The sequence below is a fragment of the Camelus ferus genome, chromosome 21, assembly GCF_009834535.1.
Source record: "Camelus ferus isolate YT-003-E chromosome 21, BCGSAC_Cfer_1.0, whole genome shotgun sequence".
Lineage (NCBI taxonomy): Eukaryota > Metazoa > Chordata > Mammalia > Artiodactyla > Camelidae > Camelus > Camelus ferus.
This window is the reverse complement of record NC_045716.1, coordinates 19,821,082-19,882,029: the sequence shown is the minus strand read 5'-3', so window position 1 is coordinate 19,882,029 and position 60,948 is coordinate 19,821,082. Positions and strand designations below refer to the sequence as shown.

Genomic DNA, 60,948 nt, shown 5'->3' with positions numbered 1-60,948 from the left:
GTGTTTTATCAGTCAAGCACTCATAATCCAGACCACAAGCAGGAATATTCAAGGGGAAGGGACATAGACCACACACCTCATTGGGAAAAGGCTCAAAATGTTTGTGATTATTTTTAATTTTATATGGTCTTCTCTCTGCTTATAAATTGTTTGCACTGTTACCATTTACAATATATACCCACTTTCCCCTCTAAGACCTCTCAAAATATCATCCAATTACAGCATCTGGCTAACTCTTTCAAGGTCCAGGATCTTGTGATCTAAATCAAATCCACATTCATGTGAGTTGCTTTAAGTGTAGTTCCTTCCAGTCTGAAGCTCTAAAGTGAACTAAAGATGCAGGCTGTCTGCCCCCGACACACCTGGAATACAGTGGTGTGACAGGCATAGGGCACCTGCAGTAGACACCCCCTTTGGACAAGGGGGAAATGAAGCACATAGCAGTCACTGGTCCACAGGAATTCTGAAACCCAGCTGGGTACATGCTGACTTTGATTAGGACTTGGCCCTATTCCATGGGAATGATTCTCCATGTGTCTTTGTTCTAACCTGTAGGATCTTTTTCCTCGTCTCTGATCATTCTTTCTTATCCACAAGACGTGGCCAATATTTGCAGTTGAGTGTTTGTCATAGCCTCATTACTCCCTGTAAGAAAGAAGGTTGGGGGTCCTAAGATCTTTTTATTTTTATTGTTTCTGTCCCCTTTAGCACAGGTTGATATAATTCCTTAAAAAAATACTTTGTGGGTTTCTTATGTATCAATTTATAAAATTAATTTCACTGAAGTCATACTCACATTCTCTTCTTTATTACAGGCTACCTGTGAGGATGATGTATGACCATTCCCTTAAAATTTAAAAAAAATCTGTTGTTTAATTTAGAGGATTTATTCCCTTAGGATCCATAAAAACCTTATTTGGCATGGGCTAAAATATTTCTGAATTCTCATAAAGAGTCTTACAGCCACATTCTTGAGATCTTTACCCTGAGACAAAGGTTTACTGAAGCACCTTGAATTTGATCTTTTTCCTGAAGCCATTTCTTACTTTGAGACTCTTCCTAGAAATTTCCACTGGACATTCTATGAGTTTTCTAAGTACTTTTTGTGTTTTTCACGTATGGTACGTCCAACTTCCCAGCAAAGCATATAAGTATCCCCTTTTTACCAAAGTATAAGAGCAGTTTCCTCTGTGTTCTTCAGATGCTTACCAAGAGTTGCCTCAAGCCTTTCCACCTTTCAGTTGCAGACTCCTTAAGCCTTTACAGATTCTCCTACCACCAATTCCAAACTCAATGCCATATTTTTAAAGTTTTAATTACAACAGTACCCTGCCTTTAGATATCGAATTCTGTTCTAATTATATATTGCTCTATAGCAGACTATCCATAACTTGTGTGTTAAAGTAGCAATGCTTACTCGTTTTGCACACAAATCTACAATTTTGTCAGGGCCCCAAGGGGACAGCTTGGGTGGCTCAACTAGGACTGAAGGACTCATTCACAAAATTGCTCACATATGTTGCTGGTTAACTCATGCCAACTGTTGGCTGTGTGCTTATCTGGAGTTGTTGGTCAGGACCTTGGTTTCTTATCACATGAATTTTCTAAGTGCTGTTTGGGGTTCCATAAAATCATGGTGACTAGGATACAAAAGTGGATGTTCCAAGAGATGTGAAGTCGGAAGCTCTGGATTCTAGAGACCAGAGTTTATAAATCAATGTAGCATCACTTTTGCTATAATCTATTTGTCAAAGTAGTCATTCAGACTACCCAGGCTCAGAGGAAAGAGGCAATACACCATCTCTCCAGGTGAGGATGTAAAAATAGTGTGTGGCTCTATTTAATCTTCTGTATGTCTAGAGAAAGGTAAAGCCTATAGATCAATCTTCTCAGCAAAGTAGTTCCTGAAGATCTAGCCATGTCCCAATCTCTGACATAACTGAAAGAGACAGAAGCCACCCAGTCCTAGTCATCAAATTCTTAATACCTTGCAATTTTCTCCTCCTGTTCCATCCCTATAGCACCTCTGATAAAACTTACACAGGAGCAGTTCACATGAGCCCCTTCAGAGAGACATGCATGAGTGTCTAGCATTTGTCCATTTATGGCCCAGGTGTCTGGCAGAAGGAATGAATGTGCAATCTGAAATTGGGAGGAAATTCTACTAAAGATAGGTCTCAGCTAACACGTATAACAGGGCACTATCACATTTTACTCCACAAGCCAAATTTTCTTTCTTTCTTTATTGAACAGATGTCAGTCATGCTCACATTATATTCCAGGAACAAATGAGTTTCCCATGTGTCTGGAAGACTTATCCTGCTTCTGCTACTCTAATATTCTGCCCCCTGTTATTTGTACCTTTCTTCCCCTCTTCTAGCTTTCAGAAATGAGAATGTTAAAAGGATCTTTTTCTCCAACCTGAGAATAAACATTTAGAGTCAGTAGGCAGGGAAACTCAAAGAAGGTAGTTCCCTTATGTCTGTTTTAACAAACATTGCCCAGAAAACCTCCATCTCCATAATAAGTCCCCAGAGAATTTCTAAGAGGAAACCAGCTAACTTGCACAGTGCATTAAAAAGGGCCTTCTCTTTGGCCAGCTAATTCTCATAGTTTATTACCACAGTTCTACCTGCTAACTGGGGAAATTATGGGTAAGTATTGGGCACCGTGTGGTAATTAGCTCCCTATGGAGATAGGGATCTCAATAACCAACCAAGACATTGAGAACATCACAACGTAAAAAGGAAAGACCACTGGTGATACTCATCAAGAAAATAGCTAAACTGCCCATGGATAAAGGCACAGGTGATATTTTTCTATGGAATGATGTAGATAGTTTTCTCATACTGATGCAGAGGGTTTGTAGGAAATGGAAAAAAAAATTTGGGGCCCTATGACAAGGAAGATAATTTTGGCAAATTTCACCTAGAAGCCATAGATATTTCCAGAAAGTGTCTGGAGAATGAAGACACACGCATGTCACTGGATACTAGAACTCTGGTTTAAAGGAATGTAAAAATTTTATTTTAATTTATGGATATTTATTTCCTTCTTGAGAAGAGCAGTGACAATCTGGTCATTTATATGTTTTTCAAATTTAAAAATTGTTGGGTTTTCCCTTGAGCGAGTGATCTGTTTTCACCTGGTTATTAGTGGTGGAAAATAGAAAATCATAGAAATGGATGAAGGAAAACGAAGGATAAAAATGAAGGATAAAAGGAAGGCAGGGCCACAAGATAAGTTTTGATTTTTTTTTTTCATAGGGAGATACAGTATTAGAAAGAAAGAAAATAAAAATTTATATAGAATATGGAACATATGGAGAACATAGAAAGTGTGTTTACTTAGGAGGCACGTGATGGTTCATAGGGGGCCAAGCTGCTATAAAGTGTACTGATTGATATCATTACTAATTCATTAATGGACTCTTTCATTTACTTACTCATCGAGTCCTTGTAGTCCATATATGCCACTTATTTAAGTGTTGGGTTATGTTTCAAGGATACACAGGGAATAAATTGTGGCCTTTATCCTTAAGGCTGTCAAGTCTATTGGTGAGATAATCAGGAAAAAATAATTTTGATATAATATGTTGAGTATTTTGATAAAGACACATGAAGGAAGCTTTAAGTATGCAACACACAACAGACTATCCCTGGATGGTTTAAAGTTCAATCACTGATGACTTTAAAATAAGTTTAAAGAATGAATGGGCCACAGATGAAGATAAAAGGAAACCAGAGGATGAGATTTCTGTTTCTTTCTCACGTTCTCTCTCAGAAAAGAAGTCTTGAAATATGAAGGCATAGGTAGAAAACTGTAAGTATTTCAGTGCAAGTCCTGTGTAATAAAGATTTAGAGAATAAGGTTGTAAATGTAGATGGGGAGGATAATTGGTTGCCTTTTTAACTAACTTAAGGATGTTGGCTTTACCCTATAGGTGATGAAGAGTTACTGAGCAAGATAATGAAAGATCAGTTTACTCTTTGCACTTGTTAAGACAATTTAATTACTCTATTTTTCCCTTTCTTTTACCCTCTTTTCACTTTTCTAAAGCTTTTTTGTTTTTTAATCTATAATATCTTCCTTTCCAAACTCAGGACACTATCTTCTGTTGACTATTTTTTGCAGCACCCTAGAGCAAGTTAAGTACAGTCGAAATTATTGACAGTAGATTTATTTTCAAACTTTGGTTCCCACATAGGTTCCAAGGTGAGTTTGAAAAAGTAGATGACATATTGCGAGAGTTGGTATGGGAGGGTCGTGGAATAGCCATTGATTAGTGTGGCCTTCCATTTCTTTCAGAAATTCCAGCTTTTGGGGGATAACTATTCATTGTTCTCTCTGAGGCTGATTCTGTAAAAGAGAAACTCCTCAAAGAAAGGAGACCAGCAAATTGGAAAAGTAGAGATGATATTTCAGGAAGAATACTAGAGGAGACTTTGTTCCAGTTAAATGTTCAGTGTGTACTGCCTGCTCATAAAGTTTAGAGAGAAGGCAATTCAAAGTTACCAAAATAGGAGTTAAAGCTCTTGATTCTTGTCCTATTTCAAAATTTTGCTAGACCTTTTCCTAAGCAAATGATCAAATAATAATAGAAATTGTGTTTTTTGTAAAGGACTTTAAGACCAACAATAGGGTACTTTTAAAAATAAAATTAAAAAGATTGGTTAGTGAGATAAGATGAAAACCACTTGATAATCAGAAAAGAAAATGAGATGGCAGCAATTTTTAATGGGTCTTTTGTGCCTGCATTTTGAGAGTGTTTGAGAGTTTTTTCATCCCAAAATGTTGAAGCAGGTTAATATTGTATGCTAGATTAGTATCAAGGGAACAAGTTTAGAAAATCTCTGAAATCAAATGCCATCTATGTTTACGTTTTGAAATAATTTAGAAAAGAAACTGGGATCATCGGTCATTTGTTTTCTCAACACGTTTTCAGGTACTTGATTTTTACTAGACACTATGGTATGTGTTGAGATCAGTTTTTGGTCTCCAGTAAGTTACATTTGTGGAGACCTGGACAAACTCATAATACTAGTGGCAAAGCAAGTAAGATTCTAGTGATTGCTAAGGAAACCCAAAGAACGTGATAAAGCATGATTAAGAAGTTGTAGGAAGGATCAATGAGTATGTGTTATTTTAACTGGGAATTTAAAGAAAGTCTCAAAATGAAAAGAAGAAAAAAACCACAATAACAAACATAAAACATGGGCTATTTCCAGACTTTGAGAGTAGTATAAAAAATTACATGATCAAATTTTCTCAGTGCTAAAGTGTATGCCATGGACTCTATAGTGGCAGTCATGAGTAGAAGGCTACATTTGGGAAAAGTGTGAAAGACTGTAGTTGTTTTGACTTTATAGATCATTGTGGGTTATTTAGTTTTGTTAATAGGGAAAGATTTGTCCTATAGAAGTACAGCTCTGTGGCCATTATGGAGGGTAAATTAGAGTGGGATGAGATAGAATCCAGAGGATCCATTTATAATGATTTGGGTCAGTCCAAGTAAGAGCTAATTTCTGGCAGGAAAGAATAAATGGACCCTAGAAGTATTACAGAACAAAGCAGATTGGAGGCTGAGAGTTTCATGTGTTTATACATGTCTCAGAAATTTACAGCTTGGATGACTAAGAGGCTTTTGAAACTTTATTGAGATACAGAATCCAGGTAAAGGAACACATTTGGGTGTGAGGTTGAAGAGGATAATAATATTTTAATTAAAAATATATAATCTATTACCAGCAATAATAACCATGTAAGAGGCCTTAGGGAAAGTGCCTGAGACTTCCTACTCAGGAATTCACAGATAGATCCTGGCAATGATAGACTGTTGGGTCTCCAAGTCAGGTGTGTCAAGGTGAAGACATAGGACCAAATGGGCAACTGGTGAATGCTGAATCAAAGCTAAATTATTCTAGCAACTCATTTTCTGCAAGGGGAAATTGGACCTAGTACCCTATAAGAATATGTAGAGGAATCATAACACTAGCTTTAAGTCAGTAACAGTAGCTTTAATCCAAATTAATTTTGGTGAATGATTGTATGGAACTAGGATATATGGTTAGGAATGAAAAAGAACTCTGTGCTTTGAGGACAAGCAGCACAGAACAGTTCAATGGATGTTGCCCCAGATGAGGAATGTATTAAAAGCAGATGGGAACTGGATCTTCAGATATTACTGTTATTGCTTATGGAATATATGCATCAATAATATGAATAAAACTATGACCACTTAAAGCCATAATTAATATAGATAAAGATTTTTTTTGAGGATTAGATTACCAGAAATTAAGCAGAGACTATAAAAGTTGCAAAGGAAGGTGGTTGAAGAATAAGCTTTATTTGAGCCAATGTTTGTACATTTCATGTGAACACTTGTCCCCATATGCACTACTAAAATCATTGGCAGATAAATAGCAGTATGGTGCACAATAATTTAGGATAGTATCTGAGTAGTTTACAATCTTTCTTTATCCTTGCATGCCTTCTCTTTCAAACCAGACAGTGCTAGCTACTTTGTGAAGGTTAAGCCTTCCTAATTTCTCACTTTCAAAGTTCTCTGGACCCGGTCACATCGACTTGACTGTGTGGGATCAACGCTCCATGGCCAATTCCTCCTGTGTTACCGAGTTCCTTCTGCTGGGTTTCTCCAGCCTTGGGGAATTGCAGCGTGTCCTCTTTGTGGTCTTTATCTGCCTCTATTTGATCATCCTGAGTGGAAACCTCACTATTATCTCAGTCATCTGCTTGGATCACGGCCTCCACACACCCATGTACTTCTTTCTAGGTGTCCTTTCCACCTCTGAGACCTTCTACACAATTGTTATCCTGCCCAAGATGCTTATCAATCTGCTCTCTGTACTCAGGACACTCTCCTTCATGAGTTGTGTCTTCCAGATGTACTTCTTCCTTGGCTTTGCTGTCACCAATTGCCTGCTTCTGGGAGTGATGGGCTATGATCGCTATGCTGCCATCTGTCAGCCTTTGCACTACGCCATTCTCATGAGCTGGAGGGTATGTGGGCAACTGGCAGTGACTTGTATTCTTGGTGGTTTTATAGTATCTCTGGCGGGAACAACTTTGGTCTTTAGCCTCCCTTTCTGTGGCTCCAACAAGGTCAATCATTACTTTTGTGATATTTCAGCAGTCATCCGTCTCGCCTGTGCTGACACCTACATCAATGAACTGATCATCTTTATCTGTGGGGTCTTGGTGCTTGTTGTGCCTTTGATCTTCATCTGCATCTCTTATGGATTTATTGTCTCCACTGTCCTGAAGATCTCATCAGCTGAAGGCAAGCGGAAAGCATTCTCCACCTGTGCCTCTCATCTCATCGTGGTCATTGTTCACTACGGCTGTGCGTCCTCTGTCTACCTGCGACCCTCAGCCCAGTATACAACAGGCACAGACAGGCTGGTGACAGTGACTTACACCGTCATCACCCCACTGTTGAACCCCATGGTATACAGCCTCAGGAACAGAGATGTACAGCTGGCTGTTCGGAGGATGATTATGAAGACTAGGTTTTCTGTTAAGTCTTTTTAATGAAAACATTTCCAACAGTACACACACATTTGGGCCAAATGTTTCACTATTTAAGTCATAAAAGTTTGTAGTCTGTTTATCTGTATAAGTCTGTGCCCTTGGATGAGTTGTTTGACATTGTGGGGCTGTAATGATCTCTTAAGTAAAGCAGACATAGTAATATGTTTACCTGAAGGTTGAGGCGAAGATTAAGGGACATAGGAAAGTATCTGTTACTAAAGAATAACTCTCCTACTCTTCCTCTTCTTCCAGAGATAGTTCTCAAAAGGGTCTCAGCAACCATTATCTCTTGTCCTGTGATTGGCTTGTTAGTCCAAATCTCTGTTGTTCCTCTTTGTTTAAGGTTATGTTCAGTTTAAAATGAGGTGCTCAGGCCTGAAAGTGGTATCGATACTGGAGTATGACATGATGGGGGAAAAGTTATTGTAATGGCAATTAGAAGACTAAGCTTGATGTTATTTAGGTCATGACTTTAAGAAAACCATGGGTGTTCTCCAAATCTGATTTTTAAATATGGAAAATTAGGGTAATATAATTTTTCTCTTTTACTTCACAGGGATTTTGTTTGTAACTAATAGATAAGAGAATGCACATGTAACATGTAAATCTGCACAGAATGGAAGACTCTCATTATATTAATCATGGCTTTGCCCCTATCTCTACAAGGGCCTTTTATTTCTTTGGTTTTCAAAAAAAAATGATATTTCTTGGTGCCTTTTCTTACCACTCCTTTCAACCACTCCTTATGTAACAGAAGATACACTATATAAATGAATAGAAAATAATAACCATCCAGTCCTGCCTCAGGCCTCAGGCTGACGAAGATGTCTACATGGTCTTCTACCCTAAATGTATTAATAAGAGGAGCTCCCAGTTTCAAATTTGTCATCTGAGTATATAATACAAGAAAGTGAAGGACTTGGGTGGTCATCTTGTCTACCATCTACCTGTACAGATATTCCTTCATCAGTATCACCAAGGGAAGCCAGCCTGCACTGACTGGATATCACAAAATGTACATTCCTGTTGTTTTCAGCTCTCATTTTGTTATTTCCCCTCATTTTAGTTGATAACTTGCCTGTCTGTGATTTTCACTCTTTCTCTCTCTTGTGTCCTACAGTAAGTCTAATCTTTGGTTCACAGGTGTTTAAGACAGTTATGATGCTAATCTGGTCCTTTCCCATTACTCCAGCGACCTGAATTTCAAACACCTTACCTTCTTGTGTGCAGTCCTCTACACATGCTGCCATTTATCAATATTCTTTTTAAAGCTTAGTGAATAAAACTGAAGTTTATATTGCATGTGTGACCTCCATTTTCAGGGTAAAATGTCACTGTATTCTCCCTTGTTATTTTTATCTAGTTTTCCAAATCAAAGTTTATAAAATCATCAGTAATGTGCTCATATTTTAAATTATTACCTCTATTCCTATCTCCCATTTTTCAGTCTTTGGATTAAGCCTTTTAATATTATGTTCATTCCTACTAGTCAAATGATTGAGGCATTTAAGTTACTACATTTCTCTATAAGTACAGCATCGGTCATCTCCATTATTTTGTTCTTTTTTTTTTCCTTCCTAATAGGTTTGCAAGTGTCATTTATTACCCAAACATTTTTTAAGGAATGGAATATTTATTTATTACAGATAATTCTTTGTTGATATTTAAATAACTTCTGATATTTAAATAGTTTTTTTTGTGTGCTAGTGAGAGCATGTGATTGGTATAAGTTCTATTTTTAGAATTTATTGAATTTTTATTATTGGTTTCTTCCAAATTATTTCTGGTGAAATATTTTCATTCGGATTAAAATGTTTGTATACATGTTACAGATAATATTTTAATCTTGTTAATTAAACTATTTTACTATACGATATCGTTATTTGTTTTGTGTATGTGTGACCTGTCATGGTTTAGTGGTGCAGAATCCAAATACTTCACTGCCTTTGTAATTAGTAGCTTTCCACTATATTTCTAACAATATTGACTTTTTAATTTTGTTATGGAATCTGTATTCTTTAATTCTAAATAAACCTGTTGGGATTTAACATATGTATTCTGCCCCAAAGTGTTGCAAAATGATGTTAGGAGTATAAAAAACGTAAAAGCACTCATCAAGAAGGTTGACAGTAAAGGACAGTACACAGACGATATCACAAAAATTATAGAAACAAGCAAAAAATGGTTCCAAGTAGAAGAAAGAATGCTGAAAATAGACCTGCACAAGGTGGGAAACCAACCAAAAGCAAACCAATTCACAGCACATAACTGTGTCTGAACAATTGAGTCTCTCAGATGACACTGAAAAGAGTAAGATTGATTTAATGTTCTATGAGGAACACAGCGTCTCAGTCAGCGCTTCTTGAATCATCTGCAGTGAAGGACCAATTAGTTTTCTTTCTCCATTTTATCACAAGCCAGTGCTTCAGCAAAACACAATAAAAATGCATTACTAGAAAATGAAATGAAAAATCTAACTGTTCTATTCTCTGTTCCAAGAGATGTGTCCACAGACTAGATGTTTCAGAAATATCAAATTCTATAATAGTTGCTTAATACTTGCATTCAACTCCTAAACCCATCTTGTCAAAGTCAGTAACAAGGAGCTCACATATTGTAAACTGTCATCTGAGAAGCATTACTTTATATTTCGTCCACGCCAGGATGAAATTGGAGACATTTTTAATGGCAGTTAAACCAGAGGAGTTCCAGGCTAGACGTACCAGGCAGAACTGGGGCAAACGTGAGGAGCTGTCCCTAAAACAGAGGCTTGAATCTAACTGCCCTGGTAGCATGGGGCATCACCAGCTCATTTCTCGCACTCAGACCCCGGAAGGTTGACGGCCAGCCTTAAACAATTCCACTGGGGAGTAGAAGGATTTCTTTCTGTGGCAAGTGACTGCAAGTTAGGGGTCACCTCCGCAAATTGAGTAATGTTGTTCTGCCTGACTCTCCTGCATTGCAGCCCGCAAGTTCACAACGGACACCCACGTACAGAGAGCTTTTGGCAAGCTTTTTCGTGCCATAGTCTGGACTACATCTGAACATCTGAGGATTGCCAGACATTGAAAGAAGACTTGAACTTGAAACCCAGAGATCAAAACATAAGAGCAAAAAATTCTCAAAGGAAATATATAAAAATGCATAGAATAGAAAATATTAAAAGTAATTTGGTCATATAAAATACATCACCTCTGTGAAAGAACAGTATATTATGTGCATTTTTTATGGAAACAAAACACACAGAAAGAAAGTGTACAAATCATGATTGGCATATCAATAAATTATTACAAAATGAACACGAAGGGGTCACAAATAAAATATTACAAACACCGTATTACTCTTTCTCTGTTTTCCAACAGAAACAACACTTGTGGCTTCTAATGTCATGCTTTAGTATTTGCCTGACTGCAAACTTTGTAACTAACAACAGAATACTAGAAAATGCATTCTCTAGAATTGTTTTTATCTTTTTCTCTATTTTTTTCCTCTCTCCTTGTATCTACTGTTCTGTTATGGCCTTGTCCATCATGTTTGCTCCGTCTTATTTTCCTCCAGGTTTACACTCCACTTATGAAATGGTTTTTCTTTCATATCTAGCTGCTTCCTGATGTATTTCTTCTCCTTCCAAAACTTTTCTTCCTCCAACCACTCACAACTGAATTGTTTTGAATTCTCATCTTTGCTGGTATTTCACATATTCTACACTTCTTAAATTTCTTTTCTTTTCTTATGAAATATCTGGTTAGTTTTCATCTGTTTTGTGAATATACCTTTCAGGCTTTTGCAGATTGTGTTCCCTGGGAAGGACGCTCTGAGAGAGGCTGGCATGTACGATGTTTATTAATAAATGCATGGGGTTAACACTATGGAATGAGGGGGAAGTACTGGGCAGGGAGAGAAGGCAAGCTGAAGGCACTCTTAGTGACAGGCTCAGCTGGCCCAATGGTGAGCTCTGTGGTGCAATGACCATTCAGACGTGTCCTGAGTTGAGCCAAGATGGGCACGAGTTTATAAAACTGCATCAATCCGTGTTTGGGTGTGGGCTGCTCTGGGAAAGGGTGGTACTTTGGGTGAGGTGTCTGTGTTGCTGCCCAAATGTCTGAAGAGTCAGACAGCTGAAGCCTGCCCACCCCCAGCACTGCCATCAGCTGGGGCAGCAAGTCCTTTACTTGAAGGAGAGTCTGTATGGTGCATTTTGGTTTTCACTATATGGGCACAGTTATTTCCTATAAGGATGGTGTTCTGCTGTTTTTTCTTTTCCCTTGTAATAACTTTATATGGGATCTGAGCATGCTCTTTTTCTGGGTTCATGTTTACGTGAGATTGATTTTCTTGCATTCTTACAAGGGGAGGCTGGTCTAGCATAGTATTCCTTGTTTTGTAACTGTAGGGCGCCCTCTTGTGTTGTCAAAAGAAAGTATTCGACTCAGTTGGAGCCTGTGAGCTTTTCCTGTTTCGGCTGGTGTTCTCTTAAGCTGTTGCCATTGGAAGTTGTCTTTTGTTCTTGTTGTTCTCCTGTTATTAGGAGAAAAGGAGAAAAGGTTGGTCTTTTTCTCTACTTTCTCTTTCATAATGTTTAATATTGTATTTTGAGTTCCTTGAGTATATTTTGTTGATTTGATTTTTTTAAATGTGGCTTTGGGAGTCTTAATTTCCCTTCAGATTCACATTTTTCCTTATCTCACTTTTAAATTAAGGGATAGTTTACATAAATTAAATTTAACTATTTTAAGTGTAAGTTATTTGTGAGTTTTACAAATGCATTCGCACATTTCACCACCACATCAATCAAGAAGTATATTTTTGTTATTTGCAAATTATTTTATGCCACTTCCTAGTTGACTCCCTACCTTGAGATAACACAGTATTGATTTCTTTTGCAACTCTATTGAGAGATATTGACATATGATGTGTGTAAGTTTAAGGTGTACAAGCTAAATTTGATATGCTTATATGTTATGAAATGATTACCCCTCTAAAGTTGGTTTAACACTTCCCTCATCTCACATAAAAATACCTGTGTGTGTTTGTGTGTGTGTGGGTGTGTGTGTGTATGGTGAGAGCATTTAAGTACACTTTTTCAGCAACTTTCAACTACACAATATAGTATTGTTAATTATAGCCAACATGCTATACATTATATCCCCAGAGTTTATTCATCTTCTAATAACTGGAAGTTTGTATCCTTTGTCCAATATCTCCCAATTTCTCCCACTGCCCAGCCCCTGATAATCACCATTCCATTCTCCATTTCTATGAATTCAGCCTTTTAGATTCCACGTACAAGTGAGACTGTCAGTATTTGCCTTTCTCAGTCTGACTTATTTTACTTAGCATGATGCATTCGTGATCCATTCGTATTGTTGCAAAAGGCAGAATTTCCTTGTTATCACTGAATAATATTTAATTATATATAAAAATAACATACAGAGAATATATATATCCATAGTACTTTGTTCTTTTTATTGCTTTGTAGGATTCCCCCGTATGAATATGCAAAATATATTTATTCATTTATCTGTTGATAAGCATTTAATTTGTTGCCAATTATTGGTTATTATGAATAAACCTGCCATGAACATATTTGTGAAAGTCTTTTTGGACATAGACTTTCATTCTTCTCTGTTATGTGTCTGGGTAGATAAATCTTTAACTCTAGAAGATGCTGCCCAAATGTTTTCTGTAGTGGATGTGCCACATAACACCCCCATGAGTTGCGTCATATGCTTTCCAACTTGTGGTACTACGAGAGTTTTAAAAATGTAGTAGCCATTCTAGTGGGGTAAATAGTAGTATCTCATTTAGTTTTATTTTGTGTTAACCTGGTACCAAATTATGTTGAAGAATTATTGTTATTTTATTAACTATTCATATATCTTTTAAGTAAATTGTCCTAGTCTTCTGCACATTGTAACAAAACTGTCTTTAAATTAGTGAATTCCAGTAGCTATTCATATGTACTGGACTAAAGCTGTTTATGAGACATATGTATTGTGAATAGTGTCCCCACGTCTGTAGCTTGCATATCTGTTTTCTCAGGAATGCCTTTTAATGAGAATGAGCTTTTAAATTTTGATTAAATTTAGCTACAGTTTTGTTTTTTTTTTTTTTTTAATGCTTAGTGTCTAAGAAACATTTTCGTAAGCCAAGTTTAAATAAACCTTCCCCTACATTTGCACCTGGAAGTTTTATAGCCTTAGCTTTTATTTATGGTGTGAGTTCCATTTGTTTATACTTCCTCTCTTAACCAAAAATATTGAGGCATAATTTAATACAATGAACACACCCATTTGACGTACGTAGTCTGATATGTTTTGATAAATGTGTATCTCCGTAAATGGCACCATGATCAAAATGTAAATCATTTGCATCACACCCAGATTTTCCTTCATGCCCTTCCTTGTTAGTCCCCTGTACCACCACCAGGCCTGGGAAACCAATGATTGCTTCTGTCACTAAAACTTTGTTTGACAGACTAGAATTTCATGAGTAGAACCACATAGTATGTACTTGTCGCTTTCCTTGCTGAAAGATGCTGAATATATTTTTGCTTGTATATTGTCCATCTGTATATTTTCTTTAGTGGAGTGCCTTTTCAAACCTTTCATCCATTTCTGATTGGAATGTCTCTCCAAGTTTTTGACTGAATCATTTGTCTTCTGATTGAATTATAGGCATTTTTAATATTTCTAGGTATAATTTTTTGTCACATAGGTATTATGGAAATACATTCACCATATTGTGATTTGTTATTAATTTTCTCCCAGTGTCTTTTGAAAAGCAGACTTTAACCTCATAATTATAATAAAATATTTTATGTAATTACATGTTTTTGCTAATTACTACTGAATCATTGTTTCAGTTGGAAATCAATGCAGGAACAATAAAATTATATAACTATTTTAAGAAGAAAATTTAATTTAAGAAATTATGTGCCCACAAATATTTGGAAGGTGTGAAAGTATTGAGAGTCTTCTGTCACTGGAATGAGTGATTTCAAAAATGTATGGCACTAGCTGAAACCCATAGGACACGGGAACACTGCCCCTGCTGCTGCTGCTGGTGTCACCATTTTCACAGACTTCTCTCAACACTCGCAAACTATAGGAGCAGGAACAGTCTAACTCCTACTATGTACTCTCAACACTCAGATTCTTATTATTTTGCTTCTCTATATAAGCAAGAGAAAAGAAAGATGCCCTCAACATTGCCTTCCATTTTACTCCCATGATGAAAACCAGGCAGAGGATGAAACTAAAATAGATGAGAACAGAGAGCTAAGAAAATCAATGAATTGAGTCTCTGATGATGTCATAGTCTGTGATTCACAACTTGCCTGCAACTCATCATTTGATGTTCTGATGTATGTTCAGATATGGGAGCGATGAATTCCTTTTCCTTTTTATGCACTGAATCCAATTTAACTTGGATTTTTTTCACTTTTTGCAGTACAATAAAACATAATTCATCCTGGAACCATTTCAAGTATTTCAGTCAAGGGACAGACCCTACCTCCTTCATCTCTTGCCATAGGGTTGGGTAAAAAGACCTGTGGAATCAGTCATACATTGCTCCAACTTTTATTCTATCTAGGAAGAATCTTGATCAAATTTAAACGTAGAGCTCTGAGCCCAAGAATCTCTGCGCCTTTTCACTTGCATCACCAGAATGGAGGTTTAAGACTGTCACGTCCATTTTTCCTGCTGTTTGGATAAAGACAGCTTACGGAAAAATAAATTTAGCACATAGAGTGAAAGTAAGTCAAATGAAAGAGAGTAAGAGAAAAAGATTTATTTATTCATTCAATAAATATTTATTGAATGTCTATTATGTATCAGGCAATATCCTAGAGATGGGGCTGAAACATTTGGCAAAACAGGAAAAAAATGGCCATGCAGATTAAAAATAGACATATAAAGGAAAAATATATTCATAAATGCACATAAAATTGAGATAAATGTTAAACAGAAAAAATAAATGATACATGAGGATGTTTTTCAGGGGTGACCTCTCAGTCAAGACTCAGCTCTATGATGCAGTGTAAGTCTCTGAATTGAGCCCTATCTGATCAGATTTGTCTTGAACTTCCCAATTACTTAAGCTAATAGAATCCCTTTCTTATGCAGGATTGTACTGTGCTGCTTTCGTCTGAAAACCAAAGATACTGAGTAACACCCTGCAGTCTTTTTTTTATAATACAATTTGAAAGATTTCTTCTTTTTTCTTTCCATTTCCATCTATCATTTATGTGCAGAGCCCATTTTGTACATTGGTCTGGGTTCTCCAGAGAAACAGGAAAAATAGAATACATGAAAAGAGAGGTGGGGGAGAGGTTGATTATAAGGAATTGGCTTACAAAATTATGGAGGCTGAGAAGTCCCAAGTTCTTCAGTTGATAAGCTGGTAACCAGGAGAGCCAATGATATAATTTTGGTACAAGTCCAAAGACCTGATAACCAGGAGAACCAATGATGTATGTTCCAGTCCACATCTACATTGTAAGGCAGGAGACTAATGTCCCAGTTCAAAAATAGTCAGGCAGAGAGAGAGAAACTTCTCTCACTCAGAATTTTTGTTCTGTTTAGACCTTCAAGGGGTTAGATAGGACCCACCCTCACTGTGGAGGGCAGTCTGCTTTTCTCAGTCTATTGATTCAAATGTTAATATCATTCAGAAACAAACACACACACACACACACAGAATAAAATATAACTAAATATCTGAGCACCCCATGGCACAATGAAGTTTACACATAAAATTAACCTCAAGAATGTAAAATAGACATTGGAAATGATTTCCTATAGCAACTGCTGGAAAATACAACTAAAACTTATGCTTCGTATTGTTCATATGGCATACTTGGAAGTGGCACCTGATTACACTGGAAAACCTAAGAAAGCCACTCTAGAGTAGTGTGGACCTAGTGTTTTGGGGATGAAGTCAATGAATGTAGTACATAACATGTATAGACAAAACTTTCTTGGAGACAGTGTCTCAATTTAAGTTCAACTTATATACTTTTCTCTAAATATGGAATTAAAGGCTATCCAGAGCTATTTCTTTGTTTGCATGGATAAATCATATTGGAATATTTGAAATGGAATAAGTTTCATACTAAATTCACTGGAAACCTGAGTTAAACTCTAATAAAAAGGAATGGTTATAGTAAACATCTTGGAAAAGTAACTTCAAGTGCAGGAGAATGAGATGAGAGGCCGTTCCTCCACAACAATAGTGTCGCGAAGTGATTCTAGAAATGAGACCAACTACAGTATTTTCAGATTTATTCCTGTTCCAAAACCTCTGAGGTCTTCGAACAGGTTTCTTTAAAGGGTTTTGCAGCACCAAGGCTGAGGACTTGGCTAACACCCTGTGGAGAGATGTTTATTGAGGAAGATGCACTGAGCAGACCAGATGGCTGAGAAACCCAGGGATTGAGCAGATATTAGGAGGGACAGTTGTGCGCATTTGAAAATTGCTGGAAGCAGCCGTAGCTGCTGTGAGTGCTCTGTTGGTAGCCTCTGAAAATGGTATAGCTGGAAATAAAAAGACTCTGAGTCAGGAATCATCTCATTTGAGGGTTTTCTGCTGCTCTGAGGACCACTGCTGGGGACTGCCAACAGGAGCATCTCTGCTGGGAGCCAGTGACGGGGTCTGTGACAGAGTCGAGTGGGAAGACCTTGATCTTAGTGCCTGTGATGCTCCCTGAACCTCCCCTGTAGTCAGTCATGACTCGTGAGGAAGGGTAGAGACAGTAAATTTTTCCACATCTCACCAAAGAGGAAGAATTCCAGGGAACTTGAATGTCTAAAAAGTATGTTTTGCTGAGTCCAGTGGCAGAGAGCTAAACGTTTAACCTCATTTCAGATACAGGATCTGAAACCAGTGGCATGCAAATGTAGAACTGGCACTTGTTTGTTTTTCTCCAACTCTACATCCTCTCTCATCTGTTGTGAGTTGGTGTATCAGAGTACTGCAGGAAAGAATGAGGGTAATTAGGGGACTAGCTAACGCCTCTAGGATGCTACCTGTATGTAGGAAGTTACTTCTGTCCTTGAGGCAGATCCTTGACTAGAGGTCTTTTCATCTCTCGGAAGTTAGGAAGAAGCAGAGTAAAACCTTGTGACCTGCGCGTAACCACTTCACAACTTTCCTTCAGTCCTCAAATCTTCTCCTTGCTGCTGTTCTGTGAGGTCTCAGTTATGCCAGTCTCCCTCTCTGTCAGCCATCTCTGAAAGACTGACTCCTTTAGGAAGTCTTCCCTAGATGATTGAAACAGAAAGGGCAGATACCTGTAACTGTCTATCAAGAACGTGCTTTCAACATTTGGTTCATTCAGTGTCCATTCTCAAATTTCACATGAAACTGTTCTCTGGTGACAGTGGTATATTAGAAAAGTCTAGTAAGTGATGAGAGAGCAACAGAAGTGAGTATATAACTGAGATGTCTTTCTTAGACTTTCTGCTGTCTTCAGACCTCACTATCCTAACATTTGGGGAACAAATAATCTACTGCGTAAGCCTCAGAGTTGGGAACTGAAGAGGTAAACAAATCACATTTTTCAGGGATGATCTCAGTTTTGTTGTTGGTCATCAATGATGCATAATGAATTATGAGAAGCCAGAGCAACAGTAATAAATGGGCACCCATGAGAATTGGGGTCTAGCTCACAGTCTACAGCTTTTAGGCTGCGTGACATTGATATATGAGTGATACATTTATAGCTATGCAGTGTGACCTGGTAGGTTGTGGGCTGGGTCTCTTTCCAAATATCTCCTTCCAAGGCTTAAAATTCCACCTTCCCTTTCATGAGCTTACATAATACCTTTTACAGATGCCATCTGGAAAATCAAATAGCTAGTCATCAATATGTTAAACAAATAGTTCTTATGTAGCAATTTGTATTTGTATGCTATGGGCAATACAAAGCTACCCCCAGAGAACTTACATTCTAGTATTTGAGAAAGCAGAGGCTGCTCTCTTTCCTGATGCGTTCCACTACACAATAGGAAGTTGCTAAATAAGTTAAGGGAAGAGAAATTTCATATCACTCTTATCATTGGATACCCCTCTATTATAATGCCCTTCTTTGTCTTTTGTTGCAGACTTTGTTTTAAAGTCTGTTTTGTCTGATACGAGTACTACTATCCCAGCTTTCTTTTTATTTCCATTTGCACAAAGTATCTTTTTTCTATCATTTTATTTTTAGCCTCTGTGAGTCTGAGGCACTGAAGTCAGTCTTGTAGGCAGTATATAGATGGGTCTTTTTTTTTAATCCTTTCAGCTACCCTATTTCTTTGGATTGGCATGTTTAGTTCTTTACATTTGTTGTGATTATTGATAGGTATGTACTTGTGGACATTTTATTGGTTGTTGTCTGGTTGTTTTTGTAGTTCTTCGCTGTTCTTCTTTTAATCTCTTCCCTAGTGGTTTGATTATTTTCTTTAGTGCTATTTTTGGGTTCCTTTCCCCCCTTTTTTGAATATCTATTGGCGATTTTTGACTTGTGGTTATCATGATATATACATATATATGTGTGTGTGTGTATATACATATGTTTTAAATTTATAGTAGTTTAGTTCAAACACATTCTAAGAGCCCCACATTTTTACTACCCTCCATGTTTTATGTTTTTGATGCCTTTTTTTATATTTTTAGATGCCCTTAACTGTTTAGTTGATTTTATGACTTTTGTCTTTTAACTTTTGCAGTAGTTTTTTGTTTTACAGCGATTGATCCAGTGCCTTTAGTATATATTCTCCTTTACCAGTAAGACTTTTTCCCTTCATATATTTTCTTATTTCTTGTTATAGCCTTTCTTTTTGGCTTAAGAAAGACCTTTTAACATTTTTTGTAATGCCATTTTACTGTTGATGAACTCTTAGTTTTTGCTTATTTTGAACACTCTTTATTTCTCCTTCCATTCTGAATGATAACCCTGCTGGGTAGAGTATCCTTGGTTGTAGTTTTTCTTTTTTTTTTCAATGCTTTAAATATACCATGCCACTTTCTTTCGGCCTGTGAAATTTCTCAGGCTGATAGCCTTATGGGGATTCCATTATATGTTACTTTTTTTGTTTTTCTTTTGCTGCCTTTAATTTTCTCGCTTTATATTTAAGTTTTGTCATTTTAATTATGATATATCTTGGTGTGGGTCTCTTTGGATTCATCTTATTTGGGATCTCTGTGCTTCCTGGATCTGGATATCTCTTTCCTTTTTCAGGTTAGGGAAGTTTTCAGTCATTATTATATCAAATAGTTTTTTGTGTCCCTTTCTCTCACTCTTCTTCTTTTAAGACCCTTATAATGCAAATGTTAGTGTGCTTGATGTTGCCCAGATGTCCCTTAAACTACCCTCATTAATTTTTTTTTCTTTTTGCTGTTCTGATTGGGTGATTTCTGCTATTCTTACAGGCAAATTATGTGTTCTTCTGTATCATCTAATCTGCTGTTAATTCCTTCTTGTGTATTTTTTAAGATTTTTGTTATTTTATTCTTCAGTTCTGATTGATTCTTTTTTAAATTTTCTGTTTCTTTGATGAAGTTTTCACTGTGTTCTTCCATTTACTACTGGGTTCAGTGAGCATCTTTATGAACATTGCTTTGAACTGTTTATCAGGTAAATTACTTATCTTTGTTTATTAGAGTTATTTCTCTGGGATCTTATCTCACTCATTCATTAGGAACATATTCTTGTCTTCTCAATTTGTTTGAATTTCTTTTTTTAATCACTATAAAATTAGGTGAAAGAGTTGCCTATCCTAGTTTTGAGGGTGTGTCCTCGTGTGGGAGTGTCACTATGAAGTCTGTTTATCCAGTGGCTTTGGTAGGAAAGCTGGATCTGAAGCAAGCACAGGCTGTGACTTCTCCCAGGCAGTGCAGATGGCCACCACCTTGGTGGAGGGTAGGGCAGAGCCAGAAGGGCTAGGGCCAGAGCCTGGTGTGAGCCACAGCTTCTCCTGCAGCATGATGGTGATCATCACCTTGGTGGAGTGTGGGCTGGAGTCAGAGTGGTTGGAGCTGTTACGCCAGCATCAGTGGCTGTTTCTCCTGTGAAGCAATGATTGATGGTGGTTGCTGCCTTGGCAGAGTCTAGGCTGCAGCTGGAGGGCTAGATCCACAGCCTGGTGTGTGTCATGGCTTCTTCTAGTGTACTGCCTTGGTGGGGGACTGGGTCAGAGCCCCAGGGGTGTTGTGTGATCATGATGAAGTGAGACAAAAATATTTTTAAATATTTTAAGCACTAGATATTAGAAGTTTAATTATTAAAATTTTTGGTTGAGAGGACATGTGAGGCAGTCACATAGAGTTAGCAGATAGAGATTGGAGTTCACGGAGGACAGAGAATATTTTCAGGGCAGAGAACTAGAAAGAAATTAGCGCAGTGAGAGAGCCCTACATACATATTAGCAAAGGGATTCCATTAAGTCTTTGGCAGAGTACTGGTCTGCACAGCCACTAGAAGAAACTACCTCTTACAGAAGTGATAAACCAAACAATTCCTAGAGTTCACAAAGAGTTTGTGTTTCTGGTAACCAGAGCGGAAAGACTTTCTCTTAGTAGTAGTGTTAAATCAGCACTGGCCTTAAGGCTGCTCTGGTGTGCCTTAAGAAGCTTAAAAGAAGGCTTGAAAGGGTTGAACTGATGAAACAACACCACAACAGAACAAAATACAAAAAAATATGAAATCTATAATTTTCTACATCTAAATAAAAGATACTAGGCATTTAAAGATGCAAGAGAAATATAATCCATAAACAGTAGAAAAATTATTCAATAGAAATAGATTTAGAAATGACAGAGAAAAGAAAATTAGTAGAAAAGGATATTGAAATGCTCCTTATAGTTATGTTCTTTATGATCAAGAATGAGAGGAAAATATGAGCATGATGAAGAAATTAATGGGCAATGTAAAAATTAATTTTTCTCTAATCTTTTAATATTTCTTGTCAGTCAGCTCTACTAGAGACAATTTGTGTCTGTTTTTATTCATCTGTGAATCAATTTCTTTGTTTGAAGAATAACTTTGAAGGCTAAACAAGACAGAATTCCTGATTGACAGTCTTTCCCTCTCAGCACTTTGGATATTATCCAGCTGCCATCTAATACCCATGTTTTCTGATGAGATCTTACTGAGGATCCATTGTATGTAATGACTTGCTGCTGTCTCTCTGCTTACAAGAGCCTGTCTTCGGCTCTTGACAGTCTCATTATCATGTCTCTAGAATGTGATTCTTTTTGAGTTTATCTTTCTTGGAGTTTGTTTAGCTTCCTGGATGTGTAGATTCATGTATTTCATCAAATTTGGAAAGCTTTTGCTGTGCGTCTCCAAATATTCTTTCTTCCCTTTCTTTCTTTCCTCTCCTCTGAGGACTCTCATTATGCGTATGTAGTAGTATTCTTGATAATGTCCCATGGGTCTGTGGAGTGATGTTTATTTTTATCCATTATTTTTTCTCATTCCTGATTATAGTTGGATAGTCTCAACTGGTCTATCTTTGAGCTTATTGATTCTTTCTTCTGCCAGCCCAAATCTACTGTTGAGTCTTTATTGAATTTTTCATGTCAGTTATTGGACTGTTCAAGAACAGTTTTGATTTTTTTTTGAAAATTATTTTTATCTCTTTTTTGATATTCTATATGGTGGGCCATTGTTCCTGTACTTTTCTTTAGTTTTTGGACATAGTTTTCTTTAGTTTTTTAAGCATACTTATAATAGATGATTTAAAATATTTGTCTAGTCAGCTTATTATTTGTTCTTCCTAAGAAACAGTTTCTAGTCAGTTTCTTTTTTCAGTGTGTAGATCAGACTTTCTTGTTTATTTGCATGTCTCATATTTGCCATTGTTGTTGTTGAAAACTAGACATTTTAAATGTGTGGCAATTCTGTATTCCATATTTCCCCAGACTCTTTCAAACAGAAGGGCAGAGTGGCTGCAAGGCTGGCTGGCATAAGTACAGCTGAGAAGCTAGCCATCCAAGTGGCCCCTGCCAGCCATATCTGTACCTTTCTGCTCATGAATGCATGGTCATAGAGTAGGTGACAGATGGCAAGTTAGTGGTCCAGCACCATGACACCCAATGGGTAGCACTCAGACATGCCCAAGGAATAGAAGATACATGGTAGGACAAAGCACACAGCTGAGATGGGCGAAGTGCCCATGGAGCAAGGTATGCAGCAGCATGGACACTGTAGTGCTGACATACCAGAGTTCCAAGAAGGGGAGGGCACTGATGAAGAAGTTAATGGGCATGGACAGTCCGGAATCTGCCTGAACCAGGACAGTAATGAACAAGTTTCCTGCCAGAGTGAGGAGGTAGATGCATTCCTGGGTGTCTGCAAGAGTGAAAGAGTTCAGGATGCCTGTGGTAGAGAAACCGGGAAGGATGAAAATTTGGGGGTTCACACATGGTTGACATGACCATAGTTCCTAGAAAGGAGGGGTAAAGTGAGAAGATTAACCATGTGAAGATTCTTCTTGAGAAATCTCCCCAGATCCAAAAGTATAGAACATATGAGACGGAAAATAACCTACATGATAACTTGCCAGTTCACCTCACCCTTCAAAAGAGGAACTGAAGATCAGAAGGCAGAAGTCATTTGCACAATATCATGCTCTGTTGCTGACAGATTTGGAGTGGAGTCCGGGTTGCCTGATTCCGTACAGCCTAGAACTTTTCTGGTTGTATAGAATGTGACTCCAGAGTCTTAGGCTCCTGGATATTCTCCTACACACCCCACCAGGAAACAGAAGAGAGAGGAGAATTCTCATGCTCATCCTCTTATAGTCCAAATGAAATGCCCCGTGATTCTTTAAAGCATATCCGCCTGCGCCATAATCCTCTGTATCCAGTAACCAGTTGTATTTAACTGTGGAAAAAGGAACACCTATTTTCTAAAATGTAATTGCTAAGTTCCTTCTGGGAGCCTCTCTGGAATTCAGGAATGTTCTTAATATGAGCTGAAGGAGGAAGAGATGAGAAAGGAAAGGGATGTGAACACTCTGGTGAAAGTCCCTCACAGCCCGGAATCATAAGGCAAGATGAGGAATCAGTGAGCAGACACAGCGTATTTTGAGAAGATATTCCCAAAGGGAATTACATACTAGGAGGTCTCTGAGGGGCGCGTGTGTATGTGAACTGATGAAGTCAGGACCCTCTGGTGTCAGTCTAGAAGGGCTGCAATATAAGATAGAACACATTCCCTTTGGGAACTGGCTTTCTAAACTTGCTTTGCCACTAACTCAAAGTGAGCATTAAGCCTGACCATCTCTCCTGTCTTCATCTCACCTTGCTCTTGTCTAAAATGAAGTTTAACTAGGTAACTTATACAGCCCCTTACAGCCCTGGTAGTCTGTGTTTCTCTAAAGCTACTGAAAAAAGTTTGGGGGATGAGGATGGACATAGGAGATCTACACTAATTTCCCCCCAGTTCTTTTTTCCTATGTATCTAACAGGTCCCCCCCAGGAAAGGTCAAAGCCCCCTCTTAGTCCTTTTCTTTAGCTCCTCTCACCTCTGCTGTACCATCCTTGCCCGTTTCCTGACTTTTTGACATTAACACTTGTATCTTCTTCAGTGTCCTTTCTATTTCCAATACATGTCCCCTCTTATATCTCTTGCTCCTGGAAATGCTGTCTCCCAGGAGTTCCTAGCTGTATGTTCCTTGGGGTTGTTGGGGGTGACTAGTTTTCAGTAGGGTTTCCTCTGAGGCCGGAAGTTGGGCACAGAAAAGTGAAGCAGAGTAGGTCTATTTCTCAAATGACTTTTCTCAACTCTGCCACCCTGATCGTTGGGATCTGGAATCCAGTCTCAGAGACATTGCCTCCTCTGGGCCACCAGAACTTTTTGCAAGTTCCATGTAGCTTTCTATGGGAAGAGACAAACCAACTTGAATGAACTTGTGCACACAGTGAGAGTCACACACTGAGCGCCCCAGAAATGAATTTAATTTTTAAAAAATTCTCCTTGCAAGAAGATTTCTCATCCAGCTTCTTTTTCTGATTGCCACTAACCTCATCACTATATAAACACAGTCAACATGGGTACCATTATCACTTCTGTGCTGAGCATCTCCACCTCCATTACTCCCACCACTATCTCTTCCTTCATCATGTCCTCTATCATCTATTCATTGGTTCAGTCATTGTTTATTGAATCCCTAATGCTCTGGTCCAACTGCACTGTTCTAAGCCTGTATTTCCAGTATTACTATCATTATTTTTATCACCACCACTATTATTGTCATTGCCCAAGACTCACTCACAAAGCTTATTCACTTTTTAAGTGATCACTTTTATTTAAATCCACATCCTTATATTTTCATTAAAAATCTTGAGATTAGCATCTGAGCTCTAACCTCGGCTGAATACTATCTGTTAGCATGTACTTGGATGGACACGGAAACCAGAAAAATAATAAAAGGAAAGCATTTATCTATTGGAAGTAATGCATTTCAGTCATTCATAAAGCCAAATGTACTTTTTCTCAGAATCAAAGGTGGAGATAATGCACTTGCTAAATTAAATTTAAGACAAACAGGTAGCCATAAAAGATGAACCGATCCATCTACACTAAAATGAAGGAGATCATCAAATTTTCTGAGATCCAACTGGAGAAGCTTCTGTGAGAGCTGGAGATTTTGAGCAAAAGGAAACAAAAGATATTTGCTTCTGAGAGTGCTAATGTAACTGCAGGATTCCAAGAGTGTCTTTGAGAAAATAAATCTCAAGTATTTGGACAATCAGAGAGTCTCCATCAATCTCAACCAGCATTGAGCCTACATCCCACTTCATCTGTAATACCTGACCTCTCTCCAGGATGGACAGTGGGAACTACCCTTTGACTAAATTACTGCGTCCTCCGCAGTCCCAGACACCAAGGGACGCTTTGTTTTTCTCCTTATTTTGTGGATCTGTATAGATTAGCCATCTGTCTCGACTCTGCAAATGAATAACTGTGCTGTGCTCAGAGTTACCACTTTAATACTTATTTTTAGTTCGCTATATATTCACATGACATTGGTATTCCCGTATTTCCTCTTTATGAGGCAGGCTCCAAAACAGACTTGCTTCTTCACTCGTAGTGTCCAGCTGCATATCTGAGTGTCTTGGCACTAACTGACTAGATTAGAAGGCTACCAAAGTGACATAAATACCTGAGCACAGGACTCATAGACACCATCCAGAGTCAGCAGTGCAGAAATCAGAGATGTATGCTACAGAGCCGGAGGCCTGCCTAGCCAGGAAAGTTGTGTCTTCTCTTTCATGTCATCACCTCTCAGCATCAAGTACTCACCTTAACATTTATTCTGTATCAGGGATGGAACAAGAGAAAGAAACAAGACCTCACGCCTCCATCAAGTAATTGATGATTTGGGGAGAAAGATGACATCTAAAATTACACATGCTTAAAACTTAAGTGAAAAAAATAAGATTGATATGTTCAAAAGTTCATTGCTGATACTTGAAAAAAATGTGTTTTAGAAATTAGAAATGAATAAATAAATCATTGATTTAAAGTAATGGCATTATAAGTAATTTTAAATTTTTACATGCTGTATTTTTATGTAGTACATTCTTCAAAAGCATAAGTTAAAGCTTAGAAAAATTATGTCAAGTATAACTAAAATAATGTGAGGAATATTAGAAATCACAGTCACTCATTTGTTCCTTTATGCCCAGGCCTTATGCTAGGAACTGGGGAAAATGAGTTAAATAAAACACAGTCCTTTCCCTTGTTTACTATAGAGTTTTGGAGACAGACCCTCAAATAAGCCAATTATGTAAAGAAATGTAAGTTTTTTAAACATAGGAAAAAATTTCAACCTCATACAAATGAGATAAAATTGAAACTTGAAACTATAATAAGATACCATTTCTCAATTTTCATGTTTACAGAGGTCCAAAACTCCAAAACATACTTTATAGAAGATGCTTTGTGGAAACACCATTTGTCCATTGCTGATGAGAACACCAAATGCCATAACACTTTTAGAAGAAAATTTAGGAATATTTACCCAAATTACATATACATTTGCATTATGACCCCCAAATCCTGTTCTTAGGAATTTGTATGCATATGTATGAAATGATGTATATACAAGGTCATTCATTATAGTTCTGTATTTAATAGCTAAAGATTGGGGCAACACAAGAGTCCTTTAATGGAGGACTAGTCAAATTAAACACACAATGGAATACTACAGAGCTATTTTTTTAAAAATGGGACAGTGTTTGCTACAAGACAATGAAAAAGTCTCCAAGATTTATTATTAAGAAAAAGAAAAGCAAAGGTAGAACAAAATATACACTTTGAGGTCTTATGCTTAAGAACAGAGGATTATAAAATGTTCTTATCTTCTGAGTTTTGCATAGAGAAATACTGTAATCATACAGGAAACACTACTCAAGTGGTCTTCGCTCAAGGCAAGGTGAAGACGAGGAAGGAGCAGGTAGGTTGAGAAGTCGGAGTGGCAAGACTTCTCTATGTAAATACTTTTAGACTGCTTTGAGTTTTGAACTCTTTAAGTATATTATCTGTTGAAGCAAAGAAATTACATTAAAAAATGTTAGTTTCAGGGAGGAGGGTATAGCTTAAGTGGTACAGTGTGTGCTTAGCATGTACGAGGTCCTGGATTCAATCCCCAGTACCTCCTCTAAAAATAAAATAAACCTAACTACCCTCCCCCCCACCCAAAAAATGTTAGTTCAGTGACATGCTGTGGTCATACGTCCTTGTTTGCCTCTGACAACTCTGGTTTATTATGCCTGATGTCTTAGAGTATTTTTTTTAAATCCTTATCATTTTATTCTGCAAATTATAAAGGAATACAACTGTTGCAAAACACGTATTCTCCAAAGTAGACTTAATGCTTATCATAACTTTTTAGCCCAATTTACTGTACACCTGATGCTTAGAGGACTAGACATTATTTTAAATGTTGGACAGATGAATTATTACTCTATAGACACAGATTAACCAACATTATATCTATGTATTTTCTGTGTTCCTGAACTTTAAGATATTTGCCCTTAGATTAGTTATTGATAACACACCCTAATGCATTTGTGCTCAGAAAACAAACTGTATTAATGCTCTGCGTGATAGAATGTTAGCCTTAACGCAGTGTAGAGCGAATGTTCTGATTGTGGGATATTTCAGTCCTGGCTTGTTCTCATTGTCTCTCCTGCCACAGTCATTATCCAGATGTCACCAGGGGAAAAGTGGCCAAAACAGGGCCTTCCTTTGGGCACTTGTTTCTGTAACACATTTTTCATATCATAGTGCATAAAAGGTAATAATATTTGTAGAAAACACTTAAAAGTGAACAAATGCTGCTTACTGCAGAGGCCACCAGTCCAGGGGTCCCAGTTCCCTCAGGCTTTATGTTCTGTCTAGAAGGGCATGTGTCAGGAGTCAATTACTCAGTGCCCCTGTTGTTTATGTCTATTGAGAAACTCTGCACTAAGGATGATCTAAGCTTTACATTCTAAAGGGAAGAGACCTGAGGGGGTTGCAAGAGTGCCAAGGTTGTAAAATGAAAGGAAAGGGAATTTGGAACTATGAAAAACCTAAGAAAAAGATTATCTCTTGGTGGGGTTGTAAGAGGGGCATTTAAATCTCTATCACACCCATTTGACTCTTCAGAATTCATTCATTTATAAATAAACGAATAAATGAATGACTGAATGAATTCTTAAGAGTTCAACCCCAGCAGAAGACAATCTCTCAGATTATGGAGATTAGATTGTGGACCTGGGATTGAATCCATGTCTCTTTACTCTAAAAGGTCCAGTTATCTTTCTATTTTTATTTTTACAGAGAAACAATTAAAATAATTTTATAAAGAACATTCATGATTCATACAGTGAGGTATCTCTGCCAAGTTCTGGTCTTGACTTAGTCACTAATGGGCTGTGGCCCTTCGGTGGCTCATGTCCCCTCCTTGGCCCTCAGTTCACTCATCTGAAAAACATGAGAAGGCGGAACTGAACCATCTTAGCGGAGGAACTGGTTGAGGAGCCAGGGTAGAAAAGAGGGCATAGGGAGTGGCCACAGCTGTGGATCCCTATTTCTACTTCCTATTTTACTCTGTTTTCTACTTTGTGCTTATCTGTTTTATGTATTATGGTTCTAATGCTGTTTGTCTGTTTGAAAATATGGGGTCAGATGATCTCCTGGTGTCGTCTTTGATACTTCAAGCTGGGTCTGCTTCTTGCTTGGGCTGCATAGCAATTGCTGAACTAATGTGAAGAAGGAAAGAGGATTCCTTGTTCCAGGACACCTGCCTACCAGCGGCAAACACAGACAAGGGCGCATTCTGAACAGGTGGAATAATTCAGTGCCCCCGAGAGAGAGTCAACAAGACGAGGGCCTCGGGCATATGGACTGAGGTCCAGGAACCAAGGGCTAGATGATGGCAAAACTTCATTAAAATCTCCTATTGATGGTGAGGGGCAGAGAGGATGGGGAAACTGAGGCAAAGTCTGAGACCCCTGATATACTAATGAAGCTTCTCTTTCTGCTTTATTTCACACAGAAACTGGGTACTTTAAGAGACTAAGGATGAGTCTTTTAGTAGAGCCAGATACCGCAGTTCAGGGAAGGTAAAATCACAGTAATGATAGATTTAACATTTTCTGAATCTACTGTCTCTAACTGTGTCTCCAACTTATTCCTCCTTATATGGCTTCCTTTCCATCCAGTCTGGAATGCATATCCCTGCCTACCTTTATATTTATATAAAATGTTCTCATCATTCTCTTTACCCAGGCATGATCACTAGATCTTTTAAAAAATTAATTAATTAACTAATTAATTACTTTGGGATAATTAGGTTTAGTTATTTGTTTAACGGAGGCACTTGAGATTGAACCCAGGACTTTGTGCACGCTAAGTATGCACTCTACCGTGGAGCTCTACCCTCCGCTCTAGATCTATCAATTTTGCTGTGATCCTGGACCAGTCAGATAACCTTTCTGAGCCTCAGTTTCTTCATGTAGTGTCAGTTTATACACCCACTATGATGGGGCACTCAATAAATAGTGTTACTGCTGCTCCTACTCCTTTGTTGGAGGTAGTATACAGGTATCAAATTAAATTGATGGTTGGTCTCAATGGGCTGAAAGATAAGGCAATTCTGAGTGTCATTTCAGCTGATCTGAACTAAATTAGGGCTAGAAATTCCCCTCACAGTGAAGTCAGTCTCTGTACTGTAGGCCTCAGGCTTCTATTTGAAAAACAGAGAATAATAACATTTGTCCTGTCCTGCTGAAACATGAGAGCGCTCGGTGGTGAGCATTAAAGAGCTGTACCAATGTGCGGGTCTGTAGGAACTCTGTACGTGGGGAGGAGTGCAGACAGCATGGCACCTCTGCTCAGAGGCCCGGCAGCCCAGGATGAGCCTGGAAACCTTCGAGCCATGTGTGCAAAGCCAGTCCTGGATTCTCCCTCCTTCTCACTTAGGTCTCAGGCCGTTGTATTGACCCTCCACGTCCTGAGCCAATCCAGGCTTTTGCTCCTACTTCCCTTTGGTCAAACAGAGGAGCCTCGGCCCCACCGCTGAGTTATCACCACCACACACAACTGTTTCCAGGACCTGGCTGCCTAGACGTCCCCCAGGGAAGCACGAGACAGACCGAGCCAGCTAAGGACATCCTTCCCCAAAACATCTCTTCTGGGCAACTCAGGGGAACAGAGCATCATGCTAACAAGTTGGCTAATGAGAAAGCAAACAAGCTGCTTAGCTGAGCTGGGGAAGCCGGAGGGTGAGGTGAGGGGACTGTTCCCAGGAGGGGCTCTGCCTGCTTAATGAGGCAGAGCCTCAACTTCCATAATTATCAACAGTTTCTCTGCAGAGGCCTCCCCCGCTCCCTGAGTTGTGGAGCAAGGAGACTTGGGGAGGCCCCAGTTTTCTCCTCTTGCCTCCCTCAGTTAATACTAATTGGGAAGATGAGAATGCAAACCACAGCGTCAAAAAAGCAGGGCCAGAGCACAGCCCTCCTAGGAGTCGTCTCCCCAGGCCCACAGGAGACACCAGCCTTCCAGCTTTGCCTGAACCACGCAGAAGAGCGTCTGTTTGCTACATTATTAGGAGGCACCGGGGAGGGAGACTGGGAGTCAGGAGTCCTTGGTTTTAATCTAGGCTCTGCCACTAACTCACTCTGACTCACAGGGGGTCACACACCTTTCCTGGGCTATGTAATATTTTAGGTTCTAGGTATTTTCACCCTAAGAATCTTTGCCATAGGCAGTTTTTCTGCACAAAGAATTGGCCATAAGACAATTTTGCCATAAAAGAAAAAGGCAGTGCACATCTGGACTACATTTAAATATTCTATCACATGCCCAGTCCTCATGTTTCACCAAATCATCTAAGCCAGGTTCTATGCCAAACACCAAAATTCTATCTCCATCATATTCTCCACTATCAAATTGCAAAAAGGATTCACCACTTTCAAGAAACTTATATTCATCCGGAATCATATGATCATTCTTTTGGGAGGATAAGAAAAACTTGATTCTTCTTTTGCCTCCACATTCTAATATTGCGTGATGCATGTGGTAATGACAGAATTAGTGAACAAGCTGTTGTATGTAAATTAGCAAAAAAAAATCAGTAATTACTGCCTTGAAGACTGGAAGATTGTGGTAAATTACAGTTACTTTATCTTTTAAGGCAAAATTGCCATGCGGACAGTTTGTTCTGTGGTGAAACTGCTTGTAGCAAAGATGTTTATGGTGAAAATACTGAACACGATTTAAAAAAAATTTTTTTAATTGAAGTGTAGTTGATTTACAATGTTAGTTTCAGGTGTATAGCGAAGTGTTTCAGTTATACTTATACATACATATATATATTTTCAGATTCTTTTCTATTATATGTTATCACAAGAAATTGAATATAGTTCCCTGTGCTATATAGTAGGGCCTTGTTGTTTATCTATTTTATATATAGTAATGTGTATCTGTTAATCCCCAACCCCTAATTTATCCCTCCTGCCCTCTCCCCTTTGGTAACTATAGTTTATTTTCTATGTCTGTGAGTCTGCTTTTGTTTGTAAATAGAATCTGTATCTTTTTTTTTTTAGATTCCACATATAAGCGATATCACATGATATTTGTCTTTCTCTGACTTACTTCATTCACTCAACATGATAATCTCTAGGTCCATCCATGTTGCTGCAAATGGCATTATTTCATTCTTTTTATGGCTGAGTAGTATTCCATTGTATAAGTACACCACATCTTCTAATGTGTCGCTTAAGGCCTGTGTTTCCTTACTGATTTTCTGTCTGGATTATCTGTCCATTGATGTAAATAGGATGTTAAAGTCCGCCACTATTCTTGTGTTACTGTCAATTTCTCCTTTTATGTTTGTTAACATTTGCCTTTTATATTGAGATGCTCCTATGTGGGTTGCATATGTATTTACAATTGTTACATCTTCCTCTTGGATCTATCCCTTGAGCATTATGTAGTGTCCTTCTTTGTCTCTTATAACAGTCTTTATTTTCAAGTCTATTTTGTCTAAGTATTGTGACTCTGACTTTTTTTTGATTCCCGTGTGCATGGAAGACCTTTTTTCATCCTCTCACTTTCAGTCTGTATACATCTCTAGATCTAAAGTGCATCTTGTAGGCAGCAAATACATAGGTCTTGTTTTTGTATCCATTCAGCCAGTCTGTCTTTTGGTTGGAGCATTTAGTTTGCTTACATTTAAGGTAATTATCAGCATATATGTTCTATTGCCATTTTGTTAATTGTTTTGGATTTGTTTTAGGAGATCTTTCTCTTCCTTTTCTTCTTTTGTTCTCTTGTGATTTAGTGACTCTCTTTAGTGTTATGTTTGGATTCCTTTTTCTTTTGTGTGTGTATATCTATTACAGATTTTTGGTTTGCAGTTACCGTAAAGTTTTAGGATAACATTCTGTATATATACATGATTGCTTTAAGCTGCTGATCTTATTTTCAAACACATTTTGAGTATCCTGCATTTGTACTCTCCTCTCATGATTACTGTTTTTGCACTCACATTTTGTATCTGTTTTGTGTTTCTCTTAACTGTTTATTATGAAAGCTAGTGACTTCACTGCTAATGTCTTTTACCCTTCCTAGTAGTGTGTGAGAATGATTTCCTGCCTTTCCTGTATGTTTGCCTTTACCAGTGAGCTTTTCCATTTTGTAATTTTCTTGTTTCTAGTTGTGGCCTCTTCTTTTCTGCTGAGAATTTGTTCCTTTAGCATTTGTTGTAAAGCTGGCTTGGTGGTGCTGAATTGTTTTGCTTTTGCTTGTCTGTAAAGCTTTTGATTTCTCCATCAAATATGAATGAGGGCCTTGCTGGATAGAGTATTCTTGGTTGTAGGTTTTTCCTGTTTTGTCATTTTAAATATATCATGCCACTTCCTCCTGGCCTGCAGAGTTTCTGCATGAAACTCAGATGATAGTCTTATGGAAGTTCTTTTGTATGTTATTTGTCCCTTTTCCCTTGATGCTTTTAATATTCTCTCTTTATCTTTAATTTTTACTTTTTAATTATAATATGTCTCAGTGTGCTTTTCTTTGGGTTAATCTTATTTTGGACTCTGAGTTTGCTAGACTTGAGTGACTTCCCCAGGTTATAGAAGTTTTCAGCTATTATCTCTTCAAATATTTTCTCAGGCCCTTTCTCTCTCTCTTCTCCTTCTGGGACCCCTATAATGTGAATGTTAGTGTGCTTTATATTGCTCCAGACATTTCTTAAACTATCTTTATTTCTTTTTATCCTTTTTTCTTTTTTCTGCTCTGCAGTAGTGATTTACACTATTCTGTCTTCTAGCTCACTGATCTATTCTTCTGCCTCATTTAATCTATTCTTGGTTCCTTCTAGTGTATTATTCATTTCAGTAATTGTGTTCTTCTGCTCTGTTTGATTGTTCTTTATACTTACTTTTTGTTAAAGACGTCTAACTACTCACTCTTTGCATCCATTCTCCTCCCAAGTTCTCTGATTATCTTCACCATCATTACTCTGAACTCTTTCTTGGGTAGATTGCCTATCTCCTCATCACTTATTTCTTCTTCCAGGATTCTGTCTTGTGCCTTTGCCTGGAACTTACTCCTCTGCCACCTCATTTTGTCTAAATTTCTACTTGCATTTTTATGTAAGTTCATTATGTTTCTCAGCCTTGAGAAGTGGCCCTCTGTAGGAGACATCCTAGGTCTCCCAGAAGTGTACGCTGCTCTCATCACCCAGGGGCCTGTGGCAGCTGGTCCCAGAGTAAATTCTGGCCTGTGTTTGTGGAATTGTTTTGCAGGTTGCGAGATCAAAGTTTTCTAGCTTCTGCTGTCTGCCTCCTGGTGGGTGAGGCTGGTCTAGAGGCTGGTGCAGGCTTCCTGGTGGGAGAAGCTGGTATCTGCCCACTGGTGGCTGGAGTTGGGTCTTGGCCTTCTGGTGGGCAGGCCATGTCTAGAGGCATCTGTGGGATCAGCCATAGGTAGTGTCTGCTTATGGGTGGAGATATGTTTCCACCTGGTTAATTGGCCTGAGGAGTCCCAGCTCTGGAGCCTAAAGGCTGTTGGGTGGGGCCAAGTCTCTGTGCTAATGTTCAAGCAAGATATCAGCCTCCCAGAAGGAGAGGTCATTCACATGAACACCCCCAAATATCTGCCACCATGTCCATGCCCCCAGGGCGAGCCACAGCCACCCTGCCTTCCTCAGGAGACCTGCAAGCTCAGCAGGTAGATCTGACCCAGGTTCCTATGAAATTACTGCTTTTATCCTTGGTCCCAGTGAACATGAGCTTTTCTGTGTGACCCTTAAGCCTGCAGTCCGCTTCCCCAAGTCCTGTGGGGCTCCTGTAACCACGCCCACCGGCCTTCAGGGCCCAGCGCCCTGGGGGCTCCTCTCCCCGGTGCTGAAGCCCCCAGACTGGGGTGCCTAATATGGGACTCAGAGCTCTCACTACTGCGAGAGGACCTCTGCAATATGATTATTCTCCAGTTTGTGGGCCCTTCACCCAGGGGGTATAAGACCTGATTATATCATGAGCCCCCCCCCTACTGGTCTCATCATAGTTTCTTCTTTATATTTTTAGCTACAGAAAATCCTTTCTGATAGTTTCTTTTCTTTTTTATTGCTAGTGTCCTGCAGTTATTTGTGGTCATGGTGTGTCTGTGAGAGGAGGTGAGCACCAGCTCCTTCTACTCTGCCATCTTGAAAGGAAGTCACAATTTTTTAATCTATAAAATATATGTGAAATATGAAGGTTGGATTTGATTACATAATTTCTTTGAACTATAACCTTATGAAATATGATAAATGATGTGTTTTTCATTCTGATATCCAGGGTAACAGCATCAAGAAACAAGAGTGTAATATCCTTACTTGTGTTCAAGGAAAAAGTTTATTGAGTTTGAAGGCAGTAAAGAGAGAGTCAGAAAAATATATGACCCAAAAAACATGTCACCCCTCAAGAAGAGAGGTGTTTATCACCTGAGTTTAAAGAAGGGCATTGCCACACTTGTTCGCTCTTTCAGAACATTTTTTGAGCTCTCATTTCCTTTTAGGAAAAACAGTATCATTTTCTTTTAGGAAAAAATGAAGCAGTGTTGATCTTCTGCCCATCCCACATATATGATTCTTGTCTCATGACTGTCAGGCAGGACCAAAAATCAGAATTATGAGGCAGTTTTCAGTGTTGGTAATGGTACAGAAGAACATGCAGTCAGAAAATTTTGGGATTGAATTCCAGTTCCACAAACTAGCAGTTGTAAATTTTAGTGCAATTTAACTAACTCCTTTTTGCCCATTTTCAAGACTGAGAAGTTAATAATACCTACTTTTAAGGTTGTTGGGAGAAATGAGATACTTTATGTTGGCTTATAGTTGGTACTACAAGAATAAACCCTACCTTTGTTGATTGCAATTTTTATCAGAATTATCGCTGCACATCTAATACCTAACAGAAACAAAAAGATGTCTCATAAATCCATAAGATTCTCAGTTTTTTTAAGAACTCAAGAAAGGCCTAATATTCCAAACAAGTTTTAGTTCTGTGGAGTGACAGTGTCTCTTCAAAAACCCTGCAACCACTTACAGACTGAGCGTTTATAAGGGGTAGAATCACTTCTGAAACTGACCCAAACTCAGTTTTCTTTGAGAATCTGAGCTCTTCTTCTGACAAGGGGCCAGCAGCCCAGAATGCTTTTCTTAGTTGCGGCCTAGAAAGAGATCATATCTAGGACACCTGAGGTGTCAACTAACGCATACCAGTGTTACTGAGGTACTCGGAAAAATCAGGGGGTCGCCGGAGAGGACTGCGATCAAAGCCTGGTACAAAGAGTAAGTTCAGTTAATATTAAGTTTCTGTTCTCTCTTTTAGAAACGTGCAGACTACAAAATCCTTATCACAGTGTGATCACTTTTCATCTTACAGGATTGCATATAAGCTCTGATCTTCCTGTGTGTTCTATTGGAAAGAAATCTTTAATTGCCTTTAAATACCATAATTGCCTTTAAGTACCAGAACGTATCATTTTTTAAAAGAGACTTTATTTTTAGAGCAGTTTTACATTCACAGTAAAAGTAAGTGGCAATTATAGAGCTCCCGTATACCTCCTGCCCCCACATGAGCTGCTTCTCCCACCACCAATATCCCTCACCACCAGTGATACGTTTATTACAATTGGTGAACCTACAATGACACGTTGTTATCACCTGAAGTCCATAGTTTACATTAGGGTTCACACATGGTGTTGTACAGTCTATGGTTTGGACATATGTGCAATGACATGTATTCACCATGATGGTCGCTTTCAGTATAGTTTCACTGCCCTAGGAGTGCCCTATTATACCTATTTCTCCCCTGGTACCTAACCTCTAGCAACCACTGATTTTTTATTGTCTACATACTTGATTCTTCTCTGAGAATGTTGGAGAATTGATGATAGTTTATACTGTTTCTCGGGGCAATCATAGGGGATTCTGAAAAAGCTAATAAAGCAACCAATGAGAAATCAGTGATGTAACAAGGAGGAGTGAGGCTGAGAAAGGGGAAGAGAATACTTGAGGAAATATTCAAAAGGCAAGAGAAGAACAGAGGGACAGAAAAGAGCAGGGGCTTGAGAACCTTAGTCAGGCTGCTGGGAAGACATTTAGTTTCATGCCTGTATCGTACGAATGAGTAAAAAGGCCTTAAAGGCACATTGACTTTTCAATACCGTGGAAGACTTGGTCCATAGCGGTTAAATTAGAGGAAAGTGAACTGGTTGGAAGCTGGTGACGATGAGAGAAGCTGGAAGCCAGAGAGGACAGTCAGAACTGGAGTGGAAATGAGCATCTGAGTAGGAGGTCCAGGGTTTTGGGAAGGAACAGGTTTTCTTTCTTTCTTTTTTTTTTTCTTCAGACATTGACTAAAGGGAAGGTTTGTCTGTTGGTAGGAGTAGGAAGTCAGAACAGAGGTATTGTGGGGTAGGTTTGTTCAGAACAGAAACCAAAGACCAACTTTCCTGAGCAAAAGAAAGAACACCTGCAAATGAAATGCTGTTTCTGCAGCTTCCATTGCTGCTGGCTCTCCTCCCAGCTGCTGACAGTGAGGACGGTAAGAGCTCTGGCAACTGCCCAGCTAAGTACAAGAAGAGGGGGGTGTGTGTGTGTGTGTGTGTGCCGCACATGTTCGGCACGTGTGTGTATGGGATGGTTTCCCCAACCTAGAGACTGCGAGTATCAGGCAAGTTTCATTCCAGCATCCCTGACTCCAGTCCTTTTGCTCTTTTGAAGGTTTATATAATGCATGGAACCCTGCTGAGATATCTGTGGCTTCCCTTTTCTCCAGATTCCGAGTTTCTCCTATTTGGCACTTTTCTTTCTCCATTCTTTCCTTCTCAACTCCCCTTCTCATTCTCTTTGTTCTTTTCCCACAGGTTTCCAGGAGCCAGTCTCCTTCCAAATCATCCATATCTTCTCCTTTTACAACCATTCCTGGGAACATTCTGTGGGCTCGGGTTGGTTGGGGGAGTTGCAGACTCACGGCATGAATAGCAGCTCTGACACTGTCATTTACCTGTGGCCTTGGTCCAGGGGCAACTTCAGCAATGAGGAGTTGATGGAAGTGGCAAGGTTATTTCAGACATTCTTCATTAGATTTGCTCAGGCATTTCACAACCATGCCATTCAGTGGATGCTTCAATGTAAGTTCAGTTTCCTTAACAGGGGCTGGGAATATGGGGGGTGTGTGTGAGGGGGGGTGTTTTGTGTGTCTCAATGAGTTTCTTATTCCTCTAGGAAACAGCCTCCACTCATTTCTGAACCTTGTAACAACTCCCCGCCATAGAGATGCAGTTATATACCTTAAGACAGAGGGTGTAATCCAGACCCTGATTCCTCAAATCGTTCAAAACTTCTGCTACCTACAAACACCTCTCTCGTTGACTGCGGCCTTTGCTTTATTATCTTCCATGAGTGGTCACCCCTTTCCCTGATCTCTGAGTAGATAGTCTCAGCTTCCTCACTCTATGGCTGACTCCTTAAAGTGTGATTTCCTCCCCCATTCAATCTCATCAGCGACCTCTGTCTATATATTCAGTGTAACATACTGCGTTCCATTCACCCTAGATTTTTATAACCCCCGCAGTCTCACACGAAGTCCTTCCTTATTCTCTCACCCGCACTGTTTATGCTGCCTTCTTCAAACACTTTGCCCCTTCCTTTTTGTCATTCATCTCTTTCTGCATCTCCAAATACTGTCAGTTCCCCTTTCTCTGAAGCTCTGATCAAACCAGTTTTGCTTCATTCCCTCAAATCTTCTAAACTCCTCCTTTCTCTTTCTATCTTCTTTTTGTTCAACTCATTTTATTTTATCATTTTCATTCTTTTTCTCTAATTTACAAACCCTCTTCCCCAGATCCCTTTGAGGTGCAGATAGCAGGAGGCTGTAAGCTGCGCTTTGGGGAAGCCTCAGTAGGCTTTGTGCAGGTTGCTTTTCAAGGATCAGAGTTCCTGAGCTTCCAGAACAATTCATGGTTGCCCTCTCCAGAGGGTGGAGAGACGGCTCAGCTTGTCTGCAGACTATTCAATTTGTACCAAGGCACCCAGGAAATAATACACAGGCTGCTCAGTGACACCTGCCCACGTTTCCTCTTGGGTCTTCTTGATGCAGGGAAGGCATATCTCCAGCGACAAGGTCAGTCCTGCACCTGCCCTCCAAGAACTTTCTGTTCTAAAACCACCTCTTCCCACCATGCCCTTCCAATTTAGGACAAGAAGGAGGGAAGGGGGAGAGGGGATAATGGGTGGCAGGTTCCTAGAGGTGGGAAAGGGGTGTCTGTCTAAAGTGACCGTAGAGTCTGCCTCAGAGTCCTCATCTGTGTCTCTCGTGTCCTCGGCAGTAAGACCAGAGGCCTGGCTGTCCCCTGGCCCCAGTCCTGGTCCTGGCCGCCTGGTGCTGGTTTGTCACGCCTCTGGCTTCTACCCAAAGCCTATTTGGGTGACGTGGATGCGGGGTGAACGGGAGCAACAGGGCACTCAGAGAAGCGACGTCATGCCTCATGCCGACGGGACGTGGTATCTTCGGGTGTCCTTGGAAGTGGAAGCCAGAGAGGCACCTGGCCTGAGCTGCCGGGTGAGACACAGCAGTCTGGGGGACCAGGACATCGTCCTCTACTGGGGTGAGCAAGGACTGGGGCCCTGGCTGGGAATGGGGGTTGGTGGTCCTTGAGCTGAGCAGGAAAGCCAGATGAAAAATTGGAATTTTGGGAACTCCAGACCCCAGAGAATACAAATGAAAAGATGAAATAGAGGAGTCGAAAATGAGAGCCCCACAGACATAGGAAGATGTTGCACTTAATGAAGGAATCGTCTCTGAGGGAGGATGAGAGAAGAAATAGGGAGAAAGGAGACTGGGGAGGCAGACACTGGAATGAACAAAGGAAGAGCAGGGACATGCAGTGAAACCGAGAGTAGGTTTGAAATGACACCGTTGTGTGCACCCGGATCCACAGGGCATCGCAGCTCCGTGGGCTGGATCTTCTTGGCAGTGACGGTGCCCCTGCTGCTCCTGGCAGGTCTTGCGTTTTGGGCTCGGAAGCGCCGGTGAGTTCTTCGTGTCCATCCTTCCTGCTCTTTGCCCCATTCCCCACTTGTCTGCCCATCTTTGTTTTCTCTCTCTTTCCTCAGTGCTCCTCCCCCCAGCGCCCTTCCTTTTACCCGTCAGGTCTCCCCTCCACCCCATGTCGAGTGACTTCCATCTCTGTTCTTCCCAGGACACTCTGTCAACCCGCAAGCTCTCATCTCCCTTTGGAATGAGATCCCAGCAGCTCAGGAGCTCAGGATGTAGCTAAACACAGCCCGGTGATGCTGGCCTTCAACTCTCCATGTACAACTTTTTTTTGTTTTTATTTATTTCTGCTTAATGATCAGTTGTCCCTATAAGCTCAGTGTAATTTTGCAGGATTTGTAGTTCTAACCTAGTTTAAGGAACTTAAAATTTTCAACTTTAAAAATTTAAATTCTGAATGGAATGAGGTCCTAGGAACCTTCCCGTATTCAAATATGAATGTATAGCTAGACTTATTTCAGGTAACACTTCCTCCTGAGAACCTTCCCTGATTCACTAGTGGAAGCTGTCTCTGCCTCGTCTGAACTCCCACCACAAATTAACTGTAGTTTGCTAAGTCTCCCCCTCACTTCAGACCCCTTCTTGCAGCTATTATGTCCCTTTTCCCTTATAATTATTAAGCTTCTTGAGAGCAAAGTCAATGTTTTTCTACTATTTGTGTCCTTGGCGAAGTGTCTTACCTGCATGTACTACATTATCAATAAAAAATCTGTATTATATTTTATACTGAATTTATAGCCTTTTTTATTCTCTTCCTTCCTGCCATCTTTGTCGTAGCTGAGACCTTTGATGCGCTTCTTCTTTTAAATTGAAGTATAGTCGATTTACAATGTGTTAGTTTCTGGTGTACAGCATAGTGATTCAATTATTATATATGTATCTATATACATATCTCCTTTTCATACTCTTTTTCATCATAGACTCCTACAGGGTATTGATTATACTTCCCTGTGCTATACAGTGGGGCCTTGCTTATTTATTTTACATATAGTAGTTAGTATCTGCAAATCCCAAACTCCCAGTTTATCCCTCCCCACCTGCTTCCCCCTCTGGTAACCATGTGTTTGTTTTCTATATCTGTGAGTCTGTTTCTGTTTTGTAAAGAAGTTCATTTGTGTCATTTTTTTTAGATTCCACATAGAAGTGATATCATATGGTATTTTTCTTTCTTTTTCTGGTGTACTTCACTTAGTATGATAATCTTTAGGTCCATCCATGTTGCTACAAATGGCATTATTTCATTCTTTTTTATGGTTGAATATACATATATACACACCACAACTTCTTTATCCAGTCATCTGTCGATGGACATTTAGGTTGCTTCCATGCCTTGGCTGTTGTAAATAGTGCTGCTATGAACATTGGGGTGCATGTATCTTTTTGAATTAGAGTTCCCTCCAGACACAGGAGTGGGATTGCTGGGTCATATGGTAAGTCTATTTTTAGTTTTTTCAGGAATCTCCATACTGTTTTTCATAATGACTGCACCAAACTACGTTCTCACCAACAGTGTAGAAGGGTTCCCTTTTCACCACATCCTCTCTAGCATTTATCATTTGTGGACTTTTTAATGATGGCCATTCTAACTGGTGTGAGATGATGCTTCATTGTAGTTTTGATTTACATTTCTCTGATAATTAGTGATACTCAGCATTTTTTCTTGTGTCTATTGGCCATTGGTATGTCTTAATTGGAGAACTGTTTGTTTGAATCTTCTACCCATTGTTTGATTGGGTTGTTTGTTTTTGTTATTGAGTTGTATGAGCTGTTTGTATATTCTGAAAATTAAACCCTTGTCAGTTGCATTATTGCAAATATTTTTTTCCCATTCTGTAGGCTGTGTTTTCATTTTATTTATAGTTTGCTTTGCTGTGCAAAAGCTTATGTTTAATTAGGTCTCATTTGTTTATTTTTGCTTTTGTTTCTATTGTCTGGGTAGACGCCATAGGAGGACATTGCTATGGTTTATGTCAGAGAATGTTTTGCCACTGTTCTCTTCTAGGAGACTTACAATGTTTTGCCTTATGTTTAAATCTTTAAGCCATTTTGAGGTGTGTGTGTGTGTGTGTGTGTGTGTGTGTGTGTGTATTACATGAGTGTTCTATCTTCACTGATTTAAATGTGGCTGTCTAGCTTTCCCAATACCACTTCCCAAAGAGACTGTCTTTTCCCCATTCTATATTCTTCACTCTTTTGTTGAAGATTAATTGACTGTAGGTGTGTAGGTTTATTTCTGGGCTCCCTATTCTGTTCCGTTGATCTATATGTCTGTGTTTGTATCCATACCCATGCTGTTTTGATTACTGTAGCTCTGTAGTATTGTCTGAAGTCTGGGAGAGTTATTTCTCCAGGTTTGTTCTTTTTCTTCAGTATTACTTTGGCAATTCAAGGTCTTTGTGATTTCATATAAATTTTAGGATTATTTGTTCTAGTTCTGTGAACAATGTTCTGGGTAATTTGATAGGGATGGTACTAAATCTGTAGATTGCTTTGGGTAGTATGGTCATTTTAACTATAATAATTTTTCCAATCCAAGAGCATGGGATAGCTTTCCATTTCTTTAAATCATCTTTAGTTTCCTTAATCAATGTTTTATAGTTCTCCACACATAAATCTTTCACCTCCTTGGTCAGGTTTATTATTAAGAATTTTTTTTGTTGTTGCAATTTTAAAAGTGCATTTTTTTCATTTCCTTTTCTGATATTTCATTATTAGTGTAAAATAAGCAACCAATTTCTGTATGTTAATCTTGTATCCTGCTACCTTGCTGAATGTGTCTATCAGGTCTAGTCATTTTTGTGTGGAGCCTTTAGGGTTTTCTGTGTATAGTATCATGTCATCTGCATGTAGTGACAATTTTGCCTCTTCTCTTTTCATTTGGATCCCTTTTATTTTATTTCTTGTCTGATTGCTTTGACTAGGACTTCAAATACTGCGCTGAGTAAGTGGTGAGCGTGGGCATCCTTGTCTTGTTCTAGATTCTAGCAGGAAGGTTTTCCATTTTTCATGGGTGAGTGTTATGCTGGCTGTGGGTTTGACGTAAATAGCTTTTATTATGTTGAGATATGTTTCCTCTGTACCCACTTTGGTAAGAATTTTTATCAAGAATGGCTATTGAATTTTATCACATGCTTTTTCTGCATCTATTGAGATGATTATGTGATTTTTGTCCTTTCTTGTGTTGATGTGGTGTATCACATTGGTTGATATGCATATGTTAAAGCATCCTTGTGTCCCTGGGATGAATCCAACTTGATCATAATGTACAATCTTTTTAATGTAATTTTGGATTCAGTTTGCTAACATTTTATTGAGAGTTTTTGCATCTATATTCTTCAAAGATACTGACCTGTAATTTTCTTTTTTGGTAGAGTCTTTATCTGGTTTCAGTATCAGGCTGATGGTAGCTTCATAGAATGAGTTTGAGAGTATACCCTCCTCTTCATTCTTTTGGAAGAGTTTGAGAATGATGGGTATAAGTTCTTTGTATGTTTGGTAGAATTTCTCAGTGAAGTCATCCAGTTCTAGACTTTTGTTTGCAGAGAGTATTTTTTTGTTTGCTATTTTTTTTTTAACTGATTCTGTTTCACTTTTAGTGATCAGTCTGCTCAGATTATGCATTCCTTCTTGATTCAGTTTTGATGGACCATACGTTTCTAGAAACTTGTCCATTTCTTCTAGGTTGTCCAGTTTGTTGGCATATGATTTTTCATAATATTCTCTTAGGGTTTTTTGTGTATTTGCAGTTTTGGCTGTAATTTCTGCTCTTTCCTTTCTTACTTTGTTTATTTGAGCTCTCTCTCTCTCTTCTTCTTGGTGGGCCTGGCCAGAGGTTTGTTGATTTTGTTTACTCTTTCAAAAAAGCAGCTCTTGGTTTTATTGATTTTTTTCTGTTGTTTTTTAACCACTATTTTATTTATTTCCTCCTTGACCTTTATTACTTCTTTTCTTCTGCTACTTTAGGTTTTGTTTATTCTTCTTTTTCTAATTCTTTAGATGGTAGATTTGGTTGTTTATTTGAGATTATTCTTGTTTTTTGAGGAAGGCCTGTATCACTATGAACTTCCCTCTTACGAATGCTTTTGCTTCATCCCATAGATTTTGTGTAGTTGTATTTTCATTGCCATTTGTCTCAAGGTATTTTTAAAAATTTCTTCTTTGATTTCATCATTGACCCATTTTTTTTTTAAATTAGTATGTTGTTTAGTCTCTGTGCAATCTTTTTTTTTTTTTTTTTCCTCAGTTCTCTTCTTGTGGTTGATCTAGTTTCATGCCACTGTGGTCAGAAAAGATGCTTGAAGTAATTTCTATTCTCTTCAATTTGTTGAGGCTTGGTTTGTGTCTGAGTATGTGGTCTATCCTAGAGAATGTTCCACGTGCACTTGAAAAGAATGTATATTCTGTTTTTTGGGGATGTAATGTTTTGAAAATACAATTAAGTCTAACTGTTCTATTGTATCATTTAGGATCTCTGTTGCCTTATTGATTTTCTGTCTAGAAGATCTGTCCAATGATATTAGAAGGGTGTTGAAGTCTCCTGCTATTATTGTATTCCCATCAATTTCTCCCTTTATGTCTTTTAGTATTTGTTTTATGTATTTAGGTGCTATACTGGGTGCATGTATGTTAACGAGTTTAATATCCTCTTCTTGCATTTCTCCTTTTATCATTATATAGTGTCCTTCTTTGTCTTTCTTTATGACCTTTGTTTTAAAGTCTGTTTTGTCTGATATGAGTATTGCTACCCCCGATTTCTTGACATTTCTATTTGCATGAAATATCTTTTTACATCTCTTCACTTTCAATCGAGGTGTGTTCTTTGCCCTAAAGTGGGTCTCTTGTAGGCAGCATATTGTATGTTCTCATTTTATTATGCAATCTGCCACTGTATGTCTTTTGACTGGAACATTTAATCCATTGACATTTACAGTAATTATAAATAGTTGTGTATTTATTGCCATTTTAAACCTATTTTCCAGTTGATCTTGTGTTTCTCCTTTGTTTCTTTCTTTTTCTTGTTGTTTTTCCATTTGTGGATTGACAATTTTATTTTGTATTATCTTGATTTCTTTCGTTTTAATTTTTGTGACTTTATGGTTTTGATTTGTAGTTATCCTGTTTTTCAAATATGGTAACCCATTACTATATCTACATTCTATTCTTTAGACTAGTAATCATACAGGCTCAGACACATTCTAAAAAGAAAAACGTCCACACTTTCTTGCTCCTTTCTCCCACATTTTATGATTTTGATGTCCTCTTTTAGATCTTCATGTTTATTCTTTTGCTGTTCATTGTAGTTGTCACATTTCCAATTGTGATTTTCTCTTTTCTGTAGATTTTTGCTTCTTTTTTTATTTAGAGTAGCCTTTTCAATATTTCTTTTAGGATAGATTTAGTATTTCTGTATTCTTTTAGTGTTTGCTTGTCTGAGAAACTCTTAATATCTCCTTCTATTCTAAATGATAATTTTGCTGGGTAGAATATCTTAGTATGAAGGTTTTTCTCTTTCAAAACTTTAAGTATATCTTGCCATTCCATTTTGGTCAGTAACATTTCTGTAGCAAGTCAGCTGATAGCCTTATGTGGGTTCCCTTGTAACTAACTCTTTTGTTTTTCTCTTGCTGCCTTTAGCATCTTCTGTTTAGCTTTAACTTTGGCCATTTTAATTATAGTATGTCTTGGTGTGGGTCTGTTTGGGTTCATCTTGTTTGGGACCCTCTGTGCTTCTTGTACTTGGATATCTCTTTCCTTCTTTAGGTTTGGGAAGTTTTCAACCATAATTTCTTCAAATAGATTTTTGACCCCTTTTTCTCTTTCTTCTCCTTTTGGGACCCCTATTATGCATAGATTGGCATGCTTTATATTATCCCATATGTCCCTTTATAGTTTTGTTTTTGTTTTTGGTCTGATTTCCTGATTGGGTGATTTCCATTATTCTGTCTTTCAGATCACTTATTGGTTAATTTGCATTATTTAGCCTGCTATTTATTGCCTTTTTAGTTTGGCTTTCATCTCAGCAATTGAATTTTCTGATTTTAATTGGCTCCTCTTTATAGTATCTATTTCCTTTTTATAGTAATCTGCATTTTTATCAATAACCTCTCTTAATTCTTTCAGTGCTGTTTTAGCATCTTTTTGAACTCAAGTTCTGGTAAACTGTAGCAGTCTATTTTCAAGACCTCTCCCTGGGTTCATCTGCTGAAACCTGAGCTTTGACAGCCTGTCCCAGCACACAGCAGCTGCCTTGTGTCTCGAGCTTGGGACTGCATAGACCCTCTGTGCTAGCTTCTCTCTGTTCTTTCTGCTGCAGAGCAGAGCATCGCCTGTGCTGTCCTCCAAGCTTCCGAAGCTCCCCTTCTGTCCCAGCTGACTTCTCCACTGGGAAGGGGGCTTCCTAGGGTGAGGACACTTTTCTTCTTTCACTGCTCCCACCCTGGGGGCAGGTCTCATCCAATTGTTTTTTCTCATACACAGCTTCATGAAGAGTTGTCTTATAGTTCCACTTGTATAAGATCTGCCAGAGTTTAGTAGGTATTTTGTGAGAATTGGTCTACATGTAGATGTATTTTTTGATATATTTGTAGGAGAGGGTTAGTGCCACATCCTTCTACTCTGGCACCTCTATTCAAGCCCCTCCCTTGATGCTCTTTTTTTTTCTTTTTTTGAGTTGTAGAAAGAATTTTTCAAGCAATTTTAGGATTACAATAAAAGTGTAGAATAGAATTTTCCCATATAACCCTTGCCTCCACATATGCATAGGTTTCCCCCAAATCAACACCACTCACCAGACTGGTACAATGTTTTGAAAAGGATGACCCTATACTGACACATCATGATCACCCAAGGTTCATAGCTGACCTTAGGGGGCACTCTTGGTGTTGTGTATCCTATGGGTCTGGGATGCTTTTTTTGTTGAAAAGTCTTCTCTCTTGGCCAAGAGACCTCACACCTTCCTAGTTCCTTAGAGATTTCTCTGAGCCCCTAAGGAGAAACACATTTCTCCTGACCATTCTTATTACCTAACTCTGGAGAACTATTGGGGTGAAAGTATTGTTCCAAGTATTCTAAACAAAAAGAGGGATGCAGAATGTAGGCCCTTATTATTCAGGGTGGTTCTGGGACAAGGAGCAGAGTTGTCAGCTTGGAGCTTGTTAGAAATAAAGAATCTTGGGCCTCACCATAGGCTTACTGAATCATAATCTGCATTTTAGCAAAATCAACAGGGGATTCATAGGAGCATTAACATTTGAGAAGCACTAATATGGGTGATGCCTGAGAGGTAGTAGTGTGAGTGTGTCCCTGAAAAGAAAAGATGTTCAAGAAAAGGGAATGAGAGTATTGATGCTCAAAACTGAAGTGAGATCAAGGCAAGGGGATTACATAGAACACATTCTTGCTATTAATGGACATTGTATTAAAATCACAGGAAACACTGACTTAGTGAAAACTGAGCCATTGCTCCTAAGGGAAATACAAGGTTGCTATCTGATATGCTTCTGGTCACAAGATTTTTGTCAGCTAATGAATACATAGCCTTGTTTTATGTGTGTTTCTGTGCATATGTATTTTAAAATAAGCTATTTATTGTATGCAGTATTTCTTTATAATAAAACACCTGCCAAGAAGTGTTTAACCTTTTCCTGATCCTGGGTAATGGAATCGTGAATGTCTGTGGCTTTCAGCCATACAGTTGTTCCGTCCACTGTACTTTTAAAAACAAATGAACAAACAAACAAAAACCAGACATCATCTCATTAACCCACAATTCTGGCTCCTTTCCCATCTCTTCCATGGCTTTATCATAACATTATGGATGTTACTTTAGCAGTTTCTGGATGGATCCACACACAGATCAGTGAATTTCCTCTTCTTTTCCTGGATTTACCACAATGTTGATTCATTAACACTGAACTCATGGCCCACAACCCTATAACTCACACCTGAACAACGTTTATCTGTACATGTGTTTTCTTTGTAAGGCACATCCTGGTCTGGTGTGTAGGAAGCACCAGACAGCACTTCAGCACTTTGCTTCATGGCCATTTTAAGCAGCAAAAGCACCAATAAAAAGCATAAAAAATGCAGAAAATGGAGACACTAAACAGACCATGAAAAGGACATGTTTTAAATTTGAGAACTGAAACAAGAAGGCAGAGCATCATCTTGTTCAACCTCATCTGGGAACTCAGGAGGTGGGTGACAATTTGTGCCACTCTGCACCTGTCCATGAGTGACTGTGAAAGCACTGTATTGATGTGAGGGTTACAGATAAATGTGAGCAGGCAGGCAAATTAGTACATGCAGAATCGGTGAACAGTGAAGGTCAACTCTTTATGACTAATGCCCCCAAATAGCAGTAGGAGTTGAGATCTCCATGGATGGACTTAAGTTGCTTTAGGATTCATTAATTAATTTAACAAATAATTCTTAAGCATTTTACCTTGCAGCAGGGACATACTGAGTATAAAGTGATGGAGGAGAGAAAAATCATCACTGCCTTCTGAGCTGGAAATTTTTTCCCTGCTAATTTGTGTGTCTTCGGAAAAATATCTGTTTAGGTCTTCTGTCCATTTTTAAATTGAGTTTTTTTTATATTGAGTTGTATGAGCTATTTATAAATTTTGCATATTAACCCTTTTAACCCTTTATTGATCATGTCATTTCTAAATATCTTTTTCCATTCGGCAGGTTGTCTTTTCATTTTGCCCACGGTTTCCTTTGCTGTGCTAAAGCTTTTAAGTTTAATTAGATCCCATTTGTTTATTTTTGCATTTTTTCCTCAGAAGGCAGATCCAAAAAAAAAAATTGCTACAATTTATGTCAAACAGTGTTCTACCTATGTAGGACTCTCCCAGGAATTTTAGATTTTGGTCTCAGTTAAGTCTTTAATCCATTTTGAGTTTATTTTTGTATATGATGTGAAAAAAGTCCTAATTTCACTTTTTTACATGTAGCTGTCCAGTTTTACCAACACCACTTATTGAAGAGATTGTCTTTTTCTCATTGTATGTTCTTGCCTCCTTTGTCATAGATTAATTGACCATGGGTTTATATCTACTTTCTGTTCTGTTCCACTGCTCTATGTGTCTGTTTTTGTGCCAGTACCATACTGTTTTGGTTACTCCAGCTTTAAAATGTAGTCTGAAGTCAGGAAGCATGATACCTCCAGGCATGTTTTTCTTTTTCAAGATCGTTTTGTCCATTCAGGGTCTTTTGTGTTTCCATACACTTTTTAAAATAATTCTATTTCCGTGAAAAAGGCCATTGGTATTTGGACAGAGATGGCATCAAACCTGTGGACTGCCTTGGGTAGTATGGTTATTTTAACAGTATTAATGCTTCCAGTCAATGAACACAGTATATTTGTCCATCCAGCTATGTTGTCTTCAATTTCTTTCATCATAAGCAGCATCACAGTTTATAATAACACATAGAAACAGAAGGATAATACATTCATACATTAGAATGTGGATAAGAGAAGGGACTGGGGGGTAAATCAATCACATTGTTTACAGAGGGGGTCTGCTCCGACCAAGTGATACCCATGAACCATAAGTGAAGGAGAACAATTAACTCAACAATCTGCACTTAAGACTCCAAAGGCAAAATACAGCACAAGAAAACAATTGGAAAATGTTTAATGATGCTCTACAGAATAGAAACTAAATTGGGATGATGGGTTTCATAATAGTATTTTCCTAGGGGAAAAATAAAAGTATATATTGTATAAAATACTTGTATGTCTAAGAAGAGAATCAAAATATCTGCAACCTCATAACCCTCTGAAAAATTCAGGGTTTTTGTAATTACCAAAGGCTATAGATAGGGACAAATTTCTATATTTAACCACTGGGGGGCAGTAGAGATTAAAACAAAGTTTCAGTATTTTATTACTCAAATTTTGAAGTGTTAAGGCCACCAAATATCAAGCTACTCAAATTAATAATAACTTGTCTCTAAAAATAATTGAAAACTACTTATAAAAACATCCATGTAATATTAAAAACTTGTCAATAAAAATATAGGAATTGCATCCAAGGTCAGTAAATAAGATGAAGCTAAGAATGGAGTAAATTAAACAAGTGTCATGATACCCTAAACGCGGGGTGTATGTGGGTCACAAATTACTAGAGGACTGTAAAGGGGCCAAGGCTGGATCAATTACATATCCACAGGGTCTAGAAGAAACAGACTAATAAGTTGTTCAGGAAAAATACCGCTCTTCCTTGCCCTGAGGCCACAAGGAAATTTCTCCCACCAGTTCTGATGGAGAAGAAACTATTTGATGAAGTGAGCAGTGTTCTCAGAAACATTCTTTCTGCAAATTTTATGAGGTCCACCAGCCTGTTTGATTTAAGTTTCTTAAAGGAAGGTGATCATGTCAGGCTAAAATTAAAAATGGAGAAAGTAACTCTACACAACACACAGGATCTGGTCCATGAGGGCTGCCCTCGATGTTCTGGCAAACTCAGTGGCAGATTTTACATCGTCTACAGGATGTAAGCCTCCCGTAAATATTGTTTGTATTGAACTAATTTGAATTATTTTTTAGCAGCAGAGACTTTTATGTTATGTACTCTAATACACACCTTACGTACGACAGTTTTATGTTATCTATTAAAAGCAGAGCAGTAACTTTAATAATCAGTAGAGCCCTAGGTGGAATTTGCAGTTGGAAATTTCTTGTGGCTTTCTGAAATTTACTCATGGACTATGGTTTAAATCTCAGGCTTGCGCCCAGGGAGCTGATGGTGTCTGTAGCGAGGACCAAGATTCTTCTCAAGATGTAATTTGGTTCTTGGCCTCCCTACAGCTCTGCCTGTCCCCAATGCATATCCAATTCTACTTCAGAGAAAATGCCAGATATGACTTTAGAAAGGGAAATATTTAACATGAGCATGAGCCCTAATTTGGGTATAGAGTGTCCTGAGAAAAGCACCCCGGGTCTTGGAGATTTGAACAGTGTTACTTCCAGGTGACCTATTCATGTGAAACTGCTTACCAGCTGCGCATCTATCTACCTAAAATGATAAATGAATTGTCAGGTGAGCTTATATGGCAGAGACAACTGATCGTCTCCCAGAATCCATTTTGTACTTCCTCTAGAATTAATCAACTCCCCAGTCATCAGCTGGACACAGTAAAAGCTGCATCTCTTAGGCCCCCGTTTAGCTGGTTGTGGTTCTGTGACTGAGTCTAACCCCTGCAGTGCACAACTTCTGCAAAGTGGGTGTGAAGCCGTGGCGGGGCGGGGATGTGCTCAGCATCTCCCTTTCCCCTTATAGTCGGCCAACAGGTGGGTTTGATGGAAGGAGCTCCGGCAACCATCTCTTAGAACAGAATGACCTTTGGAAGGAAGACCAAGCATGGTAAAGATCAAAAGAAAACAAAGCAAGACAAAAATACAAAAAACACCCCAAACAAAAGAGGAAACTGGAACCCAGTCTCTGTCTCAGTGAAATGCCATAACAACCCTGACTTGCTTACCTCCAGTCCTTCAACAAGAGAGAGAAAAAGATAATCTTTACAAAGATATTGTTCATTTGAATTTTCCATCAATTGCAGTTAAACTCCATCCTAACCAGCCCAGGATATTAGCTGAATATCAATTTAAGTTTGATACCTTTGGTTTATGAAATGTTTACCTTTAGCTCTTTACTTTTTTCCTTGTATTGACCTACATGGGTTATTTATTTTTTGCTAAGGGTAAATCAAGATTTTGACAACCACACCTGGATTACCTCTATCTAAATTAATTTTTATCTGTAAATTTTCTAAGGCAAGGGATAAAATGCAACCAGCCATTACAAAATTTATATGAAAAGAAACATGTTAGAAATTGGGGTGAACTTCTGGGAAAATGGCGGAGTGAAATGTTTCATAATTCATCTCACTGAGATAAGTCCAAAGTAGAAAAAAGAATTTTCTACATTGAATCTAGGGAAAAACTGTAACTTAAAACAAAAACCAAGGAAGATCCATAAGTTATAAACAAAACTGGAATAAAATTTTAGCATACATTTTCACTCATTTTGAATAATATGAAAGGTTGATGTCTACAGTTTAGGAAGACAAGTTCTATTTAGGAAAGAATTAACAACAACTTCTGAAGACTTTGTTAGAACTATGGAGAAAAAAATATTATCGAAATGGAGAATAAATTAATGTATGATACACTTTTGGCTTTAGAAATAAGGGTATGACTACATAAGTCTTTGACCGTTTTGTGCAGTGGCCCACATGGTTCAACATGGTGGTTTTTTCCAGTTTTTTTTCTTCCTTTTATCTTTTTAATTATCATTTTTGTTGAAGTAGAGTTGATTTAACAATATTAGTTTCAGTTGTACAACATGGTGATTCAATATTTTATCAATTGTACTCCATTTAAAGTTATTATAAAATAATAGCTATATTTTCCTGTGCTGTGTAATATATTTGTTTTACTTATTTATTTTATACATAGTAATTTGTATCTCTTAATCCCCTAACTCTATTTTGTCCCTTCCCCCTTCTCTTTTCCCACTGGTAACCACTAGTTTGTTCTCTGTATCTCTGAGTCTGTTTCTATTTTGTTGTGTTTATTTTCACACCATATATAAAAATAAACTCAAAGTGATTTAAAGACCTCAACATAAGAACTGAAACCATAAAATTCCTAGAACATAGGCGGATCATTCTTTGACATAAATCTTAGCAATATTTTCTAAGGCAAAAAAAAAAAAAAAAAGAAGCAACAATCAATAAATGAGACCTAATTAAATGTAAAAGCTTTTGCACAGTAAAAGAAGCCACTGACAGAATGAAAAAACAACCTATTAAGTGGGAGAAGATGTTTGCAAATGATAAAACTGATAAGGGGTTAATACTTCAAATATATAATCCTGGTGGTTTTATATGCGGTGCACCTGCGTCTTTGTTGTGGCCCATACAGGCCGTTGCAGGGGTTTGCATCTAGTGTCCATCTGAGGGTTGTGGCAGGTTGCTGCTACTCAGGATGGCTTTGTCCAGGTCAAATGGCTGTCTTTATAGTGAGTGTCAGAGGTCAGTTTCTGAGGAAGCACACTCACATGGACGTCTGTGTGCGGGACACCTGCTGGGGAGTGCTCTCAGGAACAACAGGACTGAGGAGAGGGGGAGGTCGAGCTGTGATGCAATGTCAGCAGAGGATTTGATAAAGTGATGGAGAGTTCTGGAGCTAGGATGGCCTTTCAGAGATTTCCTAAAACCAGGTAACGGGCTGCACTTTTTACTCCCACATTTGGTGTGTGCTCTTCCCAGGGAAGGGATGTATCCTTGGACAAAGGAACTCTTCCACGGAAGGCATTTCCTGGAGAGGAACATGTCGGTGGGAGGTCAGCAGCCAATTCTCCCTGAGGCCAAGTGTGTTTGTCCTGAAAGGGTAGACTGTTGGTCCCACAGCATCTACGGACGGATGCGGGCAAGCATGTGTTTCTATGGGACCAGAGATTTCTGAGCTTTAAATAAACAAAGTCAGCATTCAAAACACAGTCTGCAAAGCAGACTTTAGGAAATGTGCATAAGATTCTACAAGCAGTGACTTTCAACTGGAGGTTTCAGGAGGAATGGCTGAGGCAGAATCTGTTCAAGGAATCAGACAGCTCTTAGATATGGATTATTTTAAAGCATTAGGGAGCAAAACAATTAGTGCCAGCTTTTGCCTTTAGGTGTGAAGCCTAGATAAGATGCCCCAAATTTGGTTCCTCTCCTATATTACTTTGACCTGGTTTCATGGTCCAGGAGACCTAAGAAGGAACTAACCTGGAGTTCACATGATTTGTACACAGGCCTAGGGGTCACCTGCCCACTGCAAAGTTTCCATTTGCCTGTACCAGGTTTCTGAGACAGAAATTGAGCCTCCACACATGGAAGGATGGTAGGTTTTATTAATAAACAGTTTAAAAAAGAAAAGAAGAAACAGGAGACCATCTGCTTCTAGAAATTGTAAACTATTTCATTTGGACCAACTCTCTTGTCAAGGACAATTAGAAAAAAGCAAGAAAAATATAAAATCTGCCTCAAGACATTAAAGAACCAGCGGAGGAGAGATGAATTACTGGGTCAGCATCTAGGAGAAGACAGAAACTCACAGAATGAGCCCTGCACTGGGGGCTGCTGTTCCCCTGCGGGCATCTACTGATTCCATGAGAGGCAGCCAAAGAGCCTGAGAAAACAGACAAAGCTTCCAGCAGACTTGCAGATCTTCAAAGATATCACTGGAGCCTACATTTTGGGTTATGATCTTAAAGGGCTCCGTCTAGGAGTAAGTGTGAAGCAGAAGGGGAGTAACCTTTGCAGAGATTACAACTCAGCTTCAGGTTATCTTAACTCTGAAATTCATAAGGTGATTTTGTATTGCCAGTGCTCCTAAATGATTCTGGAAGAAGATAGTATTTTATCCTAAGCCCCAAAATCATTTCTATATTTTTATATGTAAATGGTATAAACTCAAAACCAAAAATACACCTGGAAAAAAAAAAAAACACCCTAGAAACACAGGGACAAGGTGAAATGAATTACAGCAAGAAGAGAGCGCAGAGAACAAACACAGACTTAACAGGGGCCCAGGTAGCAATTTATTAAGCACAGACTTTAAAATAAGTAGGCTAAACATGCTCAAGGAGCTAAAAACAACACTGAGAATTTTGGCAGAGAAATGGAAGTTATAAGGAGAGAATAAATGGAAATTCCCTAATAGAAATACGAAATGATAACAGCCAAAAAAAAAAAATGGGTGATGTAATAGCAGATAAGACCTTGCTAAAGAGAGAATTGTGAGCTGGAAGATAGATTAGAAGAATATATCCAGAATGGATTTTGGAGGGACAAAGGATGGAAAATACAAAAAAGACAAAATGTGTAACTGAAAGGTTACCATGGAAAGGTCAAATGTGTAGCCAGAGTCACAAAATGACAGAAAAGAGCATGGAGCAGATAATGGTTATGATGAAATAACAGGTGAAAATGCTCTGAAATGGAAAGAGAGTTTCAAGAATTCCAAAGAACTGGGGCACTCTTTAGCAAGAAGATAAACTGTTACAGGGGGATAGAAAAACTAATTATGATGTTAGAAGTCCAAATAGTGGTTATGTTTAGGGATGAGAGATGCAGTAATTTTGAGAGCAGCCTAAGGAGTCTTCTGAGGTGCTAGTGATGTTCCTACTTCTTGATCTGAATTGCATAACACAGGTGCTTTCTCTTTGTGATAAGTCAATGAACTTCATAATTTAACTGTGTACTTTTTGGAATGCTCATCATATACTTCAGTAACAAATTTAGGAAAAGATAGGAGGTTTTGAAACATTCATTGCACACAGATTTTTTTAATTGGTGAAAAAACAACCAGATTCTAGTTGCTTAAAAAAAAAAGCCTCACCTACTATTATATAATATATAATATTATTATTACTAATCATTTAATTGATACTAAAAATTCTTTGGGATGGAAAAGTTATCTGATGAATGAGAATGAGTGAAAGATCACCAGAGTTATTCTAGTTAATAGCAAAAGGAAATGAAAATTCCTCAACATAACCTGAATATAGTATTTTAAAATGTTATATTTTAAAATGAAGTGATTAAATTATATAACTATGAATGCTGTGGGACCATGACTACATGAAAATATTGGCATGCTGTAAATGAACACAAAATGTGGGTGATTCAGTGTTTGGCAGGACAAAAATCAAGCATCAGAGCACTATCCAAGAAAGTGTATTAGAATTCTCCTCAGTTGGCAAATACTGCAGCAGATTAAGTCAACATTATGGCAGGACATTTATGCAGATGACTAACATTAGCAACAAATAATTTAACACAATATTTAGGAGATGAAATGCAAAACAAAGCCCTTAAGGCTATAATAGATGTGATGAGTCAAATAATTTTAAATAGGCTAAGAAATGCTAAATATTTTCCACTGAAGTTTGATGATATAGCTTCAGATATGAACCCAGTGAAATAGATAATTATTAGGTTTGTGTATTTCTAAGTGCCTATATTTCCACATAAAACATTTTTTTTGTGTGTGCTGAAGAGTTTTCCCAGCATGTAAAATGACTGGAAAATAATTATACAAATCGTTCATATACAAGTTACAAAAGCTGAATATAGACAAAATGATTTAAACAGTCAGACACAGGGAAATATATACAAGATCTTGTGGTAGCTCACAGCGAAGAAGAATGTCACAATGAATATATGTATGTTCACGTATAACTGAAAAATTTTGCTCTACACTGGAAATTGACAACGTTGTAAACTGACTATAACTCAATAAAAAATGTTAATAAATAAAGAGTCAGACCTATGACAGTGCCAACATGCATGGAAAATATAGCATCTGAAAATCAACCAGCATCAACAGCATCTGAGCATCTTAGAAAAACTATGGAAGTATTCTATGTTCTTTTACCTGTGCACATTCTTTTTAACATTTTGGTAGGATAAAAGTCTATCGTTAGCTGGGGAGGGTATAGCTCAGTGGTCGAGAGAATGCTTAGCATGCACAAAGTCCTGAGTTCAATCTCCAGTATCTCTGTTAAAAATAAATAAATAAACAAATATAGATAAATAAACCTAATTACTTTCCCCCCAAAATTAAAAGAATAAAAAAAAATTTAAAGTCTATCTTTAAATAGTCTTTTAAAATATCATACAAAAATAATACTATTGCTTTTCAGTCTCAACCAAAGATTAGAGTGTATTGAAAATATAAATGAATATAAAATTGAAGCCATTGTTGAATATATGATAAAGAAGTTGAATTAATACTATCATGGGATTAGGAATGCAGTTTGTGGAAATGAGCAATACTTCTTTAGAAATTTTGAAGATATTAATAAAGTTATGGATTCTAGAAAACAAGCCAAATTTACACTTCCAAAGGTATCCTTTAAATTATGGGGTTAGCACGAGTTTGGCATGATATTTTAGTAAAATTAATACCATACACAGGATGATATTAGAATCCTAATTCAGCATACTTAAGGAATTACAATTAATTCCTTGCAAGCTTCAGAAGATTTAGTCTTTAAAGACAAATGAAGTGATGATGTCAATAATAACCTATCATTGATGCTAATAAGTTATAGTTTTAAAAAATTTTAACTCCAAACCTTATAATATAAAGTCAGTCTTTGCATGATGGTGTGGGACTATAAAAATTGAGCATGCAAGCTGAAATCAAGCAAAAAGACTTTAATAATTAATGGAAAAATTCTGATGACTCTGTTACCTTTAAAATTTTTGTCAAAACATTCAAATCCCTCTTACTGTCAGTTATAAGTATATAGGAAAATAAAAAATAATAAAACTAATATTAATTTAGCACAATACCCTTAAAACACAATAGAAACATCCAGAATTGAAGTGTCTTAATTCTTTGTAAAAATTTACCAGGAGTGGTTTGAGCTGTGCTTGCCTCATTCTCACCATGTAACTTACAGACATGGAGTATGTTTTCCATGCCTTGGTGAATTGTTGTAATCCTTTCTATTTGGATCAAGTTCCAATGTTTTACACTTTGAGTTTCAATGTTGAGGAATATCTCTGAGAGTTCCTTAAGTGTGAAGTTTTCTACAGGTGTCATTTCATCTGCAACACCTTCATCTTTTTTGTCACGATCACTCTCCTCATTTATGTTTCTAAGTTTGCCTTCACCAAGTTCCTGTAGGTTCATATCTATAATTCCTCAACCAGTGGCAGTGTCAGCATTGCCCAGGTCAGCTATTTCTTCCATGACTTCATTTACATTCCATCCAAATCTCACTTCCAGCATTTTCATTTTCATCTTGGTTGGTCAATTCCCTCTATCTGTTATTATTTATGTAAAATGTCACATGGATTTATTATTGAAATACAAGGAGACAACACAGGTACACACTTTGCTATCTGTGCATGGAACAGAATAACAGTCACAGACAAACTTTGAAAAACGTGTTGTGATGGTCAATGACGTCATTGATTACCGACTGCATGTTTGTTCGTTCCATGGTGATTCATGGAATGAAGAGCTAATAGTGAAAGTCGAACTTTATTTAATTACTAACATTTAATATAATGTGGCAACTGAAATTTGAGCCATGTTTTGGGGGGATTGGTGTCATTTAAGTAAACCATGGTAACTGAAATTTGTGTATATTGAAATTGTGTAAAGCAAGGAGTGCTGATAGTAGAAAAAAGAAGAGTGCACTGGTTGTGAATCCTTAGAAATTAGGTTTTTTGTTTGCGTCTTCCAAGTGACCAGGTTGGAACATTTTTTTTTTTTTTTTTTTTAGTTGTGAGCTACTTAACATTTAAAAGACACAACAGAAATGACAATAAATTTCAATTTTTAAAAAGCTGAAAAAATACCAGAAATAGCACATCATACAGAAACATGAGATAATTCTGAAATAACTGCATGACATAACTCTAAAATACTTTCCTCTGTGTGTTTAGCTGCATGCATTTTGATTGCCTTTTCATATGACACTCATTTTGTAACATGTTCTCCAGAGAACATGAGACACTAATCCAGTCTGGCTTCAGCATAAATTGATCAGATTTGGTTTTCTTTTTAATTGATTATTTAGGGAAACTTCTTTTAGCTTCACAATTTTTTTGCTATTAATCTAACATTAAAAAAATACTTAGGATTTATTTTTCATTAATTTTCAAAGTAATAACCAGCTCATTGTTGAAAATATAAAAGTTCAGGGAATTTTTTTTCATTAAAAATGTGTTTTTTAATTGAAGTATATAGTAGATTTATAATTTTGTGTTAATTTCTGGTGTTCAGCATAGTGATTCGTTTATACATATATACATATATTCCTTTTCATTGCAGGCTATTACATGGTATTGAACATAGTTCCTTGTCCTATACAGTAGGACTTTCTTGTTTATCTATTTTATGTGTGGTAGTTAGTATCTACAAATCCCGAACTCCTAATTTATACTTCCCTACCCCCTTCACCCCCGATAACCATAAGTTTGTTTTCTATGTCTGTGAGTTTGTCTCTGTTTTGTAAATACATTCATTTGTGTTGTTTTTTAGATTTTACATATAAGTGATATCATATGGTATTTTTCTTCCTCTTTCTGACTTACTTCACTTAGTATGACAATCTCCAGGTCCATCCATGTTGCTGCAAATGGCATTATTTTATTCTTTTTATGGCTGAGTATTATTCCATTGTATGTGTATATATATATATATACACACACATACACACGTATACATATACACACGTATACATATACATATGTATACACATACATATATATACACACTACATATATATATATATATACGCCACAATTTCTTTATTCAGTCATCCATCAATGGACATTTAGGTTGCTTCCATGTCTCAGCTATTGTAAAGTGTTGCTATGAACATTGGGGTGCATGTATCTTTTTTGAATCAGAGTTCCCTCCAGATATACGCCCAGGAGTGGGACTGCTGGATCATATGGTAGGTCTCTTTTCAGTTTTTGAAGGAATCTTCATACTGTTTCCCATAATGGCTGCACCAAACGACATTCCCAAACTTTTTATTTGTTCTGTTTTGTTTTAAGATTATTTTTAGAGCAATTTTTAGGTTTACAATAAAATTGAGAGAAAAACATACAGATTTCCTATATACCCCTGCCCCCACACAGTCATAGCCTCCCCATTATCAACATCACTTACCATAGTAGCACATTTTTACCAAGGATAAATCTACACTGACACATCATAATAACCCAAAGTCCATAGTTACCCTAGGGTTCACTCTTGGTGGTGTACATTCTATAGGTTTGGACAAATGTATCCTTCATTTAATATCATGAAGAATATTTTCAAAGTTGTAAAATTCCTCTGTGCTGTGCCTACTCATCCCTCCCTGCCCCGAACCACTTTTTAAATACTAACTTATTAGTTTGGGCATTCCAAAGTAAATTAATATTTTTCACTGTTAAATTCACGTGATTAAGATTTCTCTAAGAAAAATTTTAAAAGTTTCTGGCCAGAGCATAAGGCAGCCACAGGACTACTTGTTACCTCCCTGTTTAGTAGAATGAATTTTTTTCCAGTCCAGTTTCACTGATGGTGTAACATAAAGTCTCATATCCAACTTGTATCTTTTTTGGGGGGTCTCAAGGCTTTACCTCCTCACCTATGTGGCTACTGTAGCCAAAGGCCTTGGGAACCAGCTCCTGGCAATGCCCTGGGAAGCCCAAGTGTCAGCTTCCACTTCCCACTCTAGTTTTCAATGTCTCATTTGATTTGCTCCTTGAAGATTTCCTTATCATCTTGTGAAGTCAGTGTATGCATGTATAAATAATTTTTAAAACTATGGTTTATCCAGTATATCCACATGTTTTGTAGTAGTTTTTTGTTGTTGCTGTTGTTCATTTCCTGGTTTATGTCTTACAGAAAAATGCATCTTGCATGTCAGTCATATATTTAAGCGCAGAAATTGAAGGGTCAGTGATAAGGAAAAGCTTTAGATTTTAAAATTTAGCCAAGGTAGTGAGCAGTGGTTAGAATGAATGGACAGAGAGATTAGGAAAGAGGGGTGATCAGAGAGGTGACCCTGGGGACTTGCGTTAAGGGTAAACAGAGAACAATATGGAGCCATAGGAAATTAAGAAATGAGGTCCAGGAGGCAGAGAAAGGAGAGACTACGTAAATAAAAATGAATGTAAGCACAGACCAAGTCAAAGAATGTTAAAATTGAAGCAGAAGTAGAGAAATATCAAGTTCTTTCCATCCAGTCACTTTATGGTGGGGGAAACTGAGACCTAGTACAGTAATCAGTGCATTCCAGTAGGGGGCTTATCCTAGATCCCAGCGTGGAACCCTGTCCACTGTGGTAGATGGGAGAGGAAGGAGGACACACAATAGAGACAGGGACTGCTTTTGGAAACCAGGAAGGGAGGAGAATCACTTGAAGCAGTGCCAATAGGGAAATGAAAGTCCCAGTAAAAGCCTTGTAGTTGTGGGAGGCAGTAGGGTTTCTCAAGTAGGGAAGTGGGCAGAGGGTGAGGTTTCTGGAGTACTGAGAACAGGGAGGAAAAATCGCCCATGGTGGTGAACTTGGGGGAGTGCCAAGTACGAGCCCAGGCAAAAGTGAGCATGAGGACACCTGTGGCTTGAGCACCAGTGGGGCAAGAAGAGGGAGTCTGGGGAAGGCCGGTGACAGAGGAAGAGTGCTGAGATCCCCAAAGGATAGCCAGGACCCTCCAGTCAGGCTGGGTTCTAATCAGAGGATGTCCTACCCATCTCAGATTATTCTCTGGGGATTGTGTGTG

The 60,948-nt window shown here is 38.1% G+C and overlaps 2 protein-coding genes across 2 annotated transcripts; both read left to right on the top strand.

Annotated features, from left to right (window-relative positions):
- Positions 1-6,609: 6,609 nt before the first annotated feature.
- Positions 6,610-7,613, top strand: LOC102517478 (olfactory receptor 10R2). The gene has a single exon (XM_006172470.2). The coding sequence runs from the start codon at positions 6,610-6,612 to the stop codon at positions 7,549-7,551; it is 942 nt and encodes a 313-aa protein (XP_006172532.2). The 3' UTR covers positions 7,552-7,613.
- A 28,985-nt stretch (positions 7,614-36,598) lies between these two features.
- On the top strand, positions 36,599-40,379 carry LOC102517224 (T-cell surface glycoprotein CD1a). The gene is made up of 6 exons (XM_006172469.3): positions 36,599-37,134; positions 37,457-37,723; positions 38,437-38,715; positions 38,921-39,199; positions 39,533-39,623; positions 39,794-40,379. Exons 1-6 carry the CDS (start codon positions 37,074-37,076, stop codon positions 39,834-39,836), a joined length of 1,020 nt encoding a protein of 339 aa, XP_006172531.3. The 5' UTR covers positions 36,599-37,073; the 3' UTR covers positions 39,837-40,379.
- Positions 40,380-60,948: the final 20,569 nt, after the last annotated feature.

What these genes read in the sequence shown, in the direction of transcription:
- LOC102517478 (XM_006172470.2), top strand. Translation starts at nt 6,610, where the DNA reads ATGGCCAATTCCTCCTGTGTTACCGAGTTCCTTCTGCTGGGTTTCTCC.
- LOC102517224 (XM_006172469.3), top strand. Translation starts at nt 37,074, where the DNA reads ATGCTGTTTCTGCAGCTTCCATTGCTGCTGGCTCTCCTCCCAGCTGCT. An exon ending in CATTCAGTGGATGCTTCAAT is followed by an intron (nt 37,724 to 38,436) that starts GTAAGTTCAGTT and finishes CCTCTTCCCCAG; the next exon opens with ATCCCTTTGAGGTGCAGATA. An exon ending in TTTTGGGCTCGGAAGCGCCG is followed by an intron (nt 39,624 to 39,793) that starts GTGAGTTCTTCG and finishes TGTTCTTCCCAG; the next exon opens with GACACTCTGTCAACCCGCAA.